Raw genomic sequence first — 62492 nt, 5'->3', positions numbered from 1 at the left:
TATCACTATCGGTGCCAGGTTTAAAATCACCACACATCACCACCCATCTATCACTATCGGTGCCAGGTTTAAAATCACCACACATCACCACACATCACCACACATCTCTCACTATCGGTGCCAGGTTTAAAAACACCACACATCACCACATATCTCTCACTATCGGTGCCAGGTTTAAAATCCAGCAGGTTTGCAAATGCTCAAAGAGGATGATTGATTTAACTCAGGGTGGTCCAAAGTGTGGCCAAATTTGATACGGCCCTTACCTGAATTGTATTATGAATGGCCCACCCATGAACAGTATGGGACATTTTTACCTTACAGTTTGTTAACCTGGGCATTTCCCAGAGTATAATGTGTCAGTGCCAAAATAAATAAATGCTTAAACATGTAGCTAGGTGTAATGTTAGAGACCACAGAAGTGAACCTTTCAAGCCTGTTTTCTCAACTCGCTGTTTCTCTGCAAGACATTACTCTATAAGCCATATCTCCAAAACTGGTGGGTCAAACTGAACAACCAATATGTCAATTTTAAGCTATGATTCCCTGCTTTCATATGACATGAAAAAAACCAAAAATTCAAAATAATCCAATGGCAGTCCCTCACTCAAATTTGGTCACATATAGTCCGACAGTACATTGTCAGGAGATTGTCAGGCCCTTGGGTGTTTTAATATTTTCTAATATGGCCCCTTTTGAAAAAAGGTTTGGACACCCCTGATTTAACCTTGAACCTAATCGTTGTGCTGATCTCTAACCCGACCACATACAGTACATACAGTACAGTGTACGGCACTCTCTCCAAAAGTGACACGGTGATTTTTGCTCAGAATTGTATAAATGGTAAAATGGTGCATTTATATAGCGCCTTTATCCAAGGCGCTTTACAGAGATTGTGCATTACATTCACCCATTCACACACCGATGGCGGTGGAAACCATGCAAGGCACCAACCAGCATATCAGGAGCAATTAGGGGTTCAGTGTCTTGCTCAAGGACACTTCGACACCAACTCTGGGGGAGCCCGGGTTCGAACTACCCCTGAGCCACCGCCGCCCCCATTGTATTGAAAGGAGATGCAGCCCCTTGGGATGCAGCATCTCATTTTAGAGGGGGTCCCATACGGGGGAAACATTACATACAGTACAGTGCAGTTACACAAATAGACATGTACAGATACAGTTAGCTTGCTCATCCACTCCTGACTCCTCCATCCCCCCAACTCTCTCTAGACAAGCACATTGAGAGTACAGTACAGTGACTTGGACAGGGGTCAGGAGTAAACAGCAGTACGGGCAGTGTTAGTAGCATGCTGTTTTGAGGTGTGAATACAGGGAAGTCCTGAAGCGGCCAGGAGAGCTCACAGATCTGAGAGAAAGAGGGAGATTGTTGATTGTTGATTGATGACGGCAACATCACAAGAACACCGAGCCGCGCTCACATGACGGTTCATGTACAGTGAAAGCACTGATGGGAGACGACGAGCCGCCATGGCTGCTATTTACCAGAACAGAGAGTTTAGAGCGAGGAGATAACCATCACCTCACATTCACTTGCAGAATATCACACACTGTCCCTCTATCTCTCTCTCTCCCCCCCTTCTCTCTCCCTCAGTCCCCCCTCTCTGTCTCTCTCTCTCTCTCTCTCTCTCTCTCTGTCTCTCTCTCTCTCTCTCTCTCTCTCTCTCTCTCTCTCTCTCTCTCTCTCATAAATACACCTAGCACACGTCGTCACGTTGGAGGATGATAACACAAGAGGGATAAGTGTTCTCACACTCCACTGAGAGCCGTCTAATGCTGCATTGCTGCATGTGGCAGCATATACAGCACTGTTGATCTTCACAGAGAGCCATGCACTGCTGCAACACAACATCATTATTGACATGCAAAACATCATCTGCTTTTTTGCTTTTCATATACTGTAGCACCACCGTAGGCAGGGGGCCCTACAGTAAACAACCATTGTTTTTTTTTTCATTCTCATCAGCCCCGTTTCTCTCTGCCGATACATCCTCATTCTCACAAACCTGGAGCCACGGGGCCTAACACAATACAAGCAATGCGCGTGCGTGCGCACACACACGCACGCACGCACGCACGCGCACACACACACACACACACACACACACACACACACACACACACACACACACACGCACTCACACAGAGCTCAGTATCCTGCGATAGAACCACTATCAGCACCTGACACCTCGAAAACAGGAAAAAGGTTTCAGCAGGACCACAGATGTGTTGAGTGTTTAGGGGAGGAGCGTGTCCGAGTCTATAAGACCCCGCCGGGTAGATCTTTCATTTCAACCCTCAGCTTGGGGGATATATTGTGTTTACTGCACGAGGGAACCTCTCCATCATGTCCTATTATGAGGTAAGAGCTAATGACATGTTGTTATTCTGATATTGGTGTGCAAGAGATTTTAACAGTTACTAACAAACATGGCAGCACATATTTAGATAGATGGATGGATAGATAGATAGATAGATAGATAGATAGATAGGTAGATAGATAGATAGATAGATAGATAGATAGATAGATAGATAGATAGATAGATAGATAGATAGATAGATAGGTGTAGGTAGATAGATAGATAGATAGGTGTAGGTAGATAGATAGATAGATAGATAGATAGGTGTAGGTAGATAGATAGATAGATAGATAGATAGATAGATAGATAGATAGATAGATAGATAGATAGATAGATAGATAGATAGGTGTTTAGATGTTTTATTTTAATTACATAATGTAATATTTTTAAAACTTATTTCTGTATGCATATTATGATATTAAATAATATAGTGTATACAAGTATATTATTTAAAATGTATTTTATTTTGTAACTATAGGCTATAGTTATCTGACCGACATATCAACATATCCTTTATTTGAACCGAGCCAATTCACACGATTGTGCTCAGGACCCCATTGTGATGGCCCTTTCCTCTCTGTCCGTGAACTACTACACTGGTTCTCAGCGTGGGGTTCGGGGACCCCCAGGGGTCCTTGAGGGAGTTCCAGGGGGTCCCCCATATAGCTACATGACCGATGTAGCTATGGGGAGGATTTGGAACCAAATGGACCCTGAAACAGGTGTGCAAATGGATTGCTGGTCCAATTTGTACACTCTCTCAGTTAAACTCAGGATTTTACACCGTAGATTGGAGTAAAAAAAATAATATCGTATCAAATGGGGGTTCGTGGCCTCATGCATAGCCTACCAGTGTTGTTTTTTATTTCAGTTTTAGTCATAGTCTCTTACATAGTTTTCATTTAGTTTCAGTCACATTTTAGTCACCTGGGAATGTTTTAGTCGTCTAAATCTACAGTTGGTTTAGTCGACTAAAATGTATTTTGGCGGGCCTTGATGCTTGATGATGATTTTAATTTTTTTTTGTTCCAAATCCTCCCCATACTGTCCTTTTCAGCATGTAGTGTAAAGTGTAAAATGACTTATAGTAGACTATAGTGGACTATAGTAGACTATAGTGGTCTAGTTTTTATTTGTTGACGAAATTGTCAGTATATTTAGTCTTGTAGTTTTTGTCATCATAGCTTAGTTTTCATCTAGTTTCCATTTAGTTTTAATCAGTGGAAAAAAGGTAGTCGACGAACATTTCTCGTCTTAGTTTTAGTCGACGAAATCAACACTTCCATCTGCCCACCCATCATGTTTGTCTCACTCTCTCTCCAGCACTACTATTTCGAAGAGGAGTTCAACGACACGGGCTCCGGCTCCGGCTCGGGGTACCTGGACCTGGACGAGCCGTGTGAGACGGAGCAGCTGGTGACCCGCGACCTGCAGCAGGTGTTCCTGCCCGTGGTCTACGCCCTCATCTTCACCCTGGGCATCACGGGCAACGGCCTGGTGGTCATGGTGCTGGGCTGCCAACGCAGGTCAGGATCTGCTGTTTGATTGACTCCCGTTTTGTCGTTTTCTGGATTTGTTACTTTATTTTCCCACCATAAACCTATACCATGCAGTGTGTGATGTTGAGAAATGGATGGTATACAGCAGGGTTCCCCAATTAATTTTCCTCGAGGGCCATATTTTGACTAGGGTACCAGGCTGGGGGCCGAGTCCGCACGCGTGAGGTCGAGGTCTTGCCCTGAAAATTCATTTTCAGGGCAGGACCCCATTTGAAAAGGATGCCCAGTTTGACATGCATAGGCTACTGACCCCCATTTAATGCCATTTATATCTGGGACCCCCCCCAAAAAAAATTATAATAAATTCTTCCGCGGGCCGCAAGGGGGCGCTCCGCGGGCCGCAAATGGCCCGCGGGCCGCCTATTGGGGAACCCTGGTATACAGAGTATAGTGACTACTGATGGCGAGTTAGACAAGATGATTATTATTATACAGGACGGTACAGAGAGAGACATGGTAAATGGTGCATTTATATAGCGCTTTTATCCAAAGCACTTTACAGAGATTGTGCATCGCATTCACCCGTTCACACACCGATGGCGGTGGAAACCATGCAAGGCAACCAACCTGCACATCGCCGGAGCAATTAGGGCTTCAGATTCTTCAGCTCAATTAAGGACACTTTGACACTGACTCTGGGGGAGCCCGGGATCGAGCCAGGAGCCTCACGGTTCCCAGGCGGCCGCTCTGCCCCTGAGCCACTACTAGAATTCTTTGGCTATTCAAAAATAGCAGATCTACAAGCTCATAGTCCATCGTGCCACGATATAAGCTTGTAGATCTGCTATTTTTTATTTATTTATTTATTGCAAAATCTTTTAATATATAAAGCGAACATTTTAACTCAAATCTTTGCTTCTGGGGGTCCCTTCATGGAACAAAATATTTTTTAGATGGCGGTCCGCAGCCAAATACATACATCATTTGGGGGGTCCTTGACATGAAAAGGTTTGAGCTGAACCACTGATATAGAAACATACGTCTTTCAGAAAACTGTTGGGATTTAGAAGACATTTGTAGAATGGGCCTCAGGTGTTATTGTGCCTGACTACTGCTGTGATCAGAGACGTGCAGAGAGTGTTACAGAGGCAGGGGCTGAAATCCTGTAAGAGAGCGCACTTTTGGACAAAAATAGCCGATCTAGTAGATCAGCTATTTTCGGGGCGCAACCCCAGCACTCTTTAGCTATAATGGAGACGCGGTGTAACGACATGGATTTCTAAACAAACAATACATGTGTTCAGGCTACTGCTGTGATGTAACTAACTGTGTGTGTGTGTGTGTGTGTGTGTGTGTGTGTGTGTGTGTGTACAGGTCCAAATGCAGCCTTACCGACCGGTACCCGCCTGCACCTCTCGGCCGCCGACCTGCTATTTGTGCTGGCGCTGCCGTTCTGGGCCGTGGACGCAGCGCTGGCCGACTGGAGCTTTGGCTCGGTGACGTGCGTGTGCGTGCACGTCATCTACACGGTCAACCTGTACTGCAGCGTGCTCATCCTGGCCTTCATCAGCCTGGACCGATACCTGGCCGTGGTCCGAGCCACCGGAACCAAGACCAGCGCCCTGAGGCAGCTACTGGCCCACAAGCTGGTCTATGTGGGTGAGTGTCTGCCTCTCTGTGTGTGTCTCTGTCGTTGAGTGACCCTACGGTTGTGCCGTTTGTGAAACAAGCCTGTATATATCTGGAAAACCCATATTTGTATTTGTATTGTAAATACGATTAGAGAGACCCTACGGCTGTGCCGTTTCTAAAATAGCTAAGGGAAACCCTACAGGTGTGCTGTGTGGGTGTGGAACGAGCTTCAATTATTTATTTCTTGCCTTGATCTCCTGTCTTTGTTTCTTAACAGGATGGGAACTATGCACAAAAATGAATTTCACACACCTTTTTACTTGTAAAAGTGTGATGTGACAATAAAGATGATTCTGATTGCTCTCTCTCTCTCTCTCTCTCTGTCTCTTTTTCTCTTTGTCTGTCTCTCATGCTCACACATTCTATCTCAATGGGATAGTTCCAATGTTTGGAACTATAGCCCGTAGGCACCGGCTTTGCGGCGAGATCAAAGCGTGTCGCTACTCTCCTACTCTACACTCTGCTCTATATGTAGTGGCTTGAGACAACTTGAGACAATGTGGCACTTTAATATAATGTAATTGAATTGAAAACACATAGTTCCTCATCTTCCTCTCACTCAGTCTCTTCCTCCTCTTTCCCCATTGATGCATCCTTCAGCAATGTGTTATTGAACTCTGTACCATAATCTCACGTCTCTTTTCTCTGCCCCTCCCTCCAGGCGCCTGGCTGCCGGCCGGTCTGCTGGCGGTACCCGACCTGATCTTCGCCCGGACCCAGACGGCGGGGGAGGGGACGACCGTGTGCCAGCGCCTCTACCCGGAGAACAACGGGCCGGTCTGGGTGGCGGTGTTCCATCTCCAGCTGGTGCTGGTGGGCCTGGTGATCCCCGGGCTGGTCCTGCTGGTGTGTTACTGCGTCATCGTCTCCAGGCTGACGCGTGGCCCGCTGGGCGGCCAGAGGCAGAAGCGCCGGGCCGTCCGGACCACCGTGGCCCTGGTCCTCTGCTTCTTCCTGTGCTGGCTCCCCTACGGAGCGGGCATCTCCGTGGACGCCCTGATGCGCCTGGAGGTGCTGCCCAGGCACTGCGGCCTGGAGTCCGTGCTGGAGGTGTGGCTGGCCGTGACGGAGCCCATGGCCTACACCCACTGCTGCCTGAACCCGCTGCTGTACGCCTTCCTGGGAGCGGGCTTTAAGACGTCCGCCCGCAGAGCGCTGGCGCTGAGCCGCGCCTCCAGCCTGAAGGTTCTGCCCAGGAGACGGGCCGGGGCGTCCACCACCACGGAGTCAGAGTCTTCCAGTTTACACTCCAGCTAACTGTGTATGTGTGTGTGTGCGTGCGTGTGCATGTGTGTGTGCGTGCGTGCGTGTTTGTGTGTGTGTGTGCGTGCGCGCGTGCATGCGTGTAAGGATGTGTATCTCAAGGTGTCTGAGAGAGTGAAGAACAAACAGTCTGCTGGCTCATGACTCGTCTTCACCCTCATTTAGTCAAGTTTATAATGTAAATATTTTGTATTTTCGAGGATGCTACCCCCCCCCCCCCCCCCCCCCCCATACAGTCTATTGTTGAAGATGTTTTTAATAAAAAGTGAAAACAGCTACACTTTGTTTACTTCTTTTGCAATGACTTGCTCACTTCCTCAGTGAAATGTGTTTCCGTTAGGGATGTTAGCACCGATCCGATACCAATGCACAAACAAAGAAATTAATAACAATTTAAAACCCATTTTGGGCGGGAACCCCATCTGGTGTTTTAAGCATTATGTTACACTTTAGCTATTGAAAAATAGCAGATCTACAAGCTCATAGCGCGGCACTCGGTGCCGCGCTATGAGCTTGTAGATCTGCTATTTTTGAAAAATCATGAAAATGTGGCACAAATCTTTGAATATATATTCTTTCAGAGCGAACGTTTTTAACTCAAATCTTTGATTCTGAGGCGGAATAACATATTTTCAGATGGGGGGCCAATTCCATATAATTTTTGGTGTCCAATATTGAGCACCACGGATACAGAAAACTGTCAGGATTTAGAAGACATTTTTAAAATGTCGACATCAGGTCTAAATGGGTTAATAATTGTTAAAGTGCAGTCATAAGTTAGTACCGTAGTAAAACTGTACTGCAATATCAACTGAAGCACTCAAAATACATTTATTACGTTATTTACTGTAAATGATGAAATGCCACCATGTGATAAATGACCTGGTATCAGAATGGAACATATACAAGGCCTAAACAGTGTTGTTTTCGTCGACTAAAACTAAGACGAAAAATGTTCGCCGACTACCTTTTTTCACTGACAAAAACTAAATGGAAACTAAATGAAAACTAAGCTACGATGATTAAAACTAAGACTAAATATACTGACAATTTCGTCGACAAATAAACACTAGACTAAAATGTTAGGAAGGGACTAATGGACAAGAGATCCAGTATAAGTCATTTTACACTTGGTGGTTGCATGCTGAAAATAGCTGATCTACAAGCTCAGTTGTGAGCTTGTAGATTGGCTATTTTCAGCAAGTGTAAAAACACTCATTACGGGCATCAAGGCCTGCCAAAATACATTTTAGTCGACTAGATCAACTGTAGATTTAATCGTATGATATTTAGTCGACTAAATCTAGACTAACACTAAAACATTCCAGGTGACTAAAATGTGACTAAAACTAAATGAAGACTATTCAAGAGACTATGACTGATTGATTGATTGAAATATTTATTAACAGTTTGCAGAATTACAGTACATTTCAAGCACAAACTCAATACAAAGACTGTTAACTGTGAGTGGACGACCCAATTAAGCATTACACTTGTTTACAAGAGGGTCCAATTCATCAAAACATTTAGAGACGTACAAATAGACACTTCTATATAGTCAAAGAACAGAACAGGAATTCATCATAGAGGTAAAAAGGGAAAAGAAACATATTTATACAGTGAGGGGAAAAAAGGGGGGGGGGGAGCTAAAAATAAAACTAACATGGAAATTTGCTGCCAAAAACAACACTGGGCCTATAAAGATGCCAGACTTTTAGGTAGCTTTTTCAATAAATGGTATCGGAAAACAAGTCTAGTGTGGTATAGGCCACTAGGCCACTAGGCCTACATTTGACACCTGGATCAAATACCATTATAGCGTTCTGAAAGGACATAAACTACGACCGAGGTTCTGTCTGAGGTTCAGTTTTTCCATTAGAGGACACGGTGTGAAGAGTAACAAGAAAATGAGAAGCGCTGCATCGCAAGAAATGTCTTTAATCTGTTCCGCCGTTGGCTCACACATTTATATTTTAAAATCCTCATGTGTCCATTTGGTTATTGTAGACCCTCAGAGTTACACAAGTTACATTTAGTATAGGTTTGATGAATTTTGATGAATTGAACAAGGTGGACCCTCTTGTAAACAAGTGTAATGCTTAATTGGGTTGTCCACTCACAGTTAACAGTCTTTGTATTGAATTTGTGCTTGAAATGTACTGTAATTCTGCAAACTGTTAATACATATTTCAATCAATCAATCAAGGTATTTTACTGTGTGGTGTATAATTTCACTCAATCTTCAGCACACCCTATAAAGTTTGGGCAAATTGTTTATTTATACTTTGACTGGCCACATATCATACTTTTTTATCCTAGTAGGTGTGGTACACGGTAGAGATATGAGCATTGAAATTGAACTTTGACGTGGGCGGGGATTGGGAAACACTTCTCTAGAAATGACAGTGCTCTTGTGTGTTCACTGTTCTCCCCAATCAACCATATCACCCCCCCCCCTCCCCCTTCGCCACGATTCAGAATCACACAGTCAGTCACTACTCATGGTATCCACTGATCCAGAGAATGCACTCGTTTATGCTTTTCTGAAAGGGCATCTAATGAAACCTTCTGGTGTACGTTTCTGACTTGCGTCACGTCTTGGGGCAGGTGTGTGTGAGTCAGCAGCACAACAGTGCGGCCTCCCATTGTGTGTGTGTGTGTGTGTGTGTGTGTGTGTGTGTGCGCGCGCGTGCGTGTAATAGATTTATGACATGTTGGTGGTGTAGGACTCAAGTGAGGAGGTGTGAACTCGAAGGGGGAGGGGGGACGGCGGGGGACGGACGGGGGGGTCACTAAGTCCATTTTCCCAGCATCTTATACGCATGGGCTACAAACACTGAGCCTACTTCCACCTGGAAGTGAGACAAACATAAGCTGGAAGTTTACTGTGTCCCCGTTTCCTGGAGCAGAGGGGGAGGATGAAGGGGAAAGAAAGGAAGACAAAGAGAGAAAACAATACAACTAAAGAAGGCTTCAATCTGTAACCCTGTGCATGTGTAGACGTTTGTATTGCCTTCAACGCAGCCCCGTCCTGTTTACATGTCATGCTCATGCTCATAATATTGACAGAACTGCGCTGCAGCACACAGTACACATGAGTCTGATAAACCTATATCTGACTTAATACACACTAACTGGTAAACTCATCAGACTCATCATCACACAAACCCGCCAGTGCCACAGATCATACACACTATAGCACCCACCCATGCACATGCAGGCACGCCGTATAGGCGTATGCACACATTTCCCTGCTATTTTTAGTGCATTCAAAACAGGAAGGACTTCCTCCCGCTCGTTTTTGGAACAACAAACAGATATTTAGGCCTAACAAACACAACCTGGTGAACAGATTGGTAAAAGTATATTTAGATATAGCTAGATTTCAAATTAATTATAGGCATAATTTGTACTTCTTTGACATGGAACAGAATCCAAGGCGATATAGTGACATATTGGTTCAGGGACTTTTAGGACACAGCTGGTGAATATGATGTTTTAACGTCTGCGCAGCTAAAGTGTTCTTTTTTCTGCTTTTCTTTATTTAGCTTAAAGGAGAATTCCGGTTTTCTTACCTTTTATTTGTAGTTGTTGGCTATTTCCCCTACCATAAGCCCTCAATGGGGGTTGGGGTTTTGTGCTAATTTGCTTATTTCCATCGAAATAAGTAGTAAAGTGTGCCGCTTGGGATACTATTTACATTATGAAGAGAGGATATATACAAAATAAATAGATTTTTGAGCGATGGAAATAAGCGAATTAGCACAACACCCCATAGCCCCATTCAATTCAATGCAATTCAATGCAATTTATTGGTAGGTAAGAAAGCCTTCTAGTATGGAATTCTCCTTTAAAGAACATTGACCCTTGAACCTAAAGCGATATAGTGTAAGTAGGCAAACAGGACATTGCAGGCAGTGAAAGACATACAATAGACAGTATAAATTATGAACACCACTTGAAACTATGACATCCAAACACTACAGCGTTTCCAGCATTCGTCAGTGTGTTGCAACAATGGGGGAAAACACTACAGTCGACAGAGTGTTAATTCAATAAATCCCAAAAGGGACAAGTGTGACTGTGTGAGAACAAAACTAGCGGTATAGTAGATCAGGGGTTCTCAACCTTTTTGGCCGGGGACCCCCGGAAATGCTTTGGCAATGTCTCGGGACCCCCGCCCCGCCCCCTCCCGACCCCCAATATAAATTGACTGCTACAATAACCTTAACCCATTTTGGGCGGGAACCCCTTTTGGTCTTTTAAGCATTGTTATAATTTAGCTATTGAAAAATAGCAGATCTACAAGCTCATAGCGCGCCACGGAGTGGCGCGCTACGAGCTTGTAGGTCTGCTATTTTTGAAAAATCGTGAAAATAAAGTTTTTAAAAAAAAATCTTATTTTTTTCATTATTTTTTGGGAAAATATTTTGGGGACCCCCCAAAATAATTTGGCGACCCCCCGAGGGGTCGCGACCCACGGGTTGAGAACCCCTGTAGTAGATGAAGGGAAAAGACACTTGATCTCATTGCAGTCTGTTCCTCCCTAGACAGTCAACACAATCCTCTTCTATTCCTTATCTCCTTGATCCACCCCTATTTGATCTGACACCATCTCTTCTTTCCTCTCTCTCCTCTCTCCTTCTGGCACCAATAAAGGGGCTGTTCGGTGCCCAATGCATACATGTGGGTCTGTGGGTAATGGTGGTGCTGTGTGTACTGTGTCCTGTGTGCATGGATGCTATCATTTAGAAAATATGTTGGTGGTTCCACATGGGAGAGTAGCTTACTTACACACATGCTGTGGTGGAAAGTACTGTTTCTGCTTTATTAGATGCTACACTAGTGGATAAGAGACAACGAGGAGTCTGCCATGACATGCAGATCATGACCCAGTCGTGAACCCGGTTCTTTGCGACCCGTGTGTGTGTGTACGTGTTGTAAAAGATTACAATCTAGCAGTTAATTGCTCCAGTGGAACAGAACAGTTAGGGGTTCAGTGCATTGCTCAGGGGCTCTTGACTTGTTGAGGCAGGGGAGGGGAGAGTGTTTGTCATCTACTTCCTCCTGCCTAGATTTTCCCAAGCGCTGACGAACATGTTGAACCAGTGAACTTCCACTTTAGAGGACGCTGCTTGTTGGACTGGCTACTGCAACCCCTGGCCTGTACTGAGTGTGTGTGTGTGTGTGTGTGTGTGTGTGTGTGTGTGTGTGTGTGTGTGTGTGTGTGTGTGTGTGTGTGTGTGTGTGTGTGTGTGTGTGTGTGTGTGTGTGTGTGTGCGTATGCGCGCGCGCGCGCGTGTGTGTGTGTGTGTGTGTGTGTGTGTGTGTGTGTGCGTATGCGCGCGCGCGCGTGTGTGTGTGTTTGTGTGTGTGTGTGTGTGTGTGTGTGTGTGTGTTTGAAACATCACAGATGGCCAGGTTCTATGTGTGTCAGAATCAGATGGAGAACGGCTCAACTTCCTGCTGCTTAACAATTGTGGGAACACCAGAGATCAAGACAGATCAAGACACACAGAGAGAGAGAGAGAGAGAGAGAGAGAGAGAGAGAGAGAGAGAGAGAGAGAGACATGGTCCGTGTCCAAATCGCCCGCAATAACTTCCTGCTCTCTTCCTGGTGGGTGAATACAATGACAGGTGAAACCAATAGCCTGTCGGGGGGTTTATTTGTATTGCTCTCAGCAGATGGAGAGGTATAGTAGGATGAGAAAGCAGGTGGTCTCAACCCTAGACAGTATTGCTCTGACCCCAACACCATTAAGGTCCGGTCTGAGAAAGATCATCATATACAGCCACTGACACATAGCAGTGGTTCCCAAACCTTTTCATGTCAAGGACCCCCAAATTGACACTAAATAGCCCACGGACCCCCATTTGAAGAGATATGCCAGGGACCACCAACGATTCTCATGGCTCTAGCAGTGATTCTCAACCCGTTTAATTTCAAGGACCCCCAGTTTGACATGCATATTAGTCTACAGACCCCCATTAAGCACATTAAGCTAATTTCCAACCCCCAGTTTGTGTTTTTGATTGATTGATTGATTGATTGATTGATTGGTTGATTGATTGAAAATGAACCTGGAACTCCCTCTGGAGTTGTGATCGTGGACTTCGTTGACATAAGGAAGTATTTAGACAGGTACATGGGTGTATCTTAGTGGTGCAGCGAATCTTGTGGATCGTATACAGCAAACCAAGTTGCTGTATACGAGTCGTCAACCCTAAGTCATTTCAGCCTATCAAAATGGTCAGGGGTGAGGTGGGTTCTAGGAGTACGGCCAAGTAGCCTGACCAGTTTGTTTTGGGATGTCTAGAGCCGTGTTTTTAGGGCCTTTGAGGTGCTGCATGTGGTACCATGAGGTGCATGCATAGTCGAAGAAATTACCTTGTATGACGGCTCCTGTTAGGGTCTTCAAAGTATTTTTGCTGATGTAGCATTGCGCGGAAGCAGGGATTGAACCCGGGTCTCCCACTCGCCAGACCAACGCGCAACCTGTCATGCCAATAGGGCTGAGCCCGATTAGCAGGGCTGTTGTGGGCTGGGTCTTGGCTGGAGGCTACACTGACCATGCAGTGTCCAAGGTTCATTTGTTGTTACATCTTGTGTATGGATACACAAAGACAAAATTAAAAAATACTTTTGTTATGGTTCCTCAGACATTGTAGCAGGCAGCCATCTGTAGGCTAAAAGAGGTATAGCAATAATATCCATCTAATATAGTAAGACTGTTGTCATGAAAGTATCCAGATGTATGTTTACAGCAGTGGTTCTCAAAGTGGGGTCCGGCGGGCGGTGGGGACCCCCAGGGGTCCTTGAAGGAGTTCCAGGGGGTCCCCAGCTTAATGGATATTTGGGAACCAAATGGACCCTTGTGGGTAGGTACAATTGACACAGATTTTACTATATCAATTGGCGTCCCAGAAGATTGAAATGCCATTAAATGGGGGTCCATAGCCTAAGCTAATGCATGTCAAACTGGGGGTCCTTGAATGCTTGAGAATCACTGCTAGTGCCGTAAAAATCTTCTCTTAGGGGTCCTTGTCAAGGACCCCAATTTGAAAAGATCTCAAGGACTCCTTGAGATTAAAAAGTTTGAGAATCACTACATTATGGTACGGGACCATATACACCAGTTGACTAAGTCTCAGTGATAAACAGCGCCATCAAGTGGTCTCCCAAGGTAACTACTAACTACACACAACTAAAACCTAGGTACTGATAACGGTGTTTTTTGTTATGTGTGACATAATGAACTTGAACGAGGCATCTAACTCTGAACTGATGCACAACTTAGTGCAGTGGTTCCCAATCAAAGTTAATTTAACCCTGAGTGTACAAATGGAACCAAATGGACCCTAACGGGTCAATTTTGTTCCATTTGTACCCTCTCAGAGTTACAGACCCATAAGGGCCCATTTGGTTCCAAACTATCATTTAGCTGGGGACCCCCTGGAACTCCCTCAATGACCCCTGTGGGTCCCCGGGCCCCACTTTGGAAACCACTGACTTAGTGCACAATGTTAAATGGTTTCTCCCAAACTGTGCGACGTACACACTACACAGACGGAAGTGTGTCGCGGGAAAGCGTTGAAGGGATATGACGTAATGCTGCATAGCCTCGTAGGATTGGTTGGAATCGCCAATGTGTTTACATGAACACGAACGCTGCCAGACCCGATTGGTTAACAGCGGCGCGCCAAACGTCACGTGATGTCGGTTTTCGCGCGAAACATTGTGTTCTATCTCCTCCTCCTTCCTTCCACAGCTTCATCTTGCAGTGCAAGAAGAACCAGAGGACCGAATAATACGAACATTTTATAACTACATTTTACAACTTTTATATTAAAGTTTTAACAGCATGGATCTGAACACACAGGCGGGCGACAACAACAACGCGGGACAGACGGTGAAGGACGAGCTGGGAGAGAAATGCCAGAAGTTGTTCCAGGCTTTCTTGGAGGAGTGAGTGTTTATTTATTTTATTGTTCTCCGTCGTGTTGGCTTCAGGCTGCATGGTCTGTGATGGTGGCACCATGCTCAATGATTCACGGGATTTAGACCAGTGAGTGGTTCCCAAACTTTTTCATGGGAAGCCAAGGACCCCCAAAATGACCCTCATTAGCCCGCCGCCCGCGGACCCCCCCATTAGAAAATATATGCCAAGGAAGCCCCATAAGAGAAGATCTTTACGGCTCTATAGTGATTTTCACCGATTTTCAATTTCAAGGACCCCCAGGTTTGACCTGAATTATGCTACGGACCCCCATTTAATGGCATTTCTACCTATTTTACCCTGAGAGTGTACACGTGGAACCTCTCAAAGTTACAGACCAATACGAGTCCATTTCGTTCCTAATTCTCATTTAGCTGGGGACCCCCTGGAAATGCCTCAAAGACCCCTGGGGGTCCCCGGACTGAGGATTTGACTAGTGTTAGTTGTATTGTACACAAAGGTGGTGTGTGTGTGGTTCACTGTGCCTTATTATTGCTACTGTTACCGTTCATCAGAGAAATCACACCCATGTGAACTGAGGGTGCAACTATACTTGTCGTAGTTACTGTTCTGTACTGACTGTACTGTACTAAGAGTACTGTACTATAGTCCTGTACTGTACCAATGTCCGTATGGTGTACTGTACTTGGAGTACTGTACCGTATACTGTGCTGTACTGTTATGTACAGTGTTGCCAACTCTTGTGAGAGAAAGCCAACCCACCTCCAAAAACAAGCCAACTCTTGGCGAGAGAAATAAGCCAAATCTTCCCTCGAAAAACAAGCCCAATAATATCGCCATATAATCCTAATAACTAAATATTTGATGCATTATAAATTCTATGCATGTCTATAATTATGAATGTTTTGGTCATCTATTATACTATTACACACATAGTTGAGACACCAGACCGATTCTGTCACTCAATGTGATTCATACTCCCAAACCTATGGGTATTTATAGTATATACATCAAAGAAATGTTGGCTTGTTTGATATTCAAAACAAGCCACCGAATTTTTAAAACGAGCCTAAAAAACTGGAACCTGGAACAACATATTTTCAGATGGGGGTCCGCGGCCAAATAGCCTACAGATAATTCTGGGGGTCCTTGACATGAAAAAGGTTGAGTACCACTGACATAGATGACTCGGCACTGCTAGTCTCAGCAATGCAAATGGCTTCTTGGTTAGAGTGGGTGACAATGTTATCACACGTAAAGATGAAATTACCTACCTAGGTTCCATCCTGGAGGCTAATCTTTCCGGTGATAAAATGGCCACCAACGTAATCAAAAAGATCAACCATAGAACAAGATTCCTTTACAGGATCTCCTCACTGGTCAACAAAAACACCTTGAAGACCTTAACAGGAGCCCTTGTACAGGGTTTCTTTGACTATGCATGCACCTCCTGGTACCACAGCACCTCAAAGGCCCTTAAAACCAGGCTCCAGACTTCCCAAAACAAACTGGTCAGGCTCCTACTTGACCTCGCCCCCCGAACCCTGAACCCCCGAACCCCCCCGAACCCCCGAACCCTGCCCACTTCGACAGGCTGGAATGGCTTAGGGTCGACGACAGAGTACAGCATCTTGCAATGGGTCTGGTCCACAAGATTCGATACACCACCAAGATACCCATGTTACGTACCTGTCTAGATACTTCCTTAATGTTAACGAAGTCCACACCCACAACACCAGAGGGAGTGCAACGAACCATGTACAACCCAGATTCGGCACAAACAAGGGACTAAATTCTTTTCGCTCCTATGCCACCAAAATGTGGAACGCCCTACCAACTGTCATTAAGACATGCGAATCCCTTGACTCCTTCAAAACCGCTCTCAAAGGTCACCTACGGACGGCTGCAATTCGAAACGGGCCCCTGTAAAATCGGAATCCCTCAAACACGAACGCAAGGACAACAAAGAGACGGTCGCGGCCACACAGCCAACTCAAGGTATGGCCACTGAGCCGACTTGGGGACCCAACGCAAGGACAACACAAGAGACGGTCACGGCCACACAGCCAACTCAAGGTACGGCCACGGAGCCGACTTGGGGACCCAACGCAGCTCCTCCAAGGAAAACAAACAAATTAACGGAGCTGAACGTGAATCCCCCCCACCGCCCACCCCTTTTTTTTCCCCTCACTGTATATGTTTCTTTTCCCTTTTTTACCTCCTTTATGATGAATTCCTGTTCTGTCTATAGAATTGTCTATTTGTACGTCTCTAAATGTTTTGATGATTTGAACATGGTGGACCCTATTGGAAACAAGTGTAATGCTTAATTGGGTCGTCCACTCACAGTTAACAGCCTTTGTATTGAGTTTGTGCTTGAAATGTACTGTAATTCTGCAAACTGTTAATACATTCTTCAATCAATCAATCAATAGAAACATAGGTTTTTTTTATACAGTAGGCCTACGTGCCAGGAGGGTAGGTGATGTCCCCATGTAAACAATGCCATACATTAGCATTTCTATGGCCGAGGGTCGTTAGACTGGCGGGGATGGGCAGCAACAACCGCAGGTAGCCCAGTATATATTGCTATCGGGGGAGGGTTGGCCGTCGGGGTTACTTTTCTTCCTGGAATTAAAAACGTCTGGGTTTCCGAGGCTACTTTTGTTCAAATCAAACGGCACACCTGGCCATTTCAAACGGCACACGGGTTGGGAATCACTGTCCTAACCTATGTGACTATGTTTAGAGTACCAGTAGGGGCAAAAGTGGCGCTGTTGTGCCAGAAACAGAGAGAGAGATAGTGTTGCACTGTTGCCTGCTAATTACAGAGAGAGAGAGAGAGAGACACAGAGAGAGAGAGGCAGGGGGAGAGGGGTCTAAATGGGTTGTTTAACCTATTCTGGTGCGGGACCCCCTATTGGTGGGGGACCCTGGAACAACATATTTTCAGATGGGGGTCTGCAGCCAAATACAGATAATTCCTTGACATGGAAAAAGGTTGAGCACCACTGACATAGAAACATGAGGTTTTTCAGAAAACTGTTTAGGATTTAGAAGACATTTCTTTAGAATCGGCCTCAGGTCTATAAATGGGTTGTTTAATTAATCCACCGTGTCCGCCCCCAGGTACCAGACGGGGGACGGGGAGGTGAAGTATGTCCGGGAGGCTGAGGAGCTGATCAGGCCAGAGAGGAACACGCTGCTGGTCAGCTTCACCGACCTGGAGTGTTTCAACCAGGAGCTGGCCACGACCATCCAGGAAGAGTTTTACAGGTAACGTGCTTTGGGTTGACTATTAACACAATCTATTGAGGATTGTTGTTTTGTTCTTTTTTTCTTGTTTAAAAAACAAACAAACTTGTATATCTGGCATATTTTTTACTTACTGTGTAAGTAAAAAAAGTAAGCCTTGCCGAGCCATGAGGCCCATAGGGCAGGAGCCTATCTCCTGTTTCTGTAGCCATGAGGCCCATAGGGCAGGAGCCTAGCTCCCGTTTCTGTAGCCATGAGGCCCATAGGGCAGGAGCCTATCTCCTGTTTCTGTAGCCATGAGGCCCATAGGGCAGGAGCCTATCTCCCGTTTCTGTAGCCATGAGGCCCATAGGGCAGGAGCCTATCTCCCGTTTCTGTAGCCATGAGGCCCATAGGGCAGGAGCCTATCTCCCGTTTCTGTAGCCATGAGGCCCATAGGGCAGGAGCCTATCTCCTGTTTCTGTAGCCATGAGGCCCATAGGGCAGGAGCCTATCTCCCGTTTCTGTAGCCATGAGGCCCATAGGGCAGGAGCCTATCTCCCGTTTCTGTAGCCATGAGGCCCATAGGGCAGGAGCCTATCTCCTGTTTCTGTAGCCATGAGGCCCATAGGGCAGGAGCCTATCTCCCGTTTCTGTAGCCGGCCCATAGGGCAGGAGCCTAGCTCCTGTTTCTGTAGCCATGAGGCCCATAGGGCAGGGGCCTAGCTCCTGTTTCTGTAGCCATGAGGCCCATAGGGCAGGAGCCTAGCTCCTGTTTCTATAGCCATGAGGCCCATAGGGCAGGAGCCTATCTCCCGTTTCTGTAGCCATGAGGCAGCTTGTTATACAAGTAGTACACCCCCTGGACATGACGCTAGTATGTCGCAGGGACTTTACCCCCAATCCAACCCTTGATGCCGAGTGCCAAGCAGGGAGGCAGTGGGTCCCATTTTTCAGATTCTTTGGTATGACGTGTCACCTGGCCGGGGATTGAACCTCACAGTCTCAGGGCGGACACTCTAACCACAAGGCCACTGAGCAGTATGTGTGTGTGCTAGCCTGCTATTATATATATATTAAAGTGAAATATCCCTTTTTAATTGTGAATTTACAATCAGTGGATGCATCATGAATTCCAGACTGACTAGCTGTAGATGAATAACAGGATTCGATGTGTCTTGTTTTCAGGATTTACCCCTTTCTTTGTTGTTCGGTGCGCAACTTTGCTCGAGATCATGGGAATGTTCCTCCTAACAAAGAATTCTATGTTGCCATTGAGGACCTGCCTACCAGACACAAGTAAGACAAACAAACTTAAAGTCATGTTTATTTTAATGGGCTGGGCATATTTTTGGGAGTCCTTGACATGAAAATGTTTGAGAACGACTAACGGAAACATAGATTTCTCAGAAAACAAAGTATTTAGAAGACATTTGTAGAATCTGTTCTCAGGTCTAAATGGGTTAATACTGTGAAGGGAAGAACATTACGTATATACTGTACTAAATTGGATCAATATACATAATCACACCAATGTGTTGATCACGTTTATCTTTGGTGTGTGTGTGTGTGTGATAGGATCCGTGAGCTGTCATCTCTGCGTATCGGCGCCCTGGTGAGGATCAGTGGCCAGGTGGTCAGGACACACCCAGTACACCCTGAACTGGTGAGGTTCATTCTGTACCCTGAATACATTCTAAAGTACAGGCCAGTAATGGCCTGTACAAATGGCCTGTACAATGGCCTCTCAGTCAAATCTGGTCACATATATAAAACTTTACGGAAAGATAAATCTATCATAGTATTACTCATCTGGCTCATTCACCATGCAATATGGCTCCTGAAAACAGTATACAGTTTATTATTTGTTGTTGGTTATGTAATGAATGAATGCTTTCCCAAGTGCTCAAAGCGCTTTAATGGTTCGTTCATTCATTCATTCATACATTGGGAGGTGAAGCGGCGAACAGTCGACGCCAGCGTCCTCACTTCCCACATTCACACACCAATGGTGGAAAGCTCACACTGACCAACTCATTGGAGGCAATAATGTGTGTGCACATGCATGCCTGAAACAATACACACAACGATTGCATTGTTATTGCAGGTGGCTTGTTAGCATAATTATGCCAATACAGTGTGAATACACTGACTCATTGTTGCGTGTTGCAGGTGAGCGGGTGTTTCCTGTGCATGGACTGCCAGGGAATCATCAAAGACGTACCTCAGCAGTTCAAATACTCCCCACCCACCGTCTGCAACAACCCCGTCTGCAACAACCGCGCTCGCTTCCACCTGGACACGCACAAGTCCAAGTTCATCGACTTCCAGAAGGTGAGGTGGTGGCGGCAGAGTGTCCAGAGTTTGTGTTTGTTTGATCAGGGCTGAACTTTCTGTGATTTGTATTTGTCCCATTTAGACCCGAGGACGATTCTACAAATGACTTCTAAATCATCACAGTTTTCTGAAAAACCCTATGTTTCTATGTTAGTGGTGCTCAACCTTTTTCATGTCAAGGACCCCCAGAATTATATCTGTATTTGGCCGCGTCCCCCATCTGAAAATATGTTGTTCCAGGGACCTCCCCAGAAGCAAAGATTTGAGTTAAAAATGTTCGCTGTGAAAGAATATACATTCAAAGATTTGTGCCACATTTGCACGATTTTTCTAAAATAGCAGATCTACAAGCTAATAGCGCGGCACTCGGTGCTGTGCTATGAGCTTGTAGATCTGCTATTTTTCAATAGCTAAAGTATAACATAATGCTTAAAACACAAAGGGGTAACCGCCCAGGATGGGTTATGACTATGTATGCGGGCCTGAGAGTTGGTTTTCATTTAGTTTTCGTCAGTGAAAAAAGGTTGTCGACGAACATTTTTCGTCTTAGTCTTTAGTCGACGAAATCAACACTGGTGTGTTGGTATTGTGCAGGTTCGTATCCAGGAGACCCAGGCGGAGCTGCCCCGCGGTTCCATCCCTCGCGCCCTGGAGATCATCCTAAGGGCAGAGGCGGTGGAGACGGCGCAGGCCGGAGACCGATGCGATTTCACCGGAACCCTCATCGTGGTTCCCGACGTGTCGCAACTCGCCACCCCTGGTACGTGCTACACACGGGCCCGCCGTATGGAGTTAATGGGTTGAAATTCACATGCACTCAAAGCTACAAGTGATGTGAAAAGCTGAGATTGAAAGAGGGAGCACTAGTCGGGGGGGGGGGGGGGGTGACGTTTGGGTAGAATTCCGTTTTTATTTACACATAAACCTGCAATACATGCAAACAAAGCTCGAACCCGTGGCACGCCGTCCGGCTGGTCGTGCAGCCTAGGTGCCCAGACGGTTGAGCTAACCGACCCGTCTGGGCCATAGTGTGCTATATTACTGCAGTAGAAATGATGAGTTTCACATGTCTCTTCTCTGACTGAAAATCAATGGAGAGAACTACAACAACTCTGATCTTGGCATTGACACAGATCAGTAATTTCATTGCTCAAGCACCGGTAGAGCCATTTTTATGTAGGGGTTTGCTTAACGGCTACTTACAGTTAACCGATCATCTCTAAAACGTCAAGACTGTCTAACCTTGGCATTTGTTAAATTGACCAATTTAATTTAACAAGGTAGCTTTCGGTTGGTTATCATTGCAAGATATGAAGATAAATGGGCGCAACAAACATGCAAACAAAGCTACATAAAATGTATGAAATCAGCAGATTCTGTATGTGTCCTATGAACAGACTAACACATGTGTGTGTGTGTGTGTGTGTGTGTGTGTGTGTGTGTGTAGGAGTACGTGCAGAGACCAGTTCTCGTGTTGGGGGTGGACAGGGTTTCGAGACCGAGGGCCTGAGAGGTCTGAAGGCCCTGGGGGTCAGAGAACTGTCCTACAGACTGGCCTTCCTGGCCTGTAGCGTGGCCCCTACCAACCCACGGGTATGTGACAGAGAGAGAGAGAGACACACACACACACACACACACACACACACACACACACGCGTTGAGCTCCTTTGGCTTGTTTGTCATTTGTTGTTATTGCCCCTCATAATGAGACATAGCTATAAGTGTATACTTATAGTTTTGTATTAGCGTAGAAGATGTACCTTTGACCCCCCCCCCCCCACATGTACATTCTGCAGGTTTCCCATAGGTCGACTGTGGCTCAGGAGTAGAGTTTCCGGATGGTAACCGCAAGGTTTTCAGTTCGAACCCGGGCTCCCTCGTCTTTATTGATAGGGAACAGTGGTCAGACAGGAAAGGGGGAGAGAGATGGGGAGTGACACGTGGCAAAGGCCGTTCGGCGTCGAACCCGCGGCACGCCCGTCCGGCTGGTCGTGCAGCCTAGGTGCCCAGACGGTTGAGCTAACCGACCCGCCTGGGCCATAGTGTGCTATTCTTTTTTTGGACTGTGCCGTAGAAATGATGAGTTTCACATGTCTCTTCTCTGACTGAAAATCAATGGAGAGAACTACAACAACTCTGATCTCGGCATTGACCCAGAGTTAAGGTGGTTGCACACTGGGCGCGTTTTTCGGAAACGTCACTAAAAATCCGAAAAACGCGCTCTGTGGTCTGTGGACCTTTAGTGTCCTTGAGCAAGACTCTGAACCCCTAATTACTCCTGATTGGTGGTGCCTTGCATGATTTCCGCCAACATCGCTGTATGAATGTGTGTGTGTGAATGTAATGCACAGACTATGTAAAGCGCCTTGGATAAAGGCGCTATATAAATTCACCATTTAGGTCGTGTGTTGATTTGAATTGCAGTTCGGCGGCAAGGAGCTGCGCGAGGAGGAGCAGACGGCAGAGAGCATAAAGAGCCAGATGTCTGTGAAGGAGTGGGAGAAGGTGTTTGAGATGAGCCAGGATAAGAACCTCTACCACAACCTGTGTACCAGCCTCTTCCCTACCATACACGGTAACGGCCGGAAGACGCATCGCCAGCCATGCATGCAGCCATCTAGGGATGGCAGTTTAGCTGCATCAATTTGGAATGTTAGAGTTGATATTATGTTGCATTGAATCGTTTTCACATGGTCCGAGATTTACAAATCTAATACACGGTGGTCATTAAACTGGTTCAGACCGTATGACGTGTGGGCACGTCATAACTAATCCAACCGACGGGTTGCTAGGATGTGTGTACACGTCCTAGCGCTTTTTCATGGATATCTGGTATATATTCAGATCTTTTTAACTTTTTTTTAGTTGGCCTCCAAGGCCTCATTGCTCTTCGCACATCCGCGGTCCCGGTCACTTCCCTGTTTACAGCTGCAGAAAGAATCCCTCGTATCTCCTAATCTAGGGAGCTCTCCGTGGTTTTGATCAGATCGATATACTAAGCTCTTAATTTCTGACTTCTGACCTGCCTCTCGTTCAAAATATGAACATGAGGGATTATTTAGCGATTTTTTTTTTTTTTTATCGTAACGAGAGCAGGGTAAGCAAGCAAAAATATGTCTCCGTTTTTTTGTCCGGAACGGAAGAGTTTTTACAGAGTAAAAGTGGCCATATCTCCCCGGCACCCCGAGCTTCTATTTTGAAAAAAATCCCGGCGCTGATTGTGTTAATCTGTCTCTAGTCTCTACAGACACAGTATGTTCTCTACCATGTCTGTGGCGATACAACATTCTGTTATTTGTGGTTGTTTGGTACGCTCCACAGGTTAGTCTGTCGTACCATCCGTCGTGTGGTTTTTAAAAAATCAATTAATTATTTTTTTAATAATTGCTGTGCTCAGGTAATGACGAGGTGAAGCGCGGTGTCCTGCTGATGCTGTTCGGAGGCGTTCCCAAGACCACCATGGAGAGAACGTCACTCAGAGGTGACATCAACGTCTGCATCGTAGGCGACCCCAGCACAGCCAAGAGCCAGTTCCTCAAGTAAGACACTCAACACTCAGTCTGTGCGTCATCTTTCTAGGCCTGTCACAATGAATCGCCTAATCTCAATTATTTTTATTTTTGCATAAACGTCGTTTCCATGTTGAAAAATGCCCATACATTTTCAAACATTTTTCCAAAAATAGAAATGGCAGATCTACAAGATCAACTACTACAACTTTTTTATGCCTTTATTGATGGGGAACAGTAGTCAGACAGGGAAGGGGGAGAGAGATGGGGAGTGACACATGGCAAAGGCCGTTAGGCGTCGAACCCGCGGCACGCCGTCCGGCTGGTCGTGCAGCCTAGGTGCCCAGACGGTTGAGCTAACCGACCCGTCTGGGCCATAGTGTGCTATATTTTTGACTGTGCCGTAGAAATGATGAGTTTCACATGTCTTCTCTGACTGAAAATCAATGGAGAGAACTACAACAACTCTGATCTTTGCATTGACACAGATCAGTAATTTCATTTCTCAAGCACAGGTAGAGCCATTTTTGTATTCATGTATGTAGGGGTTTGCTTAACGGCTACTTACATTTAACCTATCATCTCTGAAACGTTAAGACTGTCTAACCTTGGCATTTGTTAAATTGACCAATGTAAATTTATTTAACAAGGTAGCTTTCGGTTGGGTTATCATGGCAAGATATGAAAAACAGGCGCAACAAACCTCCAGCTGCAAAATAACGTTCTTCTACATTTGACAAATGAAAGTTTTCCGGTTACAATAATACAGCATTTCCAGCGCTGTATGTACGATGTAAATACAGTATGACAGTAATCCGGTTGCTTTGCTGCAGTGTTGATTTCGTCGACTAAAACTAAGACGAAAAATGTTCGTCAACTACCTTTTTCCACTGAAGAAGACTAAATGGAAACTAAATAAACTCAGCTATGATGACTAAAGTTTTACACTTGGTTGCATGCTGAAAATAGCAGATCGGCTATTTTCAGCAAATGTAAAAACAGTCATTACGACGCCAAAATACAATTTAGTCGACTAAATCACATATAGAATTAGTCGACTTAAAATCTTATATTTAGTCAACTAAAACTAGACTAACACTAAAACATTCCAGGTGACTAAAATGTGACTAAAACTAAATAAACAATTCAAGAGACTATGACTAAAACTAAAATCTAAATTTGCTGTGCTGTGTCCTCCAGGCACGTGGAGGAGTTCCACCCCAGAGCGGTGTACACCAGCGGCAAGGCCAGCAGCGCCGCCGGCCTGACGGCAGCGGTCGTCCGAGACGAAGAGTCCCACGAGTTTGTCATCGAGGCTGGAGCGCTCATGCTGGCAGACAACGTGAGTTTTAACGCCATATAGAATTAGTCCGTTTTCCACAGGAGATGTGATGCAGTAGAAATGATGAGTTTCACATGTCTCTTCTCTGACTGAAAAATGGAGAGAACAACAATAACTCTGATCTCGGCATTGACACAGATCAGCGCATATACATGTACTAGATTCTTTTCAGCGCATATTTACTAGTGTTTTGTTTTTAACTTTTAAATAGTTGAAAACGTACGTACATTAATTGGCACTATGGTTCCTGAGAAATGTCCACTGGAAGTTTGTTAACATATAGCAATTGAAATGGAGGGAATCGGTCCATTTATTAACAAAATGCTATCATTTCCACCAGCTTATTCCAAGGGAATAAGCTTGGAATAAGATGGCCAGTATCGGATAATAATGTGTGTGCTACAAAACTGAATTACGCTACTGTACATTATTGGATTCTATATCATGTTAAATAATAATACTGAGGGTTGTATGTTGAAAGTTAACTGGTGTGTGTGTGTGTGTGTCCAGGGGGTGTGTTGTATTGATGAGTTTGACAAGATGGAGACCAGGGACCAGGTGGCCATCCATGAGGCCATGGAGCAGCAGACTATCAGCATCACCAAGGCTGGAGTCAAGGTAAGCTTGATGGCTTTCTAAAAGTGAATTCATTATTCAGTGATGCAACTCCAGATGCTAAACAAGCACTACTCATTGAGTAGTGTTGCGATTTACTATGTTAAAGAAGAATACTAGAAGGCTTTCTTACCTTTATTTGTAGTTGTTACGTCCCCACCAAAGAGGTCCAGGTGTTATTTTGTGCAAAAGCGCATTATTGGCTATTTCCCCTACCATAAGCCCTCAATGAATTGCATGGAATTGAATGGGGCTTTGGGGTAATTCGCTTATTTCCATCGCTCAATTTTTTTTTTGGTATATATCCTCTCTTCATAATGTAAATTGTATCCCAAGCGGCACACTTTACTACTTATTTTGATGGAAATAAGCGAATTAGCACTAAAACCCAACCCCCATTTGAGGTGGGGAAAGGAGGGTAGGGGAAATAGCCAATAATGCACTTTTGCACAAAATAACACCTGGACCTCTTTGGTGGGGACGTAACAACTACAAATAAAGGTAAGAAAGCCTTCTAGCATGGAATTCTCCTTTAAAGTTTCTCTTGTACTGACTTTTGTATATACCGTATACTTTTTAGTTTTCCTGCCGGTCTTCTAAACATCAACCTTTTTAGAAAAATAACTTCAGAAGAAATATTTGGTAGTTGGAAAGGTTTGAGGTTCAAACCTTGGGTCTCCCACATGGGAAATCAAACCATCTACTGCTAGGGCAAGAGGGATTTATTACAAGGAAGGAACACAATTAAGAGTATTTATTGAGTTTTTCTACGAATTTTGCCGTCTTCAGGCCACACTGAATGCCCGCACGTCCATCCTAGCTGCGGCCAACCCGGTCAACGGGCGCTACGACCGCAGCAAGAGTCTAAAGCAAAACATCAACCTGTCTGCGCCGATCATGAGTCGCTTTGACCTGTTCTTCATACTGGTGGACGACTGCAACGAGGTACGGTCATGTGTGGTTGTGTGCGTGTGGTTGTGTGTGTGTGGTTGTGTGTGTCCTCTTCTTCATACTGGTGGATGACTGCAACGAGGTACGGTCGTGTGTGTGTGTGTGTATGCGTGAGACTAAGCGCTTCACCACTTAAGCTTTCACCATTTTAGCTTGTACATTGTAGCGCAGTAGCCAGCATTGCATGGATTAACTTATATTTCCTTAATAATTCCAATATAAAATGAAAGTTAAAAAAAAAAAAAAAGGTTACATCTTTTTTTTGTAACTTTTGACCAGTCCTTACCGCGATCATAACACACCGCTATTGAAAGTTTCAACCCAAGCCAACATGGGATGTGGGCTTGAAATGTGTAACATGCATACTGGTAGTCTGGTACATACACAGTGTACTACAGACAGGCCGACAACTTATTATATCTTGTTGAGGTGTGTGTGTTACGTACACTGTTGTGTTGTGTATATTGTGTTCAAATCATGTATTTTATTTTCATGTAGTATGCATTTTATTTTAGGTTACCGACTACGCCATCGCCAGGCGTATTGTGGACCTACACTCCCGTTTGAATGAATCTGTGGACAGAATGTACTCTCTTGATGAGATCCGCAGATATCTGCTGTTTGCCCGCCAATTCAAACCTAAGGTACGTAACGCGTGTGCGTGTGTGTGTGTGTGTGTACAAGTTTACACGATATTTCAACATCTGGACACACAGTGTTTCTTAAAGTGTTGCTCATGACCTCGCCGTGTCTGTAGATCTCCAGCGACTCGGAGGATTTCATCGTGGAGCAGTACAAGCGTCTCCGCCAGCGCGACGTCTCAGGGGGCGTGTCCAAGTCAGCCTGGCGAATCACGGTGCGGCAGCTAGAGAGCATGATCCGCCTGTCGGAGAGCATGGCCCGCATGCACTGCTGTGATGAGGTACGTTTCATTTCATATGTCTTTATTTCGTTTGGTTTTACACGATTATCATTTTATTACTACTTTAGTTTTTAACATTTTCCATAAAAGAAAGAAAAGGAGCAGGAAGAAGATGAATCTTATTTATACCTGCCCCTATCTATCATTAAAACAATCACATAATTGATGCACTGCTACCAGCCATTACCTGACTCCACCATGATTACATCGAAATGAGGAGAGAGAACAAACGACAAGATCTATATAAGAGCTCAAAAACAAGAAAACAAAAAAAACTAAGAAAATTAAATTTCAACCCTATAATTATTTTCTTTTAAAACACTTTCTTAAGCTGAAACACTGTTGTACAACTCTTCAACTCTTGGTTTTGTGAATTCCATAACTTTATACGTGTAACAGAAGTGAACATTTGTTTTAGTGATGTTTAAAATCATATCTTCTATGGTCCTCATCCTCTGAGCTAAACTCAAATATCTTCTGTAACTGTTTTGATAATATTCTGTTTTTCGCTCTGTACACCACTAATAATGTTCGTAGTTCAACCAAATCCATGATTTTCAGCAAGCCTGGTAACATAAAAAGCCTGTTAGTATGTGCTCTGAAAGTCAATAATTTCATCCTTTTTTTTCAGATTTGAGAATAAAAAAGGTTTTCAATGATAACCTATTTTTTATTAAACCACCTTTTTAGTTTAACCATTTCATTTGTAATACTTTATGCTACACTTCCCAAGTTATCCCCTGAACAAAAAAAACTAGTGTATGTGAACAAAACAAAACGTTGACACTTCGACAGCATTATCTTTGAAACTTCACAAATATCAATATACAAAATGAAGAGTTTAGGTCCCAGAAGAAAGACTAGTCCTGTTGAGATGTTCATGATATTAATTAAGTTTGAGCGACGGTTACATATAGTTCATATTACCACATAAAAAAATGTTAAAAGGTTACGTTTTATGTTAATTTAAACTGTGATTTACACGAGTAACTTAGCAAAATGACCTTCATCTGCTATGGTTTGTATTCATATTTATTTTTTGTTCTGTATTTGTTAATGCTTACAGATACTACAGATGTTTATGTAATCTTTGTACTGTATACTAGGCACCTTGACACTTTTTTTTTTTTTTTTGGCTTTCGCCTTTTATTTTATATTTTTCATGGAGGGACAGACAGTAGGCTGACAGGAAATGGGGGGGGGTGACATGCAGTAAAGGCCGTCGGGATCGGGAGTCGAACCCGCGGCACACTGCCAGACTGGGTTACCAGCCAAGGTGCCTGGACCGCTGAGCCACGGCCCAGGCACCTTGACACTTTTAAATGTAATATAGGATATAGCTTGTCCTGTGAGCTGCTTTCTTTGACATGACCTACTGCTGAAATGTGCTCCAACTAAAGTTTGAGTTCATCGTGTGAAGAAGAGGAGGCAGTTGCCAAATTGGCTTCAGCCGTTCCATCCATCCCTGTCTGATCTGTACCTTGTGGTTCCAGGTTCAACCCAAACACGTGAAGGAAGCCTTCCGTCTTTTGAACAAGTCCATCATCAGAGTGGAGACGCCAGACATCAACCTGGAAGGAGAGGACGATATGGAGGTGGAGGAGACTGGTAGGCGCACGCATGCAAGCGCACCCACACACACATGTACAATTGATGGGGATGCACCGATATATCGGCTGTTATCTGCCAATATCGGCAAATAAAGCAGACTAATGTCTGCTTTATTTGCCGATAGACCGATATTTATCCGTTGTTGATGAGCATCAATTTTATGCTGGCGATGTTGGTGTGTTTATCTGCAGCCTACCAAGCTGTATAGATTCTGAAAAGTTATTTATTATAATGATGTATTGTTTCCCTGGCACAAAAGCTAAATAAATATTGGTATCAGTATCGGCTAAATTGATATTTTAAACATCAGTATCGACCAGGAATTTCCATATCGGTGCATCTCTAACAAATGACATACGGAACACACTCCAGTACATGACTGTTGCAGTATAAATGATGAGTTTCACATGTCTCTTCTCTGACTGAAAATCAATGGAGAGAACTACAACAACTCTGATCTCGGCATTGACACGGATAACAAGAGACTTTACACACACACAGACAGAAATCTGAACTGATCCACCAAGGCCACATGTATAGATTCTAAACACTGGACTCATGAACTACATGTGATGCATTGGGTGAAGTCAATTATGGCTGTCACTATTATGAAATTCGATTATCTGAATAAGGATTAGGGGAAATTGCGATTAGGCGATTTTGTAATAATTGTGACAGGCAATTCAGATACACCAATACTTCAAGACATGAATGACTACAAATGAAATGTGATTAAAAAAACAACACTATGCACCAGGATGGAAAACAACTTAATCCTCCATTGACTTGCTAAATCAGTCGGACAACTATCTCTCTGTTCAACGTTTAGAACCTGTCGTCACCAACGGAGTGAATGGTCATACCAACGGAGTGAACGGACATACCAACGGAGTGGACGGCCACGCTGACAGCCCTGTCAATGGCCACGCCGAGCCGCCGGGCAGCCAGTCCAAACCGTCTCTCCGCCTGTCGTTCGCAGACTACCGCCGCATCTCCAACCTGCTGGTGCTGCATCTCCGCAGGGCAGAGGATGGTGAGTTGCTCGTCGCCACCCTTCTCCCCTAGTATACTTTGTTGCATCTAAAATAGCTGATCTACAAGCTCACAATGCGTTGCAGCGGCAGGATCATGCGTCGTGAGCTTGTAGATTGGCTGTTTGTCATTGTGTGACACCGGCAAGTAACTATAAGAATAACCGGGCTTAATATCACTCAGACTAGTTGCAAATGCGTTTTAACATGTGCTTTTTTACCAACTGGTATTTTTGTGTTGTGTGTGTGTGTGTGCATAGCTGAAGAAGAAGAGGATCTGAAGAAGAGTGCTGTGGTGAACTGGTACTTGAAGGAGATCGAGTCGGAGATCGACTCTGAGGAGGAGCTTGTCAACAAGAAGGCGTTGATAGAGAAGGTCATCCACAGACTGGTGCACTATGTAAGTACACGGCCTACTGACACTGTAATATACACATAGTCATGGTACTGCTTTTTATTGTTTTTAGGGTTACAGCTTCCTCAACCGTTTATACCATATAATGTTTTGAAGCAACATTAAAATAGGGAGAAACCATGCTAACATCCATAGTAACTAACTAGAGCTGCATCTGTGTTGTTCTACTTGTCGTAGGATCACATTCTGATAGAGTTGTCCCAGTCTGGGCTGAAGGGAACTCAGACCGAGAGCCCGGAAGAAGAGGTGGTTCTGGTGGTCAACCCTAACTTCTCCCTGGAGTAGTAGAATGAACTCCTAAACATACCGTCAAGGATTTGTCACACACTGATGATGTCACAGCTCAGCGTGTGGAGCGTCGGTCCTGCAGAAGTGGCCCTTACAGCACACCATTGGATGAATACGAGACAAGTCTTGTAATTACTTTTCCATCTATGTTTTTATCGAATGCCGATATGTAGCAATTGGAATACATAGTGATGGCGTTTGAGATCTCCCTTTTTTATATTTGGTTCTTGTTTTAGAGTTAATCCTTTCTCCCGTTTAGAGGTCGCACTCTAAGCCCACCTTCCATTTTTTTTAAACAAAGTTTTAGTCACAGTGACTTGTAAATATGCTGCTTTTATTTCTTCTAACATGTGGCTTAGTTTTTGTCTGACACTTTTGGATTGTCAGTGTTGCCACCACTTTGGAATGGAGTACAGTACAGTGAAATTATAACCCAACTGTTTAGTGGGTTCTTAAAACTGTATTAGGTCTTTCTCTCTGATTCAGTTATTTTATATGAAGAAGAGTGTTGTCCCTGAATTGCATACAGAATTATTTTGTAGAATTAATGAGGTATTTTGTGAATACAAATGTACTGTATGCTCTGTTCTGTCCGAGGGTTTAATACCAAGATTGTACAGGTGTTGTGGCTTGCCTCCCTGTGTGTACTTTGATATGCTTTGCCTGTTTTATAGATTATACAGGTGTTGTGGCTTGCCTCCCTGTGTGTACTTTGATATGCTTTGCCTGTTTTATTAGTTTAATAAAGTACATCTTTATTAACTATTGTGCTGGTCTATTTTTTATACAATGTACACTGATATATGTGACCAAATTTGACTGAGGGACTTCCATTGGATTTTTTTTTTTTTTTTATGTCCTATGAAAGCAGGGAATCATAGCTTCAAATTGACATTGGTTGTTCAGTTTGACCCACCAGTTTTGGAGATATGGCTTATAGAGTACTGTCTTGCAGAAAACTGAGTTGAGAAAGCTTGAAAGGTTAACTTCTGTGGTCTCTAACATTACACCTAGCTACATGTTTAGACATGCTCTAGTATGTGAAGAGTCTGCCAGTGCTATTAACTCATTTTGGAGGGAAAAATCTCTGTTGAAAAGCTGGAATTGTATAATAATACACATTATTGATACGATCCTTTTTGTTGCCCAATTCTAATTCCGTCCAAAAGGTTGCCGTAGTTGCCCACTGAATAATGGTAGCTATCTGACATAATTATCTAACCAACCCATCTGGATCTAGACTATAGATATCCATATATGGAGCTGGCAGAGATATCTAGTGTGACATGTCATGTAAAAACTATATACGAATAGACTGACAGTGACTCATGACATCAGTGAGATGTCTTGGATGTAAAAAGGGCCTGTCAGTCTCTTGAGGTCAGATACAATCAGCCTTAAACTCAGTATCTAATGTGTATCGGTCCAGTCACCTTTCCTTTAGGTGGTGTTTCTTCATAATATAATAATTACAGTATTGATTACACAAACCTTTTGGGAGGCATCAAAACCGACCAGGGTTGCCCAACTCTGTCCAGTAGGTGGCGCAGATGTCTTAATCCGTCAGGGATTAAGTCCTCTCTCTGCGCATGCTCGCCGGCTCCGAAGAAATCAACAACAATCCAAGATGGCGGCGCCCTGTGCAAGGCTAGCGGTGTTGGTGAAAGGTAAACTTGTCACTGTCAAATTACTTTGTCAAACATTTAGTAGTAGTAGTACTTTCGAAATAGAAAGATCTGAGGAATTCTAAGATGTACTTGTGATGAGATGTATATGAATGTACATACATATACGTACATATTTCTAAAGGCTATAAAAATCAATTGACTAATTTAAGCACAGTTGGTTTGGGGAAATTTGGGGGATATATATATGTGTTGACTTGACATTTAATGTGAAAGAAAGAGAGGCTAGAATGGTCATGGAAATAGCCTTCCGTTGACCGTTGTTGTTCGCAGGGGGTTCCAGGTGGTCCCCAGCTAAATGATGGAGAGTTGGTAATCAAATGGACCCTTATAGGTCTTTAACTATTGAGACCTAGCCCAAACATTTAGACTCTCGTAGAGGTTTTTTTCGATTCTGACGAGAGATTCGTCAGAATCGAAAAAAACCTCTACGAGAGTCTATGTTTGGGCTAATTGAGACCTTATGCTTTGAGAGCATAAGGTCCATTTGGTTTCATTTTACACACTCAAGAGTTAAATTATTGTTAAACATCTGCATTAATTTACAAGAATTCTACAATTTACAAGAATTCTACACAATTCGAGAATGTAGAAGAATTGTTATTTTGATGTCTCCCCTATGGTACCACATACAGACAGTACATAGCATGGAATTGTGGACAAAACATCCAACGATGACAAAATATTCTTTAGTTTGGGATCTGAGAGGCGAATCTCATCAAATGGTGGTCCGCGGCTCAAATGGTGGTCCGCGGCTCAAATGGCGATATAATGGACCTTAAGTTGATTGCGTCGCAGTTTACCATGAAAAGAGTTGAAAACTAAACCACTGATTTAAGTGCACTCCCTCAAACACGGAAGTCCGACTCCACACCCACAACACCAGAGGGAGCTCCACAAACCATGTGCAACCCAGATTCGGCACTAACAAGGGACTAAATTAATTTCGCCAACCATATGCCACCAAAACGTGGAACGCCCTAAAAGTCATTAAGACATGCAAATCCCTTGACTCCTTCAAAACTGCTCTCAAAGGGCACCTACGGACGGCTGCAATTCGAAACTGACCCCCGTAAAATCTGAATCCCCCACCCACCTTTTCCCCCTCACTATATGTATTTTTTTCTCTTTTTACCTCTGATGATTTCCTGTTTTTGGCTATATAGAATATATATATGTATATTTGTACGTCTCTAAATGTTATGATGAATTGAACATGGTGGACCCTATTGTAATGTAAACAAGTGCAATGCTTTATGGTGTCGTCCACAGTTAACAGTCTTGTTAACTGTGGACGACAACGGTGTTGTACTAGAAATGTACTGTAATTCTCCAATCTATCTACATCAATCAATCAATCAATCAATCACACAGTTGTGTGTCATTCAATTGCAGTTGTGCGCCACCTTGTGTCGGGTGGATCATTGTGGACCGTGCCAGTGTGTCGGCTGCGCACAGCGTCGCCTCTGTGTTTGCGACTTCTAACGGCTGCTCATTGTCGCCCACTCCACCTGTCATCTGGACCTACGCTGTCCAGCGCTGCTGGTACCACCAAGACAGAGCAACAGCAACAGACTCGGATAGAACCACAGAAGACAGCGGGCACACAGAATGACGTCGGAAAGGCAAAAGCGGAAGAAGAAGAGTACGACGAGGGTCCCGAGTACATCCCCCAGCGACAGGCAAAGAACCCCATGATGAAGATTGGCTATGCCTGGTGAGCAGCGATCATGGAAGTGTTTTTTTGAGTGGTGCAACCACTCCTATAGACAGCTATGTGTGTGGCTGGGTCCCTGGGTCTGTCCCTGGCTGTGTCCGAGCACGAAAGTAGCGTTATAGCGTTTGTTCACCACCAAGTGTCACTGTTGCACAGCCTAACACACAGACACAGACACACACAGGCCAGGGAGGAGGGCTTGTACAGTACAGTACAGTACAGTACAGTACAGTACAGTACAGTACAGTACAGTACAGTACAGTAAAGTACAGTACGACTCACTTCAGACGGGTCTGATTTTCTTTTTTCTTAACCCATTTAGACCTTACCATGACCCGATTCTACAAAATGTCTACAAAAAAAACATGTTTCTGTGTCTGTGGTTGTCAAACTCCTGGTCAAAGACCCCCGAAAATGGATGCATTTTGGCCGCCATCTAAAAAATGTCTCCGACTTTTGCATTTTCATGAAGTTTCAAAAATAGCAGATCTGATCTAGATCTAGATCTAGATCTGCTATTTTTCCAATAGTTAAATTATAAAATAATAATGGTTAAAACTAAAAAGTGGTTAAAATATAAGGTGACGTTGATGCTTTCCTGGTCTTAATGGGTTACCGGTAAGTAAAAGTATCAACACCCTATTGTATAAATAGTTACAAGGACAAGTTCAGTATTCAAAATGTACTTGAAGTACAAAATAATTGGGAGTGTTGTTTTTGGCAGCAAATTTCTATTTTAGTTTAATCATAGTCTTTGGAATGAAACTTCATTTAGTTTTAGTCATATCTTAGTCACCTGGAATGTTTTAGTGTTAGTCTAGTTTTAGTCGACTAAATGTCATACGTTTTTAGTCTACTAAATCTGCAGTTATTTTTGTCGACTAAATTGTATTTTGGCAGGCCTTGATGCTGTCGTAATGGCTCATTTTAAACTTGCTGAAAATAGCCGCTCACAACGTGTCACGCTGAGACACGCTGTGAGCTTGTAGATCTGCTATTTTCAGCATGCAACCAAGTGTAAAATGACTTATACTGGATCTCTTGTCCACTAGTCCCTTCCTAACATTTTAGTCTAGTTTTTATTTGTTGTAATTGTCAGTATATTTAGTCATAGTTTGTCATCATGGCTTAGTCTTTATCATTTTATCGTCATAGTTTTAGTCGACACAAACAACACTGATCAACATGTTCTCATTATGCAGAAGGTCCCGTTTCACAAGTTTTCAAATGTATATAAATCCAAGCCAAGTGAACAAGCTGATTTTCATCATAAGGAGGTAGAATTACGACGCTTTGATGCGTCAAAGCCAAAGGTAACTGTAAACACCGGCAGTCTGCCTGACATGTTATTTAGACTATAAAGCACGGAATGTGTTTTAAATTATAACCAGTTCCTTACCTCGTTACACAAACAGCCATTTTACTCAGTCCTAATGTCTAATGTCTACTCACTCCATATTTATTTGCAATAGGATGATAGGTCTACCTTTGGGAGTCATCGGCTTCCTCCTGGCCAGGAGACAGGTGGACAAGAACCGTCTGAAGCAGCTGAAAGTCCGCCAGAGGATCAAGAGGTCAAACGAAGGAGAGTATGAAGGCAGCCGTTACCTCCATCACCAATCTCAATCTAAAGCGCCCAAACTGGACCAATAAGAAATGTATGAAGGTATTTTCACTTGGATGCTTACTTGGACAGCTTAAATGGTGTCACTGAGGATGTATGTAGGCTATGTATATCTTGCTGTTGTCAATGTCTGCATCATCAAATAGTACCTTTTTCTTTTTTACATGTATTTAAAATTCAAATTGACTGAAATATCTCCACCATTGGAGACAAGCAGGACATCTTGGCGTTTTTGCCTTTAAATATGCTTACCTGTTCCACAGAACGAAGTGCACCTTCTCCCTAGCCCTTTTTTTTTCCGGACACTTGGACAAGCCTGTTAAACATTGGCACGTAATGAAATGTATTCCAATGAAATGTGTCCAATATCTAAAAATAAAAATGAACAACTGAACCGACATGTAGATGTTTGGTAATTTCATTCTGTTTTGAAACATGACAGGCTGTATTCTTATGAGAATATTGTATGACAGTGGTTCTCAAAGTGTGTCCGGGGACGGGGACTCCCCCAGGGGTCCTGGAGGAGGTGTCAAGGGCCCCACCGCAAAATGAGGAACAGTTTAAACAATTAAAACATTATAAAAAAATACAAAATAAACTTTCTACAAATCTTATCTTGTGGCGGTGTCTGGCACAAAATCCTTTCAAATGAGGATCCATGGCCAAATACATTATACATTTAAATTGAGTGTCCTTGCAATGTAAATATTTGAGAACCACTGTTGCAGGAAATTGGGAATAAGCATCACAGTACGGTTGAAATTAAAGGCTGAAATCAAAAGTAACTACAGAGGCTTGTAATTGGGACGTAAACTAATTGATCCTTAACTTTACTGACCGAAGAATAACAAAAGAACGCTTCAAGCTTAAAGAGACCTCTGTTGGAAGTGACTGAATGATTAGTGTAATGGTCTAATTAAGAACACATCCATGTTCAAATCCCTGTCCTCCAATTGTTCAATGAGTACTTTTGAAGTCTAAGGGCTCCATTTTCGTCACCGCAACTGATCATTGTACCATTGCACCAAGGCCCGCATGCTATTGGCCCTCATCTGGTGTCTTCTAATGCTTTTGAGTTTTAGGGCTCCATTTTCGTCCCCGCTAAACCCCTTATCCCTAAACTTATTTGCCTTTTTTTTTTACTATTTTGAAAAACATTTTTGAATAGTTCAACTAGCCAATCTACATTGACACGTTGTGAGCTTGTAGACTGGCCATTTTAACTATTCAAAAAGGTTTTGCAAAATAGTAAAAAAAAAAAAGGCAAAGAAGTTTAGGGATAAGGGGTTTAGCGGGGACGAAAATGGAGCCCTAAAACTCAAAAGCATTAGAAGACACCAGATGAGGGCCAATAGCATGCAGGCCTTGGTGCAATGGTGTGGTGTGCTTATGATCAGTTGCTTCTACTACAGATATTTCTCAGGTTCAAGTCCCATGCCATCAAGGTGTCAGAGGACCAAACTTTAAGATGCTTTTTATTATTCTGATCCCCGAGGGGAAGTTAAGGTGTTACAGCACCTCTCATAGGGAATAAATAGTAAAAACCAATGTAAACGGTTGTTTCAGATTTTCCTGACCACTAAAATCTAAAACATCTGAGAGCAGGGGGGGGGGGGGGGGACCTTTACTTTTTGGATATGATGTGTGGGAAGAATAAGAATCAACAATATTCGCCAATATCTTCCAGTGTTTCATCTGCCGGCACCTGACGCTGTGGGACCTCATGCTATATAAAGGGGAGGTTCAGATTGGAGCTAGATGTATGTACAGTCTATACCAGTGGTTCTATCTCCCAGAGATAGAAATGCCATTAAATGGGGGTCCGTGGGCTAATGCATGTCGAACTGGGGGTCCTTTAAATTAAACGGGTTGATAATCACTGCTACAGATGTAAAAATCTTCTCTTATGGGGGTCCCTGGCATATATTTTCAAATGGGGAAAGACAGACATTAAATTACTATATAATTATTGTATGTCTTTAATTGTTTTGAATGAATTGAATACACATGACCACAATGGCCATGAAACAATTAAGTCCTGCAGTGCATTTTGTGTTATCCTTGTTAGCATGATTGTATATTATCATAATAAACTCTGTACTATTTGCAAAAAAAGAATCTGTTAATAAATTATCAATCAATGATTATCAGAGTGGGACCGTACGATTATTCTCCACCAGGGGGCGCTGCAAACGCTTCTTTGTTGTAAAAAATGTTGGGAAAAATGGATCACAAACTAAACTAAACGCGCCTTCAACAGATAATTATTTTATATTAACAGCCGCTCTAATAATATTATATTATTAATAATTATATTTGTGAATCCATCCTTTCTGTTATGGAGAATTAACAACATTGCTTTAAATAACAAACAAAAAACCAGCACTTTTGATCGTCCGCTGATCTAGTAGAATTCTTATTGGTTTCTGGTGAACCACGTGACCAGGAAGTGGCTATGGTAGTAATTCGAGTTTATATATATCTATGGTAATTCATGCCGAAAATAGCCGATCTACAAGCTCACAACGCGTCGCGTCGGTGACGCGTTGTGAGCTTATAGATCGGCTATTTTTTCCAACTCGGGGTTAATTTTTTTTTTTTTAATGCATGTGAGAGTATACCAGGGCCATGAAATTAAATCTTTAAGATAATTTAAGATTTTCTTTTTTGCCTAAACTTTGTGCCTGTTTGGTACCCACCAGGTACCAAACATGGCAACCTGCGATCACGTGATCAGTGACGATCAGCATAAGAGTGACATCACATTCACTTCCTGTGTTGAGAGATAAGGCGGGCGGCGGCTAGGCGGGCGGCAGCGGCTGTTTGGTTTTTAAATTTTAAAGATTCTTCTGTTCTCTTTTAAATATCTTGAGTGTCCGGATCTGTCTTTTTTTTCAATTGATGTCTTTAATATCCAGATTGATCTCTCCTGGAGCAACTTGTTACTGTTTGTACATCTTTTATTTGATCTAACCTGCAAGTCTCCGTTTTGAGCACCTGTTTGTTTGGAACGTCAACTCTCTACACGCTGCAGCAGGTAATTATTAACTGCCTAATTTAAACTTATTATTGCATTTTCGGGGAACTAAAATGAATGACGCTGAAAATTGACAAAATGTGGAATTATGTTTTATAACCTTGTGAAGGAACCTCTTTCGTTCAATCTACAAACTGTTCCAGACTCTCATATCATAGCGGTCTTAATCCAATCTGGTTTTCAAACTTCTACATTCCTGAAAGTGTACAAATGGAACCAAATGGGCCCGTTTGGTTCCATGTGTTACACTCTCGGAGCTACAAACCTGGCTGTAAGGTGGCTGCAATTTGCAACTCTAGATTTGTTTTTAAATAATTGGATGAATCTAGAGTAGCAATTGGCCATATTCAGACCGCAGTCATCTTGCCAGCAAGGTGCTACCTACATGATGCAATATTAAACTACGTCAAAATCACCAACATTGCAGCTGAAGGGAAAGCTTGAATTATCTTTTCAATCTGTACATTTCTTTTGTTTAATACAAAATCTACTATAGACATGTTATGAGCTACTTCCTGTCAAGAAATTCCTTGCAGATGACTATTTATTTTTACCTGTTTCGAATTTTCACATGATGGAGGCAGCAGCATGACCCGTTAATAAAAACGAGTGCTTCCAACACAATATCACAGTATGGAATTTATTGACCGAAAAGTTTGCCGACGCAAGTTTTTATGAACAGGTCGTGCTGCTGCCTCAATTATATGAAAATTCGAAACGGGTGGTGCGCAGGGCCGTTTGACGAGCGCTTCCAAACGCCAAAACTTTGAAAAATAATCACCTGCACAGAATTTCTTGACTGAAAGTAGCTCATAACATGTCTATGGTGGTTTTTTGAGTGGAGGAACAGCTATGTCCCAACCTATGTCAGGGGTTCTCAAAGTTTTTGGCTGTGGACCCCCGGAAATGCTTTGGCAATGTCTCAGAATTTTTTTTTTTAATTTGGGGACCCCCCCAAAATAATTTTGGCCATTTGAAAGTGGCTGATCTACAAGCTTTCAGTGCATTGCGATGCGACACATTGTGATCTTGTAGATCTGCTATTTTCATTTATTTTAACGATTCAAATGGGTCATGCTGCATACTTTTGGTCATTTTGAAGTACATTTTGATGCCAATACCTTTTATTCAAGTTGTATATAATGTAGATTTTTGAAGATTGTTTTTTATTATGTATAAAATCTGGGGGGAAAAAGTAATGTTGGTTTATGTGTGTCTTACAGGTTAATCATGTGACCTTGGATGGGGGTCATCAGGAGATGGCTGGTATTGGTAATAGAGTGTCTACTCAGCTGAGCTGAAACCAGCTGGCCCCAGCCGGTGCCAACGAACGCTCTTCCTGAGATGGCGTACGGTGCTCGGGACGTATGTGCCATACAACCTACGTGGCTCTATTAATACCGGCTATCTTCAACCGAGCGACGGAAGGCCCCACACGGTACGTACCTGGATTACATGTGGCTGGAATGGAAACTAGGGCTGTGTCACCATTATCATGTTAGTTTGAAGATTCATTGTCATACATATGATTGCGGTTAACAATTTTAATTGTTTGACGTTTAGCATATGAATACAAAGTTTACATTTCTTTATGGTTTTAATTTAAAAAAATTGCACGAGGCAGATATGACTAATTAAATGTATACACTTTGCCAAAAATACACTTCACCCCTTTTGTTTGAGACACACTTACTGGGGTTTTATTTGGGTAAAATGTGTTTTTAGACATTTTAGTATTTCAAAGTGTCCATGATGTCATGGACACTTCCTTCCCAGACTACAATTCCCATAATGCTTTGGTGCACTGCTCCTTGTGGATAGGGGGCGGGCTGTCTTACTGAGACAACATATAGTCCAGGAAGGAAGTGAGCCCAGTGTCCATGACATCATGGACACTTTGAAATACTAAATGTCTAAAAACACACATAGTCCGGCGGTGGACGGGTGGGACATTTGGTATATAGTCTTTTTTTTTCCTTGTATTGGCCTAAAATATTGTCTATATACATGCATTCATGAATCCACTTGCTGACCGGCTGTCAGTTTTGAGCAATTTTTTTTCAATCAGTTTCTTGTGACCCTCCCCAATAACATCCTGTATTGGGCATACATGTCAAACTTTCCTTATGCTTTAATTAGCAAGCAACATGTCAGACAAGGGGATTTCATGATTCTGAATCCATTCCAAGCATTAGTTTTGCACAAAAAGCACTCCTTGGGCTAAACACGGCCATAGGCGTCATCACAAATGTAGTCAGGTCAGCACATTTTGGGCAAGTGGCTATGGCAGTTTTTAGCCCAAGGAGTGTTTTTTGTGTGCAAAACTCACATGCTACTTAAAGCATAAGGAAAGTTTCACATTTTTGCCTTCTACAGGATGTTAATGGGAGGGTCACAAGAAACCCCTATAAAAGAAATTGCTCAATACCGACAGCCTGTCAGCAAGTGGATTCATGAATGTATGTACAGTATATAGACAATATTTTAGGCCAATAAAATACTATATACACTATAAACAAAAGCCTGTCTGCTGCCGCACTAATATTACCCACATAAAAACCCCAGGAAAGTGTTTCTTGTCTCCCAAACATTATTAAAATAAGATCTAGTTGCAAAAGGGGTGAAGTGTCCCAATTGACTTTATTCAGACCGCAGCCGTCTTGCTAACTAGGTGCAACTTCCCATTGACAGCCCATACATCCAAACCGAAAAGTCCCATCTGATTGTATTAAATGTAAAACTCACCAACATTGTAGCTGTATGAAAAGCTTGCATTATCCTTTCTATCTGCAAAGTGTTTGTTTGATAAAAATCCACATTGGACGTGTTATGAGCTACTTCCGGTCAGGAAATTCATTGCAGGTGATTCTTTTTATAAGTGTCAGTTTGGAAGCGCTCATTGTATATCACTCAACGGCCCATGCGTACCACCTGTTTGGAATTTACACATAATGCAGGAGGTTGCTTTACTAATAACGAGCGCTTCTAAACTCTGATACAGGCAAATCGACCAATCATTGAAGATTATTCTTTTTCTATTTCCTGATTGGTTAGGCATTTCGACCAGGGCTTTTTTTCTTTTTTTTTTTCCCGACCAATGACAAAACTTCTATGAACATCTTTGAATGCAGATTGTGGCCCCTAGATGTGTCACAGAGACTAAATCGTTTTTGGGAGAGTTTTACTCATTGCTTGCTGTCTGAGTACAAAAGTAATTAAAATGTTGACATTATTGCTTATAGCAGCTTTAATCACAATTTGTGACAATATTAAAGTAAAATAATGGTGACACAGCCCTGTCAGTAACTGTTAAGACTTCCAAGTGTCATCATGTAGGCCGACAACTAAATGTTTCCTTTTATTTCCCCCTTGTCATTTCAGAACGTGAAGCTGACAGGAAGACGTCGGTATTAAAGGTACAAACTCTATGCTGTTGCCACTGCTGGGTGCTGTTAGCAGTGAAGGTTAGTAATGAATCTTTTGATTCCTGCTGCTGCTTGTGTAAGTGGGCTACATGCTACCATACCGTAGGTTGCCATTCACGCCATGTATCGTTTCACACCGTGTGTGTGTATAATCCAAAACCCAGTCCACATCACATGCCGCTATGTGATTTATTTATCCTTTAACATAATTTACGGGAAAAGCTTTGTCACGTCACATCACATATGTATGTACTGTTTGTTTTCTGTGTCGCGTTATTTGAGTTTCTAGTCGATTCTTTCTCTTTGCTTTTAATAAAGTTATTTGTTTTGGTCTCAGAAAAAACACACTTTCAAGTATTATTTCTTTATCCTTGCCTATCTATTTCCCTAGTTCTTCACTAGTGGACTTTGTGTGTACAAATGTGATGTGGCGGTATGTGATTTATGTCTGGTAGCATGTAGCCTGCTTAACACTGTTTACAGCCTTCTATGCAAACTAACAGGAAGAAAATGATGGCAGATTTTCTTCCTTGGTTAGTGTTTTGTTTAGTGCTGATATTGAAGGTAAGTGAGCATAGTTTATTGTCTTTGGCTGTCGGGCAGAAACCTTGTATATCCATAGTTCAACCTTTTTTGTAAATTGATTTCCTTACTTGGTCATGCTACAGTGTCACACACTAAAGTAGCAAATGGCTGATCTACAAGCTCACGATGCAAAGATCTTCCATTATTTAATTTGTTTTTATTTAATATAACATATATTATACTTGTGACTAAATATCATCAGATCACAGGTTCTTTTTTTTTTGGTCCAGAGAAGTAACTGTTTTGGACGTGCATGGTTTCTACCCGACCTTTCATCTTCTCTTCTATTCTTTGCTTTAATAAAGTTATTTGTTTTTGTGGTCTCAGAGTTTTTAATCGCATTTTGCTTTTTTTTTTTAATAAGTTCTTTCTTTCTTGCCTATCTATCGCACTAGTTCTTCACTAGTGTATGTGGTGCGTGATTCGGGTTGTGTCTCGCATACAGTTTCTCATTTGATTGGAGCTGTATCGTTTCACGTCATTTGCCGGTAAAGCGTCATCACGTCAGTTCACATCAGATATGAACACAGGCCCGGTATGTGATGTGCATTTATGTGATTTTGTATGTGATTATTTCACAGCAATTGCGGATAGCTCGTTGTTCACGCCATACTCATTTTGTTTATTGCTGTTGCATGTTGTGTTCTAATGTCATCCATAGTGTTGTATAGTGTATACTGATGTTCATAGTATTGCTGACAAATACTGGGGTGCAAAGAATGCTGCTGCCATTGCATAATTTGCACCTCATATAATTTATGTCAATCGTCTCTCTCATTCAGTGTAATGTAAACATTTCAGTGTAAAAAGCTCGACAATTCTTTTGAAAACACTTTTTACATAATGTCAAAACATTCACAGAAATAAAAATGTAAAACATTGGACAACTGGCTGGAAAACAAAATACTCTCACCACAAACCTAAGACCAACTGCTTGGGCGGAGACCAAGAACATCTATTTTGTTCATGTTCATAAAGCGTTCTAAGTGCTTAATGTGAAAAGTGCAGCAGCAAACATCTAGGTAATAAGACCATTGTTGATGCTATATTATCAGATCTAATTTGTGAGTAAAGCTTCAAGTAAGCCCACATCACCTATGAACACAGGCCCGGTATGTGATGTGTGTTTATGTCTCGTATCATTTCACATTTGTGAGTAAGGCTTCATCACCTCATCCCACATCACATAATGAACATAGGGTTAGGTTAGGGTTAGGTATGTGATGTGGATTGATGTGATGTATGTCTTTTATAATGTGCGAGTATCGCGTCATTACATCACATTATGTGGTGTATTGATGTGATTTATTTATGCTGCCATTTGCAGCTAAAACTTCTTCATTCCTGCCGGTCAGTAGGCGAGGCATTGACGATGGGCCTATGACCCAAAAGTTTTCTTCTGCGCTTTTCACTTTTAGCACTTTGCAGCACTTTATGAGCACGAAAAAATAAACTTTCTTAGTTTATGTCTGAGGAGTTTTCCTTAAGTTATTTGTAGAGTGAGTCTTCCGGTTTCAATTCTATAAAGACATTATCATGGTGATCACTTAGTCTTTTGGACCTGTAAATTATAAAACAAAAACTAAGGCACTGGTGTGGTACTACTGGTTTACCAGAATGGGGTTCAACTCCCTGCGGTGCCCTCAATTTGTTGTATTTACATGGTTCATTTTCTGCTCATTATGTTGCCTTTTCATAACCCCTAGGCTCTTTACTGTGTTTGTACTCCCTACAGTTGGGTTACAAGTCTATTTAGGGAAGCCCGAAGGGACTCTTGGTCCCTTATTTTTCTCTTCTCCTTCCACCAAAAATGACTTCTGGTTGAACTGTGCTATCGGCTTTTTGCGAAACTTGGCAATATGGTAATATTTAGCTCCCGATCCGATTCCAATTTGAAAATGACGATTGGCCCTGATTTCGGATCACTCCATCTGATCCGGGACAACCTTAGTCAATGCCAACGGTAGGGACGCGAAGCCCAAAACCATTGGCCGATGGGTGGCGCTATAGCACTCAACTGAAAATGCAAACTTTAAACGGCATGGCTCGTGAACCTTTTGACCTTTAGACCACCTGCCATTTTGAATTTTATATCTCCTCCTGGGATCTTTGCTCAAAATGCCCAAACATTTCTACACATGAACTTTAGACCTATACCGATAAAATATATAGATATAAAAAAAAAAAAAGTCACGGAAAAATGACATTTGTGGGTTTACTACAAACTGTAGTTATGTCAGAACCTGGAAGGACCACAGACGAGGGTTTTAAATATATAACAGAGCAATCTTTATTAACACAAATTCCCGGGATTCCTTCAAAATAGGAGCTCTGGGGTGCTGGGGAAGACATGGCAGCTTTTACCCTGAAAAAAACGGAGAAATATTTTGCTAGCTTACCTTGCTCTTGTTTCTATACTGTATCGCTAAATAGTCCAAAGCGTTCATATTTTGAACGAGAGGCGGATGAGAAGTCGGAAATGAAGCGCTTAGTATATCCATCAGATCAAAACGAGAGTGCCCTGGATTAGGAGACGAGGCATTCTTTCTGCAGCGGTAAACGGGACGCTAATATGAACGAAGAGCGAAGCGTACGGTGGCCTTAAGAGTCTCACTCAAAAAGAAAAGAGAAAAATTCAGAATATTATTCTCTCGCCTGATATCATTAAAGATGCGCTAGGACGTGTACACACGTCATTGCAACCCAACGGTTCCCTAGACGTGTGGACACGTTGGATGGACGGAACCTGTTAACACTAAGCCCGCCAGAACCGGCGAACACTGAGGGTTAATTAGTACTCGTGAACCAGGGTTTACATTCTTTAATCCGATTGCATCGTTAGCTACTATTGCTAACGCAACAACACAAAGTGGGACCATGGCCGTTTTGAAGATGCGCGCGCATCCACTTTCATTGAAAGCCCTCAAAGCATTCAGGGCCTCTATTTCCAAAACTACATTGAAGGGGCCGTTTCTGGTGAAAACAAGGGGTCCATATTAGAGGTAGGGATGGAGCTTGTTAATTTTTATTGATAACTACCACCTTATCGAGCATTTGCAATTTTGTGGAAAGACGAGACAATTCATTCTGAATAGAACCTTATTTTTATTGGCCAGTTGTGAGGTTGTATGCCAATAAACAGTTCTAAGGTGTACACAGTCACACACATTCAGACACTCACTCACACGCACTCGCACTGTCACAGAAACGGAATATGCATTTTGTTTTTATCTTATATTTTAATTATCTTCTCTTTAGTTTAACCAACCAAGACATAACTTTGCACTACATTTTACTAGGACCTTATACAGTACCCTTCTAACAGACAGAGGGAACTGTTCATTGTGTACTGTCACTTTAAAAGCGTAATGTATACATCATCGTACGGCGGTGTCACGCACCAAAAATAGCCAATCTATAAAAGCTCACACCGCATCTGTTTGCACAGCGTTGTGAGCTTGTAGCTCTGCCTTTTCGGCAACGATAGACTGAGAAGTTGCACATTGAATACGTTGCGTATTATGTGAGACTATTCAATCGATCCGCGGGAGATACAGTATTATAACTACTACTCCTTACCCGTTGTGAGATATTTCCCCCCAGAAATATTAATTACCATTCATTTTAACTTGTAATGTAACTGAGTGTAAATGGAGCCGTTACGGTTCATTTGGTGTGGTTCTATTTGGTTCTAAACTATCATTTAGCTGGGGACATGGGGGAACTCCCCCATGCAGGACCCCTAAACTATGATTGAGCCACACGCGCGCGTTGCGAAAGTAGCTGGAAGGAATGTGTGTGCGTGTGCGCACCGGCAGTGTGGAGCTATGTGAGTGTTTCTGACACAAATTCAGAGACACACCACCCGTTGTGAGATATTGCCCCCGCCTTGTGGTCGCAGGGGGTACTGCACCCTGAGCGCATTTTTAATTCCCTAATAAATTCATTCTTAATCTATAATTTGTTAAATTGGAAAAAGGGCTTCGTTAACACCTCCATATTATTATGGTCAATGTGTGAAACGTGGGAGTGATTTGGTGCAGGCAGTGTAGAGCTATGTGAATGTTTCTGACAGACATTCAGACACACATTCAGACATTTGCCTAATTATAGTATGATTATTATAGTATGATGATGGCAGGGAGATTTGAGCTTCCCAAACGTATTATGAATTATAACTTATGGCAACGTCTTAATGTGCTTGGGCAGCAAGCACGGTAAGCACAACATGCCTTGGGTAGAAGAGCAGGATTGTTCCGTTGTTCCGTGTTGTTTCGACTCAGTGCAGACATGCAAAGGTATCATGCCGTTTTTCATCATTTTTGAGGATTTGAAAAAAAGACAAATGAGACAATGGACTATAGCCCATAGTCTCGGAGGGCATACTATAGCACGCCGTTTTTCATTTGAGGATTTGAAAAAAAGACAATCACTCCGAGACAATGGACAATGGCCCATGGAGTGATTTTCGTCTTTTTCTCAAATCCTCGTTTTTAATTCGACCATTGGCTATAGACAATGGACTATAGCCCATGGTCTCGGAGTGATTTTTGTCTTTTTCTCAAATCCTTGTTTTTCATCAATTTTGACCATTGGCTGTAGCCCATCTCAGACGGCATACTATAGCACGCCGTTTTTCATCATTTTTGAGGATTTGAAAAAAAGACGAAAATCACTCGAGACAATGGACTATAGCCCATGGTCTCGGAGTGATTTTTGTCTTTTTCTCAAATCCTCGTTTTTCATCAATTTTGACCATTGGCTGTAGCCCATCTCAGACGGCATACTATAGCACGCCGTTTTTCATCATTTTTGAGGATTTGAAAAAAAGACGAAAATCGCTCGAGACAATGGACTATAGCCCATGGTCTCGGAGTGATTTTTGTCTTTTTCTCAAATCATCGTTTTTCATGAATTTTGACCATTGGCTGTAGCCCATCTCAGACGGCATACTATAGCATGCTGTTTTTCATAATTTTTGAGGATTTGAAAAAAAGACAAAAATCACTCGAGACAATGGACTATAGCCCATGGTCTCGGAGTGATTTTTGTCTTTTTCTCAAATCCTCGTTTTTCATCAATTTTGACCATTGGCTGTAGCCCATCTCAGACGGCATACTATAGCACGCCGTTTTTCATAATTTTTGAGGATTTGAAAAAAAGACGAAAATCACTCGAGACAATGGACTATAGCCCATGGTCTCGGAGTGATTTTTGTCTTTTTCTCAAATCCTCGTTTTTCATCAATGTTGACCATTGGCTGTAGCCCATCTCAGACGGCATACTATAGCACGCCGTTTTTCATCATTTTTGAGGATTTGAAAAAAAGACGAAAATCGCTCGAGACAATGGACTATAGCCCATGGTCTCGGAGTGATTTTTGTCTTTTTCTCAAATCATCGTTTTTCATGAATTTTGACCATTGGCTGTAGCCCATCTCAGACGGCATACTATAGCATGCTGTTTTTCATAATTTGAGGATTTGAAAAAAAGACAAATCACTCGAGACAATGGACTATAGCCCATGGTCTCGGAGTGATTTTTGTCTTTTTCTCAAATCATCGTTTTTCATGAATTTTGACCATTGGCTGTAGCCCATCTCAGACGGCATACTATAGCATGCTGTTTTTCATAATTTTTGAGGATTTGAAAAAAAGACAAAAATCACTCGAGACCATGGGCTATAGCCCATGGTCTCATTAATTAATGTAAATTAATATGATTGCTGTTGGATCTGTAACTTACAACAAAACAAACTAAGGCACTGGTGTGGTACTTCCTGGTTTACCAGAACGGGGTTCAACTCCCTGTGGTGCCCTGCTCAATTTGTTGTATTTACATGGTTTATTGTATGCTCATTGTGTTGCCTTTTCATAGATGATAACCCCCAGGTTATTTTTGTATGTATTTATTAGATCCCCATTAGCTTACTGTGAGTCACAGCAGCTACTCTTCCTGGGGTCTTTACTGTGTTTGTACTCCCTACAGTTAGGGTACCATGTCTATTTATTAAGGGACCAAGCCTGAAGGGACTCTTGGTGTGGCATTCTTTCACTATTTCGAAGAATTTGAAAAAAGGTGGAAATAACGGAAAAGTGAAAGGCTATAGCCCATGGTCTCGGATGGCATACTATAGCATGCCGTTTTCCATCATTTTTGGGGATTTGAAAAGAAGACGAAAATCACTTGAGACAATGGACTATAGCCCATGGTCTCGGAGTGATTTTTGTCTTTTTCTCAAATCCTCGTTTTTCATCAATTTTGACCATTGGCTGTAGCCCATCTCAGACGGCATACTATAGCACGCCGTTTTTCATCATTTTTGAGGATTTGAAAAAAAAACAAAAATCACTCGAGACAATGGACTATAGCCCATGGTCTCGGAGTGATTTTTGTCTTTTTCTCAAATCCTCGTTTTTCATCAATTTTGACCATTGGCTGTAGCCCATCTCAGACGGCATACTATAGCACGCCGTTTTTCATCATTTTTGAGGATTTGAAAAAAAGACGAAAATCACTCGAGACAATGGACTATAGCCCATGGTCTCGGAGTGATTTTTGTCTTTTTCTCAAATCCTCGTTTTTCATCAATTTTGACCATTGGCTGTAGGCTAGCCCATCTCAGACGGCATACTATAGCACGCCGTTTTTCATCATTTTTGAGGATTTGAAAAAAAGACAAAAATCACTCGAGACAATGGACTATAGCCCATGGTCTCGGAGTGATTTTTGTCTTTTTCTCAAATCCTCGTTTTTCATCAATTTTGACCATTGGCTGTAGCCCATCTCAGACGGCATACTATAGCACGCCGTTTTTCATCATTTTTGAGGATTTGAAAAAAAGACGAAAATCACTCGAGACAATGGACTATAGCCCATGGTCTCGGAGTGATTTTTGTCTTTTTCTCAAATCCTCGTTTTTCATCAATTTTGACCATTGGCTGTAGCCCATCTCAGACGGCATACTATAGCACGCCGTTTTTCATCATTTTTGAGGATTTGAAAAAAAGACGAAAATCACTCGAGACAATGGACTATAGCCCATGGTCTCGGAGTGATTTTTGTCTTTTTCTCAAATCCTCGTTTTTCATCAATTTTGACCATTGGCTGTAGCCCATCTCAGACGGCATACTATAGCACGCCGTTTTTCATCATTTTTGAGGATTTGAAAAAAAGACAAAAATCACTCGAGACAATGGACTATAGCCCATGGTCTCGGAGTGATTTTTGTCTTTTTCTCAAATCCTCGTTTTTCATCAATTTTGACCATTGGCTGTAGCCCATCTCAGACGGCATACTATAGCACGCCGTTTTTCATCATTTTTGAGGATTTGAAAAAAAGACGAAAATCGCTCGAGACAATGGACTATAGCCCATGGTCTCGGAGTGATTTTTGTCTTTTTCTCAAATCATCGTTTTTCATAAATTTTGACCATTGGCTGTAGCCCATCTCAGACGGCATACTATAGCATGCTGTTTTTCATAATTTTTGAGGATTTGAAAAAAAGACAAAAATCACTCGAGACAATGGACTATAGCCCATGGTCTCGGAGTGATTTTTGTCTTTTTCTCAAATCCTCGTTTTTCATCAATTTTGACCATTGGCTGTAGCCCATCTCAGACGGCATACTATAGCACGCCGTTTTTCATCATTTTTGAGGATTTGAAAAAAAGACAAAAATCACTCGAGACCATGGGCTATAGCCCATGGTCTCATTAATTAATGTAAATTAATATGATTGCTGTTGGATCTGTAACTTACAACAAAACAAACTAAGGCACTGGTGTGGTACTTCCTGGTTTACCAGAACGGGGTTCAACTCCCTGTGGTGCCCTGCTCAATTTGTTGTATTTACATGGTTTATTGTATGCTCATTGTGTTGCCTTTTCATAGATGATAACCCCCAGGTTATTTTTGTATGTATTTATTAGATCCCCATTAGCTTACTGTGAGTCACAGCAGCTACTCTTCCTGGGGTCTTTACTGTGTTTGTACTCCCTACAGTTAGGGTACCATGTCTATTTATTAAGGGACCAAGCCTGAAGGGACTCTTGGTGTGGCATTCTTTCACTATTTCGAAGAATTTGAAAAAAGGTGGAAATAACGGAAAAGTGAAAGGCTATAGCCCATGGTCTCGGATGGCATACTATAGCATGCCGTTTTCCATCATTTTTGGGGATTTGAAAAAAAGACGAAAATCACTTGAGACAATGGACTATAGCCCATGGTCTCGGAGTGATTTTTGTCTTTTTCTCAAATCCTCGTTTTTCATCAATTTTGACCATTGGCTGTAGCCCATCTCAGACGGCATACTATAGCACGCCGTTTTTCATCATTTTTGAGGATTTGAAAAAAAGACAAAAATCACTCGAGACAATGGACTATAGCCCATGGTCTCGGAGTGATTTTTGTCTTTTTCTCAAATCCTCGTTTTTCATCAATTTTGACCATTGGCTGTAGCCCATCTCAGACGGCATACTATAGCACGCCGTTTTTCATAATTTTTGAGGATTTGAAAAAAAGACGAAAATCACTCGAGACAATGGACTATAGCCCATGGTCTCGGAGTGATTTTTGTCTTTTTCTCAAATCCTCGTTTTTCATCAATTTTGACCATTGGCTGTAGCCCATCTCAGACGGCATACTATAGCACGCCGTTTTTCATCATTTTTGAGGATTTGAAAAAAAGACGAAAATCACTCGAGACAATGGACTATAGCCCATGGTCTCGGAGTGATTTTTGTCTTTTTCTCAAATCCTCGTTTTTCATCAATTTTGACCATTGGCTGTAGCCCATCTCAGACGGCATACTATAGCACGCCGTTTTTCATCATTTTTGAGGATTTGAAAAAAAGACAAAAATCACTCGAGACAATGGACTATAGCCCATGGTCTCGGAGTGATTTTTGTCTTTTTCTCAAATCCTCGTTTTTCATCAATTTTGACCATTGGCTGTAGCCCATCTCAGACGGCATACTATAGCACGCGGTTTTTTATCATTTTTTAGGATTTGAAAAAAAGACGAAAATCACTCGAGACAATGGACTATAGCCCATGGTCTCGGAGTGATTTTTGTCTTTTTCTCAAATCCTCGTTTTTCATCAATTTTGACCATTGGCTGTAGCCCATCTCAGACGGCATACTATAGCACGCCGTTTTTCATCATTTTTGAGGATTTGAAAAAAAGACGAAAATCGCTCGAGACAATGGACTATAGCCCATGGTCTCGGAGTGATTTTTGTCTTTTTCTCAAATCATCGTTTTTCATAAATTTTGACCATTGGCTGTAGCCCATCTCAGACGGCATACTATAGCATGCTGTTTTTCATAATTTTTGAGGATTTGAAAAAAAGACAAAAATCACTCGAGACAATGGACTATAGCCCATGGTCTCGGAGTGATTTTTGTCTTTTTCTCAAATCCTCGTTTTTCATCAATTTTGACCATTGGCTGTAGCCCATCTCAGACGGCATACTATAGCACGCCGTTTTTCATAATTTTTGAGGATTTGAAAAAAAAGACAAAAATCACTCGAGACAATGGACTATAGCCCATGGTCTCGGAGTGATTTTTGTCTTTTTCTCAAATCCTCGTTTTTCATCAATTTTGACCATTGGCTGTAGCCCATCTCAGACGGCATACTATAGCACGCCGTTTTTCATCATTTTTGAGGATTTGAAAAAAAGACGAAAATCGCTCGAGACAATGGACTATAGCCCATGGTCTCGGAGTGATTTTTGTCTTTTTCTCAAATCATCGTTTTTCATGAATTTTGACCATTGGCTGTAGCCCATCTCAGACGGCATACTATAGCATGCTGTTTTTCATAATTTTTGAGGATTTGAAAAAAAGACAAAAATCACTCGAGACAATGGACTATAGCCCATGGTCTCGGAGTGATTTTTGTCTTTTTCTCAAATCCTCGTTTTTCATCAATTTTGACCATTGGCTGTAGCCCATCTCAGACGGCATACTATAGCACGCCGTTTTTCATCATTTTTGAGGATTTGAAAAAAAGACAAAAATCACTCGAGACCATGGGCTATAGCCCATGGTCTCATTAATTAATGTAAATTAATATGATTGCTGTTGGATCTGTAACTTACAACAAAACAAACTAAGGCACTGGTGTGGTACTTCCTGGTTTACCAGAACGGGGTTCAACTCCCTGTGGTGCCCTGCTCAATTTGTTGTATTTACATGGTTTATTGTATGCTCATTGTGTTGCCTTTTCATAGATGATAACCCCCAGGTTATTTTTGTATGTATTTATTAGATCCCCATTAGCTTACTGTGAGTCACAGCAGCTACTCTTCCTGGGGTCTTTACTGTGTTTGTACTCCCTACAGTTAGGGTACCATGTCTATTTATTAAGGGACCAAGCCTGAAGGGACTCTTGGTGTGGCATTCTTTCACTATTTCGAAGAATTTGAAAAAAGGTGGAAATAACGGAAAAGTGAAAGGCTATAGCCCATGGTCTCGGATGGCATACTATAGCATGCCGTTTTCCATCATTTTTGGGGATTTGAAAAAAAGACGAAAATCACTCGAGACAATGGACTATAGCCCATGGTCTCGGAGTGATTTTTGTATTTTTCTCAAATCCTCGTTTTTCATCAATTTTGACCATTGGCTGTAGCCCATCTCAGACGGCATACTATAGCACGCCGTTTTTCATCATTTTTGAGGATTTGAAAAAAAGACAAAAATCACTCGAGACAATGGACTATAGCCCATGGTCTCGGAGTGATTTTTGTCTTTTTCTCAAATCCTCGTTTTTCATCAATTTTGACCATTGGCTGTAGCCCATCTCAGACGGCATACTATAGCACGCCGTTTTTCATCATTTTTGAGGATTTGAAAAAAAGACGAAAATCACTCGAGACAATGGACTATAGCCCATGGTCTCGGAGTGATTTTTGTCTTTTTCTCAAATCCTCGTTTTTCATCAATTTTGACCATTGGCTGTAGCCCATCTCAGACGGCATACTATAGCACGCCGTTTTTCATCATTTTTGAGGATTTGAAAAAAAGACGAAAATCACTCGAGACAATGGACTATAGCCCATGGTCTCGGAGGGATTTTTGTCTTTTTCTCAAATCCTCGTTTTTCATCAATTTTGACCATTGGCTGTAGCCCATCTCAGACGGCATACTATAGCACGCCGTTTTTCATCATTTTTGAGGATTTGAAAAAAAGACGAAAATCACTCGAGACAATGGACTATAGCCCATGGTCTCGGAGTGATTTTTGTCTTTTTCTCAAATCCTCGTTTTTCATCAATTTTGACCATTGGCTGTAGCCCATCTCAGACGGCATACTATAGCACGCCGTTTTTCATCATTTTTGAGGATTTGAAAAAAAGACGAAAATCGCTCGAGACAATGGACTATAGCCCATGGTCTCGGAGTGATTTTTGTCTTTTTCTCAAATCATCGTTTTTCATGAATTTTGACCATTGGCTGTAGCCCATCTCAGACGGCATACTATAGCATGCTGTTTTTCATAATTTTTGAGGATTTGAAAAAAAGACAAAAATCACTCGAGACAATGGACTATAGCCCATGGTCTCGGGGTGATTTTTGTCTTTTTCTCAAATCCTCGTTTTTCATCAATTTTGACCATTGGCTGTAGCCCATCTCAGACGGCATACTATAGCACGCCGTTTTTCATCATTTTTGAGGATTTGAAAAAAAGACAAAAATCACTCGAGACCATGGGCTATAGCCCATGGTCTCATTAATTAATGTAAATTAATATGATTGCTGTTGGATCTGTAACTTACAACAAAACAAACTAAGGCACTGGTGTGGTACTTCCTGGTTTACCAGAACGGGGTTCAACTCCCTGTGGTGCCCTGCTCAATTTGTTGTATTTACATGGTTTATTGTATGCTCATTGTGTTGCCTTTTCATAGATGATAACCCCCAGGTTATTTTTGTATGTATTTATTAGATCCCCATTAGCTTACTGTGAGTCACAGCAGCTACTCTTCCTGGGGTCTTTACTGTGTTTGTACTCCCTACAGTTAGGGTACCATGTCTATTTATTAAGGGTCCAAGCCTGAAGGGACTCTTGGTGTGGCATTCTTTCACTATTTCGAAGAATTTGAAAAAAGGTGGAAATAACGGAAAAGTGAAAGGCTATAGCCCATGGTCTCGGATGGCATACTATAGCATGCCGTTTTCCATCATTTTTGGGGATTTGAAAAAAAGACGAAAATCACTTGAGACAATGGACTATAGCCCATGGTCTCGGAGTGATTTTTGTCTTTTTCTCAAATCCTCGTTTTTCATCAATTTTGACCATTGGCTGTAGCCCATCTCAGACGGCATACTATAGCACGCCGTTTTTCATAATTTTTGAGGATTTGAAAAAAAGACGAAAATCACTCGAGACAATGGACTATAGCCCATGGTCTCGGAGTGATTTTTGTCTTTTTCTCAAATCCTCGTTTTTCATCAATTTTGACCATTGGCTGTAGCCCATCTCAGACGGCATACTATAGCACGCCGTTTTTCATCATTTTTGAGGATTTGAAAAAAAGACGAAAATCACTCGAGACAATGGACTATAGCCCATGGTCTCGGAGTGATTTTTGTCTTTTTCTCAAATCCTCGTTTTTCATCAATTTTGACCATTGGCTGTAGCCCATCTCAGACGGCATACTATAGCACGCCGTTTTTCATCATTTTTGAGGATTTGAAAAAAAGACAAAAATCACTCGAGACAATGGACTATAGCCCATGGTCTCGGAGTGATTTTTTTCTTTTTCTCAAATCCTCGTTTTTCATCAATTTTGACCATTGGCTGTAGCCCATCTCAGACGGCATACTATAGCATGCTGTTTTTCATAATTTTTGAGGATTTGAAAAAAAGACAAAAATCACTCGAGACAATGGACTATAGCCCATGGTCTCGGAGTGATTTTTGTCTTTTTCTCAAATCCTCGTTTTTCATCAATTTTGACCATTGGCTGTAGCCCATCTCAGACGGCATACTATAGCACGCCGTTTTTCATCATTTTTGAGGATTTGAAAAAAAGACAAAAATCACTCGAGACCATGGGCTATAGCCCATGGTCTCATTAATTAATGTAAATTAATATGATTGCTGTTGGATCTGTAACTTACAACAAAACAAACTAAGGCACTGGTGTGGTACTTCCTGGTTTACCAGAACGGGGTTCAACTCCCTGTGGTGCCCTGCTCAATTTGTTGTATTTACATGGTTTATTGTATGCTCATTGTGTTGCCTTTTCATAGATGATAACCCCCAGGTTATTTTTGTATGTATTTATTAGATCCCCATTAGCTTACTGTGAGTCACAGCAGCTACTCTTCCTGGGGTCTTTACTGTGTTTGTACTCCCTACAGTTAGGGTACCATGTCTATTTATTAAGGGACCAAGCCTGAAGGGACTCTTGGTGTGGCATTCTTTCACTATTTCGAAGAATTTGAAAAAAGGTGGAAATAACGGAAAAGTGAAAGGCTATAGCCCATGGTCTCGGATGGCATACTATAGCATGCCGTTTTCCATCATTTTTGGGGATTTGAAAAAAAGACGAAAATCACTCGAGACAATGGACTATAGCCCATGGTCTCGGAGTGATTTTTGTCTTTTTCTCAAATCCTCGTTTTTCATCAATTTTGACCATTGGCTGTAGCCCATCTCAGACGGCATACTATAGCACGCCGTTTTTCATCATTTTTGAGGATTTGAAAAAAAGACAAAAATCACTCGAGACAATGGACTATAGCCCATGGTCTCGGAGTGATTTTTGTCTTTTTCTCAAATCCTCGTTTTTCATCAATTTTGACCATTGGCTGTAGCCCATCTCAGACGGCATACTATAGCACGCCGTTTTTCATCATTTTTGAGGATTTGAAAAAAAGACGAAAATCACTCGAGACAATGGACTATAGCCCATGGTCTCGGAGTGATTTTTGTCTTTTTCGCAAATCCTCGTTTTTCATCAATTTTGACCATTGGCTGTAGCCCATCTCAGACGGCATACTATAGCACTTTGTTTTTCATCATTTTTGAGGATTTGAAAAAAAGACGAAAATCACTCGAGACCATGGGCTATAGCCCATGGTCTCGTTAATTAATGTAAATTAATATGATTGCTGTTGGATCTTTAACTTACAACAAAACAAACTAAGGCACTGGTGTGGTACTTCCTGGTTTACCAGAACGGGGTTCAACTCCCTGTGGTGCCCTGCTCAATTTGTTGTATTTACATGGTTTATTGTATGCTCATTGTGTTGCCTTTTCATAGATGATAACCCCCAGGTTATTTTTTGATGTATTTATTAGATCCCCATTAGCTTACTGTGAGTCACAGCAGCTACTCTTCCTGGGGTCTTTACTGTGTTTGTACTCCCTACAGTTAGGGTACCATGTCTATTTATTAAGGGACCAAGCCTGAAGGGACTCTTGGTGTGGCATTCTTTCACTATTTCGAAGAATTTGAAAAAAGGTGGAAATAACGGAAAAGTGAAAGGCTATAGCCCATGGTCTCGGATGGCATACTATAGCATTCCGTTTTTCATCATTTTTGGGGATTTGAAAAAAAGACGAAAATCACTTGAGACAATGGACTATAGCCCATGGTCTCGGAGTGATTTTTGTCTTTTTCTCAAATCCTCGTTTTTCATCAATTTTGACCATTGGCTGTAGCCCATCTCAGACGGCATACTATAGCACGCCGTTTTTCATCATTTTTGAGGATTTGAAAAAAAGACGAAAATCGCTCGAGACAATGGACTATAGCCCATGGTCTCGGAGTGATTTTTGTCTTTTTCTCAAATCCTCGTTTTTCATAAATTTTGACCATTGGCTGTAGCCCATCTCAGACGGCATACTATAGCACGCCGTTTTTCATCATTTTTGAGGATTTGAAAAAAAGACGAAAATCACTCGAGACAATGGACTATAGCCCATGGTCTCGGAGTGATTTTTGTCTTTTTCTCAAATCCTCGTTTTTCATCAATTTTGACCATTGGCTGTAGCCCATCTCAGACGGCATACTATAGCACGCCGTTTTTCATCATTTTTGAGGATTTGAAAAAAAGACAAAAATCACTCGAGACAATGGACTATAGCCCATGGTCTCGGAGTGATTTTTGTCTTTTTCTCAAATCCTCGTTTTTCATCAATTTTGACCATTGGCTGTAGCCCATCTCAGACGGCATACTATAGCACGCCGTTTTTCATCATTTTTGAGGATTTGAAAAAAAGACGAAAATCACTCGAGACAATGGACTATAGCCCATGGTCTCGGAGTGATTTTTGTCTTTTTCTCAAATCCTCGTTTTTCATCAATTTTGACCATTGGCTGTAGCCCATCTCAGACGGCATACTATAGCACGCCGTTTTTCATCATTTTTGAGGATTTGAAAAAAAGACGAAAATCACTCGAGACAATGGACTATAGCCCATGGTCTCGGAGTGATTTTTGTCTTTTTCTCAAATCCTCGTTTTTCATCAATTTTGACCATTGGCTGTAGCCCATCTCAGACGGCATACTATAGCACGCCGTTTTTCATCATTTTTGAGGATTTGAAAAAAAGACGAAAATCACTCGAGACAATGGACTATAGCCCATGGTCTCGGAGTGATTTTTGTCTTTTTCTCAAATCCTCGTTTTTCATCAATTTTGACCATTGGCTGTAGCCCATCTCAGACGGCATACTATAGCACGCCGTTTTTCATCATTTTTGAGGATTTGAAAAAAAGACGAAAATCACTCGAGACAATGGACTATAGCCCATGGTCTCGGAGTGATTTTTGTCTTTTTCTCAAATCCTCGTTTTTCATCAATTTTGACCATTGGCTGTAGCCCATCTCAGACGGCATACTATAGCACGCCGTTTTTCATCATTTTTGAGGATTTGAAAAAAAGACGAAAATCGCTCGAGACAATGGACTATAGCCCATGGTCTCGGAGTGATTTTTGTCTTTTTCTCAAATCATCGTTTTTCATAAATTTTGACCATTGGCTGTAGCCCATCTCAGACGGCATACTATAGCATGCTGTTTTTCATAATTTTTGAGGATTTGAAAAAAAGACAAAAATAACTCGAGACAATGGACTATAGCCCATGGTCTCGGAGTGATTTTTGTCTTTTTCTCAAATCCTCGTTTTTCATCAATTTTGACCATTGGCTGTAGCCCATCTCAGACGGCATACTATAGCACGCCGTTTTTCATCATTTTTGAGGATTTGAAAAAAAGACAAAAATCACTCGAGACCATGGGCTATAGCCCATGGTCTCATTAATTAATGTAAATTAATATGATTGCTGTTGGATCTGTAACTTACAACAAAACAAACTAAGGCACTGGTGTGGTACTTCCTGGTTTACCAGAACGGGGTTCAACTCCCTGTGGTGCCCTGCTCAATTTGTTGTATTTACATGGTTTATTGTATGCTCATTGTGTTGCCTTTTCATAGATGATAACCCCCAGGTTATTTTTGTATGTATTTATTAGATCCCCATTAGCTTACTGTGAGTCACAGCAGCTACTCTTCCTGGGGTCTTTACTGTGTTTGTACTCCCTACAGTTATGGTACCATGTCTATTTATTAAGGGACCAAGCCTGAAGGGACTCTTGGTGTGGCATTCTTTCACTATTTCGAAGAATTTGAAAAAAGGTGGAAATAACGGAAAAGTGAAAGGCTATAGCCCATGGTCTCGGATGGCATACTATAGCATGCCGTTTTCCATCATTTTTGGGGATTTGAAAAAAAGACGAAAATCACTCGAGACAATGGACTATAGCCCATGGTCTCGGAGTGATTTTTGTCTTTTTCTCAAATCCTCGTTTTTCATCAATTTTGACCATTGGCTGTAGCCCATCTCAGACGGCATACTATAGCACGCCGTTTTTTATCATTTTTGAGGATTTGAAAAAAAGACGAAAATCACTCGAGACAATGGACTATAGCCCATGGTCTCGGAGTGATTTTTGTCTTTTTCTCAAATCCTCGTTTTTCATCTATTTTGACCATTGGCTGTAGCCCATCTCAGACGGCCTACTATAGCACGCCGTTTTTCATAATTTTTGAGGATTTGAAAAAAAGACGAAAATCACTCGAGACAATGGACCCATGGTCTCGGAGTGATTTTTGTCTTTTTCTCAAATCCTCGTTTTTCATCAATTTTGACCATTGGCTGTAGCCCATCTCAGACGGCATACTATAGCACGCCGTTTTTCATCATTTTTGAGGATTTGAAAAAAAGACGAAAATCACTCGAGACAATGGACTATAGCCCATGGTCTCGGAGTGATTTTTGTCTTTTTCTCAAATCCTCGTTTTTCATCAATTTTGACCATTGGCTGTAGCCCATCTCAGACGGCATACTATAGCACGCCGTTTTTCATCATTTTTGAGGATTTGAAAAAAAGACGAAAATCACTCGAGACAATGGACTATAGCCCATGGTCTCGGAGTGATTTTTGTCTTTTTCTCAAATCCTCGTTTTTCATCAATTTTGACCATTGGCTGTAGCCCATCTCAGACGGCATACTATAGCACGCCGTTTTTCATCATTTTTGAGGATTTGAAAAAAAGACGAAAATCACTCGAGACAATGGACTATAGCCCATGGTCTCGGAGTGATTTTTGTCTTTTTCTCAAATCCTCGTTTTTCATCAATTTTGACCATTGGCTGTAGCCCATCTCAGACGGCATACTATAGCACGCCGTTTTTCATCATTTTTGAGGATTTGAAAAAAAGACGAAAATCGCTCGAGACAATGGACTATAGCCCATGGTCTCGGAGTGATTTTTGTCTTTTTCTCAAATCATCGTTTTTCATAAATTTTGACCATTGGCTGTAGCCCATCTCAGACGGCATACTATAGCATGCTGTTTTTCATAATTTTTGAGGATTTGAAAAAAAGACAAAAATAACTCGAGACAATGGACTATAGCCCATGGTCTCGGAGTGATTTTTGTCTTTTTCTCAAATCCTCGTTTTTCATCAATTTTGACCATTGGCTGTAGCCCATCTCAGACGGCATACTATAGCACGCCGTTTTTCATCATTTTTGAGGATTTGAAAAAAAGACAAAAATCACTCGAGACCATGGGCTATAGCCCATGGTCTCATTAATTAATGTAAATTAATATGATTGCTGTTGGATCTGTAACTTACAACAAAACAAACTAAGGCACTGGTGTGGTACTTCCTGGTTTACCAGAACGGGGTTCAACTCCCTGTGGTGCCCTGCTCAATTTGTTGTATTTACATGGTTTATTGTATGCTCATTGTGTTGCCTTTTCATAGATGATAACCCCCAGGTTATTTTTGTATGTATTTATTAGATCCCCATTAGCTTACTGTGAGTCACAGCAGCTACTCTTCCTGGGGTCTTTACTGTGTTTGTACTCCCTACAGTTATGGTACCATGTCTATTTATTAAGGGACCAAGCCTGAAGGGACTCTTGGTGTGGCATTCTTTCACTATTTCGAAGAATTTGAAAAAAGGTGGAAATAACGGAAAAGTGAAAGGCTATAGCCCATGGTCTCGGATGGCATACTATAGCATGCCGTTTTCCATCATTTTTGGGGATTTGAAAAAAAGACGAAAATCACTCGAGACAATGGACTATAGCCCATGGTCTCGGAGTGATTTTTGTCTTTTTCTCAAATCCTCGTTTTTCATCAATTTTGACCATTGGCTGTAGCCCATCTCAGACGGCATACTATAGCACGCCGTTTTTCATCATTTTTGAGGATTTGAAAAAAAGACAAAAATCACTCGAGACAATGGACTATAGCCCATGGTCTCGGAGTGATTTTTGTCTTTTTCTCAAATCCTCGTTTTTCATCAATTTTGACCATTGGCTGTAGCCCATCTCAGACGGCATACTATAGCACGCCGTTTTTCATCATTTTTGAGGATTTGAAAAAAAGACGAAAATCACTCGAGACAATGGACTATAGCCCATGGTCTCGGAGTGATTTTTGTCTTTTTCTCAAATCCTCGTTTTTCATCAATTTTGACCATTGGCTGTAGCCCATCTCAGACGGCATACTATAGCACGCCGTTTTTCATCATTTTTGAGGATTTGAAAAAAAGACGAAAATCGCTCGAGACAATGGACTATAGCCCATGGTCTCGGAGTGATTTTTGTCTTTTTCTCAAATCATCGTTTTTCATAAATTTTGACCATTGGCTGTAGCCCATCTCAGACGGCATACTATAGCATGCCGTTTTTCATAATTTTTGAGGATTTGAAAAAAAGACAAAAATCACTCGAGACAATGGACTATAGCCCATGGTCTCGGAGTGATTTTTGTCTTTTTCTCAAATCCTCGTTTTTCATCAATTTTGACCATTGGCTGTAGCCCATC

At 42.1% G+C, this 62492-nt stretch overlaps 3 protein-coding genes across 3 annotated transcripts; all 3 read left to right on the top strand.

Moving 5' to 3' along the window:
• The first annotated feature begins 2132 nt into the window (after positions 1–2132).
• LOC306920642 (C-X-C chemokine receptor type 4-like) lies at positions 2133–7055 on the top strand. The gene is given in 5 exon segments (XM_079497451.1): positions 2133–2382; positions 3704–3906; positions 5254–5281; positions 5283–5538; positions 6233–7055. Coding segments are annotated over 5 exon segments (1098 nt in total). The 5' UTR covers positions 2133–2367; the 3' UTR covers positions 6829–7055.
• A 7540-nt stretch (positions 7056–14595) lies between these two features.
• On the top strand, positions 14596–31799 carry mcm6 (minichromosome maintenance complex component 6). Its single transcript, XM_079496262.1, has 18 exons — positions 14596–14800; positions 17922–18068; positions 19215–19325; positions 19605–19697; positions 20204–20360; positions 20958–21123; positions 21811–21956; positions 22788–22938; positions 23761–23902; positions 25073–25214; positions 25725–25832; positions 26619–26774; positions 27296–27424; positions 27538–27702; positions 29196–29310; positions 30143–30346; positions 30605–30744; positions 30937–31799. Exons 1-18 carry the CDS (start codon positions 14697–14699, stop codon positions 31042–31044), a joined length of 2484 nt encoding a protein of 827 aa, XP_079352388.1. The 5' UTR covers positions 14596–14696; the 3' UTR covers positions 31045–31799.
• Positions 31800–32580: 781 nt separating this feature from the next.
• LOC306920967 (uncharacterized protein) lies at positions 32581–36471 on the top strand. Its single transcript, XM_079497986.1, has 3 exons — positions 32581–32714; positions 34128–34449; positions 35922–36471. Exons 1-3 carry the CDS (start codon positions 32675–32677, stop codon positions 36100–36102), a joined length of 543 nt encoding a protein of 180 aa, XP_079354112.1. The 5' UTR covers positions 32581–32674; the 3' UTR covers positions 36103–36471.
• Positions 36472–62492: the final 26021 nt, after the last annotated feature.

This window comes from Electrona antarctica (assembly GCF_951216825.1).
Source record: "Electrona antarctica genome assembly, chromosome: 1".
Taxonomy (NCBI): domain Eukaryota; kingdom Metazoa; phylum Chordata; class Actinopteri; order Myctophiformes; family Myctophidae; genus Electrona; species Electrona antarctica.
The sequence above is the reverse complement of the archived record's forward strand: the minus strand, read 5'-3'. Positions and strand labels throughout refer to the sequence as shown.

Bases quoted from the DNA above. Each gene is read 5' to 3' on its own strand.
- LOC306920967 (XM_079497986.1), top strand. From the start codon at position 32,675: ATGGCGGCGCCCTGTGCAAGGCTAGCGGTGTTGGTGAAAG. The intron at 32,715-34,127 runs GTAAACTTGTCA...ATTCAATTGCAG, and splicing joins GCTAGCGGTGTTGGTGAAAG to TTGTGCGCCACCTTGTGTCG. The intron at 34,450-35,921 runs GTGAGCAGCGAT...TATTTGCAATAG, and splicing joins ATGAAGATTGGCTATGCCTG to GATGATAGGTCTACCTTTGG.
- mcm6 (XM_079496262.1), top strand. From the start codon at position 14,697: ATGGATCTGAACACACAGGCGGGCGACAACAACAACGCGGGACAGACG. The intron at 21,124-21,810 runs GTACGTGCTACA...GTGTGTGTGTAG, and splicing joins GTCGCAACTCGCCACCCCTG to GAGTACGTGCAGAGACCAGT. The intron at 26,775-27,295 runs GTACGGTCATGT...ATTTTATTTTAG, and splicing joins TGGTGGACGACTGCAACGAG to GTTACCGACTACGCCATCGC.